General features: G+C 44.8%; 1 protein-coding gene and 1 long non-coding RNA gene across 3 annotated transcripts; both read left to right on the forward strand.

Annotated features, from left to right (window-relative positions):
* Positions 1-14,862: 14,862 nt before the first annotated feature.
* On the forward strand, positions 14,863-19,324 carry LOC111151213. Its single transcript, XR_002640845.1, has 3 exons — positions 14,863-15,129; positions 18,028-18,128; positions 19,150-19,324. It is a non-coding gene; the product is annotated as an uncharacterized LOC111151213 (long non-coding RNA).
* A 3,334-nt stretch (positions 19,325-22,658) lies between these two features.
* LOC111151392 (HEAT repeat containing 6) lies at positions 22,659-55,436 on the forward strand. 2 transcript variants are annotated; one of them, XM_022509380.1, is made up of 20 exons: positions 22,659-22,865; positions 26,375-26,482; positions 28,597-28,737; positions 29,227-29,342; positions 30,134-30,248; positions 32,313-32,414; positions 33,315-33,452; positions 35,370-35,668; positions 36,413-36,590; positions 41,190-41,396; positions 41,823-41,922; positions 43,902-44,257; positions 45,100-45,222; positions 45,595-45,681; positions 48,031-48,165; positions 48,913-49,035; positions 49,735-49,859; positions 50,889-50,985; positions 52,036-52,240; positions 54,477-55,436. In XM_022509380.1, exons 1-20 carry the CDS (start codon positions 22,659-22,661, stop codon positions 55,046-55,048), a joined length of 3,534 nt encoding a protein of 1,177 aa, XP_022365088.1. In that variant the 3' UTR covers positions 55,049-55,436. The 2 variants fall into 2 exon arrangements, with proteins under 2 accessions (XP_022365088.1, XP_022365089.1); XM_022509381.1 differs by lacking the exons at positions 22,659-22,865; positions 26,375-26,482 and adding an exon at positions 27,824-27,896.
* The last annotated feature ends 16,082 nt before the right edge of the window (positions 55,437-71,518 follow it).

The raw sequence follows: 71,518 nt of genomic DNA on the forward strand, positions 1-71,518 counted from the left end.
GCAGGGCTGGAAGACGGTGCATTGGGAAGGGCTGCAGCCAGGTCTGCTCCCCCAGCCCCCAGTGCAGGGAAGACCAGGAGTCCGACTCCATTCCCCAAATCAGGTGTGCCCAAGGTTAGCCCTGCATGGCCCTTCCAACACTGGGCTGCTGCTTAGAAACGGGACAGTCCCCCCTGGGTGTTCCTGGGGCTTCTCCCTCCACTCTTGCTCTCCCAGGAGGAAAATGGACCACAGGGCCTTGTGCCAGAGTCTCATTTTTAAAGACCCCTTTGAAAGACCTTTCCTCATTTCCTCTCCCCCCCCACAAGTAATGCTTCTTATATAAAAATCAGAAACTAACAGGGCGCCTGGGTAACTCAGTCATTAAGCGTCTGCCTTTGGCTCAGGTCACGATCCCAAGGTCCTGGGATCGAGCCCCACATTGGGCTCTCTGTTCGGCAGGAAGCCTGCTTCTCCCTCTCCCACTCCCTCTGCTTGTGTTCCCCCTCTAGCTGTGTCTCCCTCTGTCAAATAAATAAATAAAATCTTTATTAAGAAAAAAAAAATCAGAAACCACGGATGGACACCTCTCTCTACACACACACACACACACACACACACATATTGCCAGCATTTTGGCTACCCAGAAAAAGAACATGTCCACAGCATATATGCATTATACATATTTATATAAGTATTAATAATGCTTGTTATTATATTTAGCCCCAAAGTCATCCAGTAAGTACTTTTTTGTAACTTAAGTTTTGTTGTACCTTCAGCTGTGAATGCTTATTTAATATATTTAATTATATAAATTAATTGAATACATTTCCTTATTTAGTTGACGGACTTTATTATATGCCACCATTTAGAGCCTCCTATATCACCTCAACAGGTCACCTTCTAGGGGACGTTCCATGTGGGGTTTTTTCTGCTTGTCTGGTTTGTTGGTGCTGTTCTAAGCAATGTCTCAGTGATAACTCTTGCTAGAATTCGTGGCCCTCCTTATTTTGATGCCCACATGAAACGGTGGCTCCTCAGTTTTAAGAGACCCATGAATTGCTGGTGACTGGGAAAACAGTGAGCAGCTGGGTCAGGATCTATCCCAGGGCTGCCCTTGACCAAGTGGGAGGCGCGGGGCTCCGGGGCCTTCCCATCCCACCTCCGAGGCTCCCCCACGTGGGGCTCAGGCCAAGTTACTTCACCTCAGGTTCCTCACCTGCAGAATGGGGTGACGCCCACCTCAGAGCGATGTGGTGGGGACTCCAGGAGCTAACGTCTTAATGTATTTGGCCCTGACCCTCACGGATCCTTTGTAAGGAAAAGGAACAATAGGGAAAAGAATGAGGCAACAGAAAACATGGTAACATCACATGAGGTTTCGACTTGATTTCAACACATTGTCCTGACATGGAGGAAGCATATTTAGTTTTTATGATCCTCCATTGCCTGATTCATCAGTGAAACCCAGAAAGTGGTATCTGTGTGACGGCATTTTGGGAGGATTGAATGAAACATCTGAGTCTGGAATAAGTGTCTAGTGAAGCATAAGTGCCCAAGAAACCCGTGACTGCCAAGGCATAGGCCACTCTGTGGTGGGACTCGGGGGGCACTGGGGTGAACGGGAAGAGTCTTAGGGTCCCCTTCTCTTCCCCTTCTTTTTCCCCAAAAGGAGGCAAATTTAATTCACATTGTGCAGAAGAAGGAAATGAAACAAAAACCTGGAAAGGGGCAGATGGGACTCTCAGCTAGGGCTCAATCCCCACTTTCCAGTTACTGGGTTTTCTTTGTGTAAGAACCTCCACATTCCACACAAGGAAACTACCCTGGAGACAAAAGAGACACTTTGGGAGGCCAGTCTGTCCACTGGCTCAGCTGACAGAATCATGGCAGAGATGATTTCTTTCTCTTGGGAGATGGTACAGGAGGAGAGGAGCTCCTTCGCGGAAAGTTCTTGCAGACCAGAGAATATGTCATGCAGGGTTAGACCATCTGCTAGCCATGAACCTGGAGCGGGAAACCTAGAGCCTGACCTCCCCTCCGGTCGGGCCTGACCGCTCCCCGACATTCCTCCCCTCCACCCGCAGGCTTTTACAGCCAGGCTCACCAGGGGCGAGCTTGCACCCACGTTAGCCCGGTTTCCCAAAGCCAAGATGCCGGTGTCACCGCGGGTGGACAGTCACGGGTGTTGGCTCCCCCTGCAGGCGGAAGGTGTTTAACGTAACTTCCCTCTAGAGCTTCACCGCTGGGGTGCAAAGCAGGGTGGCCCCACTCCCAGCCCCGCTAGAAAGGCTTTGATTGCGCATTCTTTTTAGTTTGGCTCGCTCTTTGGGGGGCACCCTACTCCTATTTCCCTAGCCACCTTTCTGCACAATTCTATGCACAGCAGCATCAGAATGTTTTGAGAAGTCCCTGGACAAGCTACACCCTCCCCGTCCCCCCAAATTTGCCATCAATCAGTGCCCCAGACCAAACCTTTGCCCCCTCTGCAGGATTTCCTTTCCTGTTCAATATGGTTTCCTAATCTGTAAGCTGTTAATAAGTAAGGTCTGGATCCTGATATGTGACTAAAAGTACAAACAGCAAAGTCAGCCAAGTCACTTGAACAGGAGACGTTGCTTTGAACCCAAAGGATCCTGGTTTCAATGGTCACTTGAGCCCCGAAGCACATGACTGGCCTCGCTGCCAGGGAAGGGGCTTCAGCTGTGGCTAGGCTGCCAGAGGGATCTCATCCTAGACCTGGTGACTTTAATAGCTTTGTCACAGCGCTTGGTTTTACAGCATGGGTGATACAGGGTGACTTCTGCTCAAATTAGCCTTGTACACTGCCATTCTAAGGATGTGGTACATTTTCCCACTGACCCCGAGGAATGGAAGAGAAAGCAATGGAGTCTGCCATAAATTGGACTTCAGCCCCTGGAAAACACCTTTGTTGCCTGTGGCCAATGCATCTGGGACAGAGTCACAAACCACAAGAGATCTCAGGAGGCACCAGGGCTTGGGAGACTGAGCAGTAGCACCGTTTCCCTGCTGAGAGGAGCCCTATCTGAGAACCACACCACGGAGAATGCCACGCTGCACACCCAGGAGGGAGGACGCCATCTTTGTAGGTGCAGCAGTGGGAATCATGAAGGCAACAGATGCCTGGGAGGTTGGGAATGGCATGATCCCTCAAGTGTTTATGAGTTCCTGTCCTGAAGGCTCACTCTTCCCCCTCCCTGGAAAAAAAGCTCATTGTGCCTCCCAAAAGTCACATTGGGCCCTCAGACATATACAGCCATGGCAGAACCAATCCGAGGGCATACCTGAATCCACATGGACATGTGTGAGCTGGGGAATCACAGAGAAGGTCTCTAGTCAAAATGGACTTGAAGCCCAGGGCCACCTGGGTTCCAACCCCAGCACCACCGCTCATAAGCCCTGACTGTGGGCAAGTCAGTTGTGTTCTCTGAACTCCTATGTCCTTGTGTCTTAAATGGGAATTCTATGCCCCCCAACACCTCTGTTGTTGCACAACTGGCATGCACAGGAAAGGCTTGGTGAGCACGGAATCCATCTTCTCCTGTTCTCCTGCTGATCAACAGCATTGGCCAAAAACCTGAAGCTTATTTCTCTGAATTTTCTCCATTTTTAAATTTTGGGGTTTTTTTCTTTATTAAAGTTACACTTTTCTTGCAAAAGCTAAAATGTCAGAGAACTAAACCGAAAGGGATATATCTGTCTATAGTCGAATGATCTTGAGATAATCACCTTTCATGGTTGGGTAAATATTATTTCAATTTCTTCTAAAAATATGCCAATTTAGACTTATTTTCACATTATGTCCTGTTTCACATCCTATTCCATTATGTACTATGTACCACATAGAAGCAGACCTGCGTCCAGATACCCCCACCTGAGCCTTCTTTGCACTCACTGGGTCTTTTCTAATGTCAGGAGTCTGTGTGGTTCTCTGCCAAGGTGACCAAGACTGTGAGGCCGAGAGGACAATCTGTCAGGAGGGGGTGTCATCAAATCTGCTCCCCAGCCCAGGAACCAGGTAAAAGCCCCCAACACCGCCCAGATCCCCAAATCCCACAGAACCCAGGGAAACTTACTTAGCTCTGTTCACAGATCTCTTCCTTGGGTGGTTAATACCTATGGTCTCTGCTTTCAGGCTTGTCATTCCTGAGGGAAAAGCATGACATGGCCCCCTGTGTCTCTACTTTCTGAGCACAGGAACTTCTTTTCTTACTTTATTATCCAAGTAATGCATGCTCATACAGAAATGCTACTAATAAAAAAGAGAAATTGTCCATCATCCCACCACCTGATAACCACGTTAACATTTAAATAAATGTTTCCATAATTCACATGTGCATGCATACACACACACACACACACACACACACACACACACACACACACACACTTTTGCAGTTTTCACAATGGATAGAGATTTATTTTGTGGTTACAGCATGCCTCTTATTATGATAAGTGCTGGAAGAAAAATTAAGGAGAGGTCTGTGTCCTTAAAGATCTTACAGTAATAGAAATAAACATACAAACCAACAAAAATTTAGAAAATGAGCATGTGTATACGATTTTTACAAATGTGATGTCATATATCAGCCCTAATCAGTAAACACAGTTCTTCCACATGTTTTAATAAGGCTTTATTGTTTTCCAATATATAGATATGCCATATTTTCCACACCTTGTCCTGTTATACTTAGAAGATCTGTCATTTGGGGTTGATGATCAGTAACAAGTACGAGATAAATATCCTTGAGTGAAATCATGTTTCTTTTTTTTAAGATTGCTTATTTGTTTATTTGAGAGAGAGTAAGATAGAGAGCATCAACAGGGGGAAAGGTAGGGAGAGAAGCAGACTCCCCACTGAGCAAGGATCCTGACTCTGGGCTCCATCCCAGGACCCCAGGATCATGACCTGAGCCGAAGACAGACACTTAATGACTGAGCCACCCAGGTGCCCTGAAATCATATTTCTTTAGGATAAATTCTTAAAAGTGACATGCCCAATTGTACATTTGAAAGCTTTTGACGTATATTGTAAATGCCTAAATGAAGACATCCTTCAACACCAAAAAAAAATGTGTATTCTCACTCTACATATTTGTAATTTAGTAAACAAATGTCTACTAACATTTTATGTGTGTGTATATGTGTGTTATTGATGGGCTTGTGTTTATATTTATAAAAACACAGAGAAAATTCTGGAAGGAGCCACAAGCAACAGTAGATACCTCCCAGGAAGTGGGCTTGATGGGTTGGGGGGAAGGGAAACTGACCTTTTCTTTATATAGTTGAGTGGTTTTTGCCTTTTAAAAATGAAAATGTAGGGATGCCTGGGTAGTTTAGTTGGTTAAGCATCTGTGTTCAGCTCAGGTCATTATTTCAGGGTCCGGGATCAAGTCCCACATTGGGCTCCTTTCTCAGTGGGGAACCTGTTTCTCCTTCTGCCTGCTGCTCCCCTTGCTTGTGCGCACGCTCTCTCTCTCTCTCCCCGATAAATAAATAAATGAATAACTAAAATCTTTTTATAAAAAATGAAAATGTATTAGTTTTATAATAGTGCAAACTATGTAGCTATCTGGATATTTTGAACTGAACAAAAATTTAAAACCCATAAGCCCCCTCACAGCCTTCCCCTGCTCTCCTACCAGGCTTCATAGTTATCGTTTTCCAGTGGCAGGTCTCTGTGTGGAACAGTGCTGAGGACCCTGGGGCTGCATGTAGAACAGCCTTGTGTCAGTGGCCAATGCAGCCATGTGCACTCACCAGCTCAAGACCACGGTTAAGAGCAGCAAGTCCTGCTTTCATGTCCTAGAGCAGCTAGAGACTTAGCCCTACCCAGACAATGGGTGTCGGGCCCACCACACCCACAGAGAGAGAGAGAGACAGAGAGAGAGAAGGGGGCTGCAGGTGGGGCCAGTGTTCGCCCCTGTGAAAATTAGAAAAGGTGTCCAGTCTCCCAGGTCTAGAAGACTATGAAGACAGATAAATAAGATCTTGCTTTAGAAGTATTTGCAAACCTTGGGGCACCTGAGTGGCTCAGTGGGTTAGGCCTCTGCCTTCGGCTCAGGTCATGATCTCAGGGTCCTGGGATTGAGCCCCACATGGGGCTCTCTGCTCAGCGGGGAGCCTGCTTCCGCCCCTCCCCCCTCTCTACCTGCCTCTCTGCCTCCTTGTAATCTATCTCTCTCTCTCTGTCAAATAAATAAATAAAATCTTAAAAAAAAAGAGAAGTATTTGCAAACCTTGAACAAGCTGGAAATAGTCTTAAAACGAAAAGGAAATATCATTAAGTTACTACGTCGTTCCTCAGCAAGGGCTGGAAAGAACGTGGGTATGAATGAGTTAGCCTCTGTCTCACACCCAGACATGCATCTGTGCAGGTGTGAAGCACACAGGTCATTCACTCCCAGTCCTTACCCCGCCCTGGCTGGCAGTTGCTGGTCTGCCAGAGAATCTTCAGGCCACGCACGTAGCCTGGAGCCCCTGAGGGCCCCCGAGCAGAGTACCAGGAACAGGAAGCCAGCGCACCCCAAAGTGAATGATCTCGGGAGCTAGTAGAGTGGCTCAGGGACGCGTTAGTAGTCTGGAGGAGCATGCCAAGGTAGCAACAGCTGCACTGCAGTCCTGTTCACCATTCCACTGCCCCACACAGATTGTAAAGATGAACTCTGAGCTTTGGGATTTTGAAACCCAGGTGAGGATAAGGAATGCATTTAGAGGAGAAGGAAAATCTTTTATATACTATGTTATGAGGTGTTAGATATTTTCTCTACATTATTTCTTTATCCTTACAAATAATCCCATGAGGGGCACCTGGGTGGCTCAGTGGGTTAAGCCTCTGCCTTTGGCTCAGGTCATGATCCCAGGGTCCTGGGATCGAGCCCTGCATCAGGTTCTCCGCTCCTCGTCTCTTCCTCCTCTCTCTCTCTGCCTACCTCTCTGACTACTTGTGACCTCTGTCTGTCAAATAAATAGATAAAATCTTTAAAACAAAAGAAAACAAATAGCCCCATGAGTGGAATGATCTGAGCCTCTCATCTGTAAGGAAGAAGCCTCCGAGATTAATTGCCAAGGATGTAGTAGATTATTACTACGATGTGGCAGAGCCCACTTTTAGATCCAGATCTGAGGGGCTCCCAAACCCCTTCTTTTTTCCTATACTACACTACCTCCAAAAAGAAAAATTAGGATGTGCATTGTCTGTCAATTTCTTTGCAGTCAACCAATGTACTCGCTACTCTCCCAACATGGGAAGTGCTGAGAGTATTAGGGCCTTAGGAACAGACACTGGAGGGTTTCTGAACACTTGTTTAGTGACTTGTTACAGGATCTTGATTAAAAGGAGACTAAGAGCTTGAAAGACCTGAATTGATTATGCAGCCTTTCTCTGCCAAGTTAATTAGACAGTCCCTAAAATACTGGCTATGGGTCTTGGATCCCTCTGGAAACTGAGAGATGAAGAGGGACCTGTAAAGTGGGTTGTGACAATAGTCCCCTCTCCCCTGACAGGGGCTTGCAATGTCCTCGAGGTTTAAATGCCACCTGACACTGCCCAGGGAAGCAGCTGCTGGGATCTGTGCTATGGAAAGTCACTGATGATCCGGCAATCTGTGCCTAGTTCAAGCTGATCCCACTCTAAAGTGTGTGTCCCCCTATCTTTTTTTTCTTCTTCATTGAGCTTCACTTTCTCAGTCTCCCGAAATCCCAGGGTTCACAAATATTCCCTCCACTACACCAATACACTGTACAATAGTATCACCCCAAAGTCCTCAAGCACCCCCAGCCTGTAAGAAGAAATGAAATTACATCTGAATGGCAGCCTGGGCTGGTACTCCTTAAAGGCAATAAGAACGTAGTGTTCCATTATAGCCGCACCACCAATACTATTCATGAAATATCAATAGGGACTTCAGAAAATCAGAAATCTCAAAAAGTGGCCAGCCTCTCCATTTAGGAATGCAGTGTGAGTGGGGAGAGAGGAGTTGGGAGCAGGAGAGGCTGGAGAGAAGAAAGATCAAACTCACTTGTCGAAAGGGGTGTGTGTGACTACTTAGAATTCACATTACATTAATTAGCTGCAACAACAGATAAACCCCAAGTCTTACTGGCTTCACTCAGTTGAGGGTCACTCCTTCCTGCTGTGAAATCCAGAATGTGTCATCTTGAACAGCAGACAGCTTTTTTCCAGCTGGTAATTTGAGGACCAGGCGCCTTCCATCTTGATTCACCAATTTCAGTACTTGGCTCCCAGAATTATTTGTCTGTGTGCTTCAGGCTAGCAGGTGGAAGGGAGGAATGCAGGGTTGCATGTGGTGGGGAGGGGGTGATCAGGGGCCTCTCCCCAGAAGTGGTGCTTGTCACTTCTGCTCACATTGGGTTGCCTAGAACTCAGTCACATGGCCATAGCTCACTGCGGGGGAAGCTGGGAACTGTAATGTACATTCTCAAGAAGGAGACATGGGTCCGCCTGCTACCCCTAGGGAGGCTGACCTCGCTGACTGTGGCCAAGGCTGCATAGTACTCAGACCTTCCACAGAGCCCCCCTTGCAAGATGAGTGTTCTTCCAAACAGCTTTGCAAAAGGAAGACTGAAAACTTCTACATAAAAGCCAGGTCAGTGTTTCTGAGAAGATGTAATAAAAAGAAGGCTCAAAAAATTAAAAGAGAAAGAAAGGAAAAAAGAAAAAAGAAAGAAAGAAAGAGAAACCTCGAGGATTCTATATAAGGTGGAAGGAGGGAAAAAGTTGTGATACTCAGGTATGGCGTTTTTTCTTGCGCCTGAATGTGGCTTGAGGCTTATTTACCCAAGGAAATCTCTTACTTGTTAGCATTTTGGGCAGCGTGACCGGATGAGGAATTCTAAATAGTTCTGCAGAGACTGGGGGAGAAGTGAGAGGTTGCCAGTCCCCACTCCTAGACCAGGTTCTAAGCCCTGCAATAGTAATATTTGGATCTAAAATCTAGTGAATGGGAATGTGTAAGGAAAAGGTGTGAACTCTGTGTGTGTGTGGAGAAGAGAGCTTGGGATTTCGATCAGGAGGACCTGAATCATTAGGAAGTGAGTGGGGAGTGACTTCTCTCCATGTGTGTATTGGAGATAAATTCTGAGAGTACTTTTTGCTTTTAAAGGGGATGGAGATAGCATACACATATCTACCAGTTTAAAGATCAATTTATATATACTACTTAAAAATATGTATCTATAAGAGCCAATTTATATATGTGTATGTTTGTAAAATCTGGCACACAGAGGTGCTCATCCCCTTTCTCTCCGCCATTCAAAGTGGCCTCTGTTCTGGGGCACCTGGCTGGCTCAGTCGGAAGAGGATACATGCCACTCATGCTCTTGGGTCATGAGTTCCAGCCTCACGTGGGGTATAGTTTATTTACTTAAGTAAATAAAACTCAGAAGAATAGTGGCCTCTGTTCTTCAGCAGTCTTGATTATTAGGCAGAAGAAACTATTTTACTTGGCCTCAGAGAGCTTATTTGAAGATACGCCATTATTCAATATTAAACACGGATCTGTTTAATCCAGAAAGGTCAGCTGCCCATATCAGGGTTTAAGCTTCCAAATACCCTTGCCTCCACCCAGGTCCCACACCCTGGCCCAGCTCAGTTGCCAGAAGTGCATGAATGTCAGGTCATCTCTGCCCATCTGCACTGTCACCCAAGGAAACTCCACACAGCAACGTGGCATCGGGGTGTCCTCCTCCTTGCAGCCCTCCCCACTCTCCACATAGAGCTGCAGGGGCTGCCCTCCAAACCGGTGAGGGGGTTGGCAGGTCCGTCAGCCACCACTTGCCTGTGTTAGGACGAGGAGCTGGATAGAAGGATGATACAACGATGAGCAGGAGGGAAGAGAGTGGGGAAGGCAGGGGCACAAGACACTGTATCTGAAGAGGAAGCCCAGGGTGGCATCTCAGCACCTGTCCTCTTTTCCAGAGCCCCTTCCCATGGGCCTCTTCTGCTCTGGCATTCTCAAGAGCACCGGTAATACAGAACTCACTTCATTTAAAGGAGAAGCATACGCCACTGTCCGTGTAAAGCAGAAGTGCTCACATCAGTGGGGTTTCAAACTGGGGGGGATGGGGGCGGGGGTACTTGTGAGCTTCCTGCTCTAGCAACAGCTCTTAGCAATGAGGACCCTTGCGTCCCACAACAACAGCATGACTTATCCAAGGTCACACAGTCTGAGGCTTAAATCTGGGTGCACTCAGTTATAAGCAAGAATTCCTTTTTGAATAATACTATCACGGATCCTGGAAACAGCAACCATTATGGGGTGCTTGCCGTCTTCCAGACGTGGTGCTGAATTATGAACATAATTATCTCGTTGCATTCTCACCCCTGACACTGTGGGGCAGGTACTATTCTTATAAACTGAGCCTCCCAGGGGTTGAGTAACTTGTCCACGGTTGGTCGCACAGCTATGGAGTTGGGATCTGACCCAGGTGGCTAGGCTCCTGAGCGCAGACTCCTTCCTGTTACGTGATCAAGATTTGACACAGCACAGAGGTCTAGGCAGGAGGACACATGCTTAATATTCTCCTGGGGACCAGATGTTATCCTCTCCAGATGACCTCACCCTCAGTCTCATGCTCCAATTGAAGAACCCAGGGAGAGGCAGAGCTGGGATTTGGAGCAGGTCAGTGTTCACGAAGCATTGCTGGTAAGTAGTTTTTGTTTGGAGCAGGGACTCTTGAATGAGGACAATCCCTTCTAGACGATTGCTGTGCTCTTTAGCACTTTGAGGAGAAATGGTATTGGATTGTGACTTCATTGACCCTCGTTAGGGAAAACTTGGTTCCATGCTAGGTTTCCTGACCTCCAGATGGGAATCCTGAACCCACATAAAGTTGTTGAGCTGACAACTTCATGGTGTTGATGGTTCAGCTGATAATTCCCAGTAGAATAAAATATGGGTAGGTTCTGATTCCCCTTTCTCTTGTGATATTTCCTTGGGGAACTGATACATTTTTGCACGGGCTGTCTGTACGTGCCCTGCTATCGGGAAGAGAAAGACATACATTCCCTTTCGTAGAAATTAATGATAATAACAGCTGCTTTTTTTGTTGTTTTGAGGACTCTTCCAGGAATAGATATGTGTCCATATGTGTTCATTTAATCTGCCCAACAGGCCGATGCAGTAGGAATTAAAACGCCCACTTTACAGATGAGGAAGTGAGGCTCAGAAAGAGCAATTAATTTTCACAAGGTACACAGCTGCCAAGCAGCAGAGCCAGAGGCAAACTGGATCTGTCACACCCCAGAGTCCTCAGTCTTAAGCGCTGGGCAGTGCTTGCATTGGTCTTAGTGAACAGCCAAAAATAAGGACCCTATTGCTGTACCTCAACTCTCTTAAAATCACAGTGACAGGTTTTTTTCTTTTTTCTTTTTTTTTTTTTTTGATTTTTTTTTTTTTTTTTAATGAAGAAAGAGTGGGGGGGGGGGGGGGGATTAAGGGGGAGAGAGAGAGAGAGAGAGCGAGCAGACTCCCAGCTGAACAAGGAGACTGATGCAGGGCTCCATCCCAGGACCCTGAGAGCAAGACCCGAGCTGAAGGCAGATGCTTAACCCACTGAGCCACCCAGGCGCCCCCACAGTGACGCCTATGTGGGCGAGCCCTACCTTTAACCTGAATGGGCATCAGAATCCGCTGTAGCAAACAGCTTAGCCCAAAGTGGTTGTGTTCTGTGTATGAAATCTTAGCACCAGGCCTGTTGCTGTGTCCTCACAAACCTATTTATCTGTGTCCCAGAGAGAAGTCAAAGTTATCTTCTAGGCAGTTGGACTGAGCCTGACAGTAATGTGTCCCAGTTAAGTACAGTCTTTGGAGTTTGATCTTAGTTCTGCCATATTATTTTGGTATATTACTAAACCTCTCCAAGATTCCATTTCCTCCTCTGTAAAATGGCAGTAATAGTGCCTGTCTGTGTTGGAAACCACGTGCGGGGACTTGCGGCTTACAATGGCTCCCTGAACATTCCCCCCCAAACACACCAGGGCCCTCAGCAACTTTGTTTATATTATCAGCAATCGGATGATCCATTTCTCTCCTGCAGCATTCCAAATTTGCAACTGAGAAAATCTAGCCTTTTGGGATTGATTTTGAACTTAGGGTTCTGGAATGGTCACATTTCCTCCATCCTATAGTTTGAGAAACAGGAAGAACCGTAACTGGGGAACCCTTTGAAGGTTGCTGGTTTTTTTGGGCGGGGGTGTGGCAGAGTGGCAGCACAGTCAAGATTTTTGTTTTTTGTTTTTTTTAAAGATTTTGTTTATTTATTTGACAGACAGAGATCCCAAGTAGGCAGACAGGCAGGCAGAGAGAGAGAGGAGGAAGAAGGCTTCCCGCCGAGCAGAGAGCCCGATGCGGGGCTCGATCCCAGGACCCCGAGATCACGACCCGAGCCGAAGGCAGAGGCCCAACCCACTGAGCCACCCAGGCGCCCCAGCACAGTCAAGTTTAAATGCAAATGGCACTCCCCTTCGTAGGCCTGGGGAAGCCAGATGACCTTGGCTTAAAATTCACTTCTATGAACAGACTATTTTCGTTGTTTCATACCAGCCGGGGTGCTGTAGAATGTTTACCTCCTCCTCTGTAAGAGGAAGTCCACCTTGCTCACACCCCATTTAGTACCCAGCATTTAGTACCCAGAATTTAGTACCCAGCATGGGACACAGTCAGAGATCAGTAAGGCTTTTTCCAAGAACTGAATGCAGTTTTTTCATTCATTAATATTTGCCCACGCACACACCCAGGAGATGGCCACATGGAAGGATTCAAATGGAAGTTTATCCAGCTTCAACACCGTGCCCTTCCTGCTGTTGGTGCCTTTATGGGACTTCCATTCTGGCAACTAAAGGATGCATTACGTGTCCTGTTCAGACCCATTCTCCATCACATGCTCCAAAACCCCTTCTGCTTTCCCGCTCTTCTCTCTCTCCTCATCCTTTAACCAAAACTCCCATTCATTTATCACTGCCTGTATTATGGCTTCATCTAATAATTACTGAACTCAGCAAATGCTTATCACTGGAAGACAAAAGATACATAAGACCACTCCCTCATCCTCACCATCAGGATATTCTCAGGAGAGAAATGTAAAAATAATAATAGATAATTGTAGATATAATGTACAAAGTGCTATGACCAAACAAGTATAAAGTTACCTCTCCTGGGAGTGGAGGTTGAGGAGGGTTTTGGCAGTGAGGTTTGTGCTGAGCCTGGTGAGATGTGGTGGGGAAAGAAAGGGAAAAGGTGTTCCAAGTTCAAGGAACAGCTTGAGCAGGAGTGTGATGTGCCAGGCAAGGGGCAGGAATCAAAGCAGCCCAGAGGGCCAGGGCCAAGAGGAAGGGAGACAATGGGGCTTGGACCCCATTGCCAAGGCTCTGAAGGCCCTGCTTGGCTCTGAGTGACCCCAGGGACAAACAAAGCATGTGTTTAGGACATTGGCAAAACAGGGCCCCCAAAATAAAATCAGGAAAAAAGAACATCTAAAAAGAAACTAGTTTTAATTTCAACACACCTTTGAGTTTTGTTAAAATTTCAAAATTATTTCAAAATAGATTTTTATTTCCAGTTGAAACATTTTTTAAAATTTGGAATTACATGGGGGAGGACATCACTATCATTTTTTCAGTGTTTAGGATCTCTCAAATATCTCTGTCTGGCTCTGACTCTGTTACAGAAATTGGGCACCATCCGACCTCAGCACTGGGATAGGTAGGATCGAGTTGAAGCAGTATGCGAAATTGCTTTATGAATAGCCTCTAACTGGCCCCTTAACCTACCCGGGGGTACTAGCAGTTTATGATGTCAGGTGTTTTTCCAAAGGACCTCTCACTGGTGGCATTTCAGGAACTGTGACAAAGGAAGCATGAGGTTCTCTTTCCATAGCCCTAGAATTAGGAAGCAGGGCCCCTGGTGAAAAGTCAAGGACTCTACTTTCCAAAGAGAAGTCAGCCCTCTCCCCAGAGGTGTAAGAATCTGCAAACTGGTCCTACCATTCCCAAGTAGCCCAGTCATCCTTATCCCATGTTACCAATAAGACATCTTATGGGACAGGATGCTCAAGGCCAGAAGTTACACATGCCTTCCTCTGCCCCCACTGCCTCTGGGGAGGGAGGGAGGGAGGGAGGGTGTATTCTTCCAAAAAACCAATGGGAGTATAGGTTTCAGGAAATCATCCGTCTAGCTCAGGAGTGCTTACGAGAAGGAGGAAATGAAATCTCTCCCCTCCCCCCCAGCTGGCTGGTTACAGCAGCCACCCTGTCCCGGCCCTCCCACCCCTGTGCTGCCTGATGAGAAACATTCTGGAAGAATCTAGCATGTATGTTGAGAGTTAGGGTTCTCAGAAAAGAAGGTGGGCAAGATGCAGTGAAACTCTAGGCCGTAAAAGGATGTACTTCATATAGGCAAAGACCCCCGCAACCGCCTAAATCAGACCAAGACAGGAGACTAAGGGGGCGGGGGGGACTCCTTCCCAGCAGCAGGTGACCTAGGAGCACCCCTGCTGGCTCTCCTGACTCTCCGTGTCCTCAATACCAGAGATCTAGGGCCCAGAGCAGGGCGCAGAGAAGTGAGACAGGGGGCTGCGCCCTGGCTAATGCCCAGTTCCTAGGTTGGAATTTCTGTAAGGCTGTATCTGTGCCTAGCAGGTGCCTGGCCCAGAGGAGACATTTGCTTGTGTTGCAAAAGGAACACGTGGATCAAGTACATAATAAAAGTTAGTGCCCCCCCACACCCCACTCCACCCTTTTCTCTGTCACTCATGGCTTTCCTGCTTTGGGAGAGTCTTACTCATCTGCCAGAGGAGGGCGTTCCTTTGGCTCGGACTGGCTTGGGCAACAAGGCCTTCCTCAGAAGACCTACCAGGTGGGAGTTCTTCAGACGTAGTTTCAGGGCAGGGCTCAGGCTCTTACGTGCCTAGTCCCACCCCTGGGCTTGCATTCTAGCTCAGTGGGCGGGAGAGCATAAATTGCAGCTGTCCTCAGCCTTGCTGCATTTTTACCGAAGACTTCCAACAGCAACATGAAGTTGGGGGGTTTTCTCCTCCTGGTGATGCTCCTCACCCTCAGCTCGGAGGTACAGGAGCTCCAGGCTGCGGTGAGACCACCGCAACTTCTGGGTAAGTCTAGGCAAAAGGCAGCCCTTTCTCTGCATGAGGGAGCTGGAAAGTGGGCCAGCAGGGACTGGTGTGCGCTGGGGGTGGGGGTGGGGGGAAGGAAGGCAAGAAGGACAGATCTTCTAGTCCAGGAGCCACCTTGACTGCAGCACCTCTCTCCTTCTGCCTCCACTCTTCCCTCCTCCTTTCCTTGGGTCTTCCTTCCCACTGGACTCTCCACTCTTCCCTCTTGCTGCCCCATCAGCCCCCCGCCATCTTCCCCAGCATCTCTCTCCCCCATGGGTTTCTTGGTCTCTTGCTACAAATAGATCAGGTCACAAGAGAACATAGTTTCCTGATTATGCTCTATGGGAATCATCTTAATCTCTGCTTTCCCTTTTACCCGCAACATTCTCGAAGGAGCAATCTTAACTCTCTCCCCGAACTTCCCCACAACTCCTTCCTTTGCCTCCTAAAGGCAATCGCCATTCCTGTCCCCGTCAGTCTCCAGAAACTTCGCTCCCAGGATCTGCTGACCATCTCTTGAACCTCCTCAGCAGCAAAAGTCTGTAACCTCTGCAGCACTCGGCGTTGTTTGCCACTCCAACAGTCCTCAGATTTTTCTTCTCTCCTGGATTATTGTCACTGGAGCTCTTACTTCTCCCTAAAGATTCTTGGCTTCAGCTCTTAATCCTCTCTCTGCTATGCTGTCCTCTCCCACATTAAACCAGTTGCCAAATATCGTCCATTCTTTGAAATTGTCTCTTGTGTGTGCTCCTTCCTTTCCACTCCCCATTGCCACATGGCCCATCCGGCTCTGACTACCCCTTGCTTGGGACAGTGCCGTGTGGTTTCCTGACAGCACTTCCTGACCCTGGATTGCTTCTGAGGTTTGCTTACTCACGGAACCCTGGTCAATTCTATACCCTCATGCCACAATAATTTTCTTAAGTGAACTACAATTCTATCCCTCCCTTGGTCTAGCAAGTGAAACCCAAACTCCTCAGGTCCTCAAGATCTGGCCCCATAACTTTACCCCCCACCTACTTTTCCTGCCTGACTTCCAATTGCCCCCTTTTACTTCCCAAGCCTTGCATTTATTTGCCAGTCTTCCCGTATTCCTTGTATTTCAGCCAAGGAGTGAGGAGACGAGGCACCCAGGGTGCCGTATTTAAGGAGATGTTCACTCTCAGGGCTGTGCAAGTGCCCCTTAAACTTTGTGCTCCTGGAGCCTTGCATGCCTCTTCCTATGCCAGGCCCAGTTACATTTCTCCCCTTGTGAACTCTTACCAGTAATTCTCTTCTCTTCCATCAGACTCTACCACCCCCCTCAATTCTGCCTTTAAAAGATTCCTCTACTTCAAGACTCACCTTTTCTAGTCAATCTAACTGGAAGTGATGTCCTCTCTCCTCTGAACCCCTTTTCCTTTGGATATACCTCTTCTCAGGACACTTGTCCACACTGCCTTGTTTCTTGTGCCTTCAACACAAGACTTACTTACCTCCATCGTTAGACTCTATGCTGCTTTAAGGTAATGACTCTATATCTTTATATTTTCTGAATAACTTAGCTCTATGCTTTGCACCTTGTAAGAAATCAACAGATTTACTGAATGACCAAACAGCTATGAGTGGAGACAAAGTCTTGAACCTTCTCACCATAAATCAACAACAGTGGATAGAAGCATGGAGGGATCGCACTGACTTTCTCTGAGGGCTGCAAGTATATGGCAGACACCCCACCGGGCCCGTTCTTACAGTCTTACAGTGCTAAACAGCATTCTCTTCCTTCCGAGCCTCGTGCTTGGTGCCAGCCCCAGCCCTCTCAGCAGGTGGTGCCAGCCCTCTCAACACAGCATCAGAGAGTCATCTTTTTTTTTTTTTATTTGACAGAGCGAAATCACAAGTAGGCAGAGAGGCAGGCAGAGAGAGGGGGGAAGCAGGCTCCCGGCTGAGCAGAGAGCCGGATGTGGGGCTCGATCCCAGGACCCCGAGATCACGACCTGAGCTTAAGGCAGAGGCTTAACCCACTGAGCCACCCAGGCGCCCCCAGAGAGTCACCTTTATGGATCAGGACTGACACTGGAAAATGAACTTCATATTCCCTGCTCAATCCAAGAGCTCCATTTTACCCATGAGGAATCAAAGGCCCAAAGAAGTCTAGACACAGAAACAGGTAGAGAAACTCATGATAATCGCTGAGCAGAAGCAAAACCACAGCACATATTCATCCAGAGCTCTGCATACATTTACCCAGAAGCTTCTGTAGGGTCTTCACCAGCTTCTTGGACCTACTTCACTGGTTCTCAAAGGCTAACTCTGAGGCTCTGGGAACCTGGGGGTGGGGCTCCACTCAGGCCAGGAGTGACTCCTTGAAATTTGGAGATGTGCTCATCTGTCAAGATCTACTTCACCATGTGGGATGGCAGAGGGAGCTTGGCCCAGGGGCCAGGCAGGTGTTGGCTGAATTCCACTTCTGTACCTAGTAGTGGGCAGTTCACCTCTGTGCACCCCAGCTGCCACACCTGTAAGGCGAGAGTAGTCAGACTCACTGCACAGGGTGACTGCAAGGCACCACTGATGGCATTTGGTAGATGTGAGTCTCCTCTTTCCTGCCCATTTCCCTGCAGAGTAGGGAAGTGGGGACATCTGAGGGGACTTCTTTGTACTTCTCTTCTGCAAACACAGTTACGCTCTTCGTTAAAGTGGGTCTTACTTTATTGTGGTCATGTGAATGCATCATTTTAAACTGTAATATATAAGATGTTAATGACTGTTGTTCTGTGAGTAACTATTTACAAATTCCCTTTTTATTCAACTGGAAGACAAAAATGGAACGGATTCTTTCAATCGGTCAAGGGCTGTCCTCTCTCATACTTTGCTTAAAGCAGGGTGGTTTTCAGCTGGTCTGTTCTAATCCAGGCACCTGCATTGAGCTCTGCAGCGGGGACTGGGATTGTGACGTAGGGGAGAGCTGCGTCAGCAATGGGTGTGGCCACGTCTGTGCTGAAGTTTAAGGACAGGTAAAAACGTCAGGCCCTCCCTGCTTCCTCAAACCTTGTCCCAGCTAGGCCAGCTGGCTCTGATGGGACTTTCCAGAAGTGGGTGGGATAGAAACCTGTCTCTCTGTGGCCTTTCCCTCTTCACACCCTTCCCAAGAAGTATCTATGACAGGATGGTGCCTTCCAAAACTTTAAAATAATTTCACTCTCCTAGCTCATCATATATCTAGGAGAGAAATCAGATTATTTATTTGAACAAAAAGAACATAAAAACCAGTCACATTATCTCCCATCCCCAAATGATACCTGCTTAATACTCTGGTGCATATTTTAAACACACACACAGACACATAACATATATATTGAAATGAGATAATCTTATATGTAGTTTGATTTCTTAACTATTTCACTTAGAAATAGCTAGTGAACAACTTTGAACAACATCAGTCTTCTTTAACAGCCTTGTTGAAGTCCACCATATATACTCATATATTTAGTAACCCCCGTTAATACACATTTAATATGTTCATTGTTTATTAATATGGTTATAATGAATATTAAATGTGTGCATATGCCCTTATTAATTTCCTTGGGATAAATTCTAAGAATTATAATTTATGACCAAAGAGTATGTTCATTTTCCGCCTCTGATGCACACTGCCAGATTGATCCATGAGAACCCCTTTCCTGTAGAAATATCTCAGGGTCCTCACATGATCGTTTCTTTATTTTCAATACCCATCAAATGAAAATGCATAATGAGAAGCTACCATGATTCAGCCTTGGTTATAAACTAAGCTGTATTCATTAGTCCATATAATAACTAACACAATAGAATCAACATAAACTTTACAAGTAACCCATTTGTGTTCAGAATATAGTATCTGTCCAATTCACTCACATCCTTGGGATGCTTTTGGCCTTGTTGGTTCTTTCAGGTGCTTATTGATTCCTGAAACTGAGAACTGTCCCCTCTCGATTGCATTCTGTCAATTCCCCAAAACAGCAGGTCTCACGTGTAATTTTTTGGTCCATTTTTCAGATGAAGACTCATCTTGAAGGTCATCCTTCCCCAATAATTTCTCAACACTTCCTGTCTTCGAAGATACAACTGGAACTCCTTCACTAGGAAGACAGATGAAAATGGGGGTCTGTGGGTAGAGATTACAACAGATGTGGTGGGGAAGGGGGAAGAGTCATTTCTTTTAATAAATCATTGTCAACAGTACCCACGCTGTTTGGGTTATTTGGTTAAGGGTGATGATGAGGTGGACAGGGTGGGAGACAGGTGACATTTGCAGAGCACTTGATATGCAACTGTGTTATAGTCTCCATAAGCATCATCTAATTTATCCTTACAACCACCTTGTGACTATGCTTATTATTTATATATAAGGATGCTGAGGTTTGGGGAGATTAAGTAATTTGCTCAAAATCACATGGCAGGTAAGTGACAGGGTCTTACCTCTAATCCCATGTCCAGCTCCAGAGCCTATGCATTATAGTGTGGTAGTTAGGAATTCTGATTCTGAATTTCAAACCCAGGTCTGCCACATAACTGTGTGACCTTCAGCAAGTGTCCTAACCTTTCTGTGCTTCAGTTTCCTGATCTGTATGACAATATACACTTCATAGAGCTCCAAGGACAAAAGAAGTTAGTTCATGTAAAGTACTTGGCACAGAAAACATTCAATTATGTTAACTACAATTGTTATGATTATCAAATAGATGGGATGATGGCATTTAGTACTAATTTTCAAGGAATCTAGAACAGAAGCCTAGGACAATCCTCCTTCCTAGCCTATCCTAGCTCATCTGGATCCTGAAAGCCAGCCCCTCTCTTCCGGTTTTCCCCATTACAAAAGATGGGAGGTAAAAAAAGACTTACAATTTCTTGTCCATGTTCTTCCTTATTGCAACTGGCCTGGTTTGTGGTCTGATTTCAGCCAATTTACTGCCTGTGTGGGCCTTGACAAACCATTTGAACCCTTTAAATTGTCTTTCTCTAAGCCATTTAAACTTTTTTATCTGTAAAAAGGGAAAATAACAGTATCTACCTCACTTGGATGCTAAGATTTATAGAACGTTATAGTTTACAAAGTATCACAAAGATCCCATTTGATTTTCACAACAACCAACCGAGGGAAATAGGAGGCGCTGAATAGTGAATTTATTCATTCCACCAGTAAGTATTGGGAGGTGTCTATCATGACTCAGGTGCCATGCTAGTGTTGGGGATAAAATAGTGAATCAGACAGACAGGATGTATGCCTTAACAAAGCTCACTTCCTAGAGGAAGAAACAGATAATATAACAATAAAGAAGATTGCTACACATTATGGTCAATGTTCTGAAGGAAGTAAACAAGGATGTGAATTAGAAGGGGTAAGGAGTAAAGCCTACTTCAGTTAGAATGATCCAGACTCTAATGAGATGATAAAAATTAAGTCTTGACAGATTTCCAAAATATGAAAGAGGTGATATTCCGGAGTAAGGGTTCCAGATCACCTTATGCAGAATTTATAAAGGGAAATGGCTGTGAACATGCTTAGCATCTTCAAGGCCCCAAGGTTCTGTAAGTTTAAAAAATACTGAGAGTGAGGAGGAGTAAGGATGTGTGAGGAGATTTTCTTGGGAGAACTTTTGCCAAGCTCTAAGTTCCACAGTTTGGGGGTTATCACCTAAACACAAGACAAGGAAGGGGGCCCTCAAGTCCTCCCTGAGAGTTTGATGTATGTTTTCTTCAGTTAGTGATCACTAAAGGGTAGGAATGTTCATTTCCTTGTAGAAACCATACTGCCATCTGCAAGGGCATATTCCATCAGAGCTTAAAAGACCGGTATCGGCGGTATCCGTGCAATTCACAATTTCTGGGTCATTCAGTCCTGAATATTGACATGGATCATCCATGTTACAACCTAAGATGAGCCACATTGAACTCAGATCCTTTCCAGTCTAGGTCACCACTTCCACTGTGGTGATGACCAGGCCTCATGTTCTTCTAGCCCAGTGTTGGGTATCTCTTGTGCACTCCAAATACTCTTGGCCTTACACTCTTATTTTAACCATCGCTATGGCAACCAGTTTCTGTCAGGCATCTACTAGTTTAGTACAAGGTAATCAGAGACTTGCCTTGGACTTGTACCCCAGTACCCCATACCTCTCTCTTTTGCCTCAGGGCTTTTTTGTACAACAAGAAACTCCTGCAGGAACCACTACCCATTGACATGCTCAAATGAGAAGCATTGGAGAATTGATACTTGGTGAGGATAATGCCTGACAACAGAATTCAAAGGCTGACAGTTATATGCTTCCATCTTCCATTCCTTGGTGGGGGGCAGGGGGGTATCTGAGAACATTCCATAAGGCTTCTCAGAAAATCTTGAGGATTGAGCAATCACTCACCCTTTGCAATGGCCAATTCGATAGTACATACGTGTACTGATTCTCCTTTCTTCCCTGTTCATTCCTGAATAAGTCAGTCACATAAACCTCATCTAAGGCTCTGCTTTGGGAGAAATCAGACTAACACTTCCGTGACTAGGTCTCAACTCCTGATCTTCCGTGAGCAAATGCTTGAATATCACAAACACACACAAATACATAACACACACATACACACATCCCAAGAATAAGCAATAATACACGAGCACAATGACATCTAAATTCAAACAAAAAATTAGTATTTCTTCCCAAAACCCAAAGTCTTCAGAAAACAAGCTCTTCTAAAGCATGTCCCCAATTGTTATTGCTAAACACAAATGTTTTAGTCTCAGGATAAAACGTGTACATTCGGGTGACTTTGAGGTTTTCCTAAGAACCACTGATGAGCATCTGCTCTATATTTGCATAATTCAAAAACCCAAGACATGACCAAATGTAAATTTCATGCCTTCACCTCTTGGGTGACTAAAAACTGTTTACAGCATTTAAAATGGCTATTTTCTTTTCCAGCTTCTTGCTTTTAAGGCTACAGGAAATCTTGGGGTGTCCAATCTCAACCAGGTCACCCGTAGGCAGGTTATATTTTACATGGCTCAGTTTGAACTTCCAAATTTCTTTTCTTGTGTAATGGAGCGCGAGTTTCTCAGAAGGATGCACAGCCAAATGCAAGGAATACTGGGACCTATACCCTCTATTTACAGGGTGGTTTTGTGCCTGGGTAAGAATCAAAGGCTCTCACACGATGTAAGAAGAATCCAAGGATGTCGTAGAACCAGCAGTTTCTGCCGTTGCCACCACCAACAGCCCCTCTCCAACTATAGCCCGCCTGAAACGCTAGTACTAAATAGCCACGTCAGCCCTGCCCAAGAACACACTTTCTAGAAGGACAAATAGAGTCCCACTTTTCAGTCAGGAGTCAAAGACAAGTGGGAGGTAAAACTACAACAACAACAGCAAAAACAAAACAAGAAAAACACCAAGTTAATTTCTGACAAATATTCGCAAAACACTCCGAGGATCGACGGGGTCTAAAGAAGTATTTCCGGAACTGGCGCGCGGAGCCGGGAATACCCCGGAAGTGTTTCTCTGTTGTCCTACGTAGGAAAGATGGCGGCGGTACAAGTCGCCGGCTCTCCCCGGCGCGAAGTGCCACGAGAGGCACCGCCAGAGCGCAGCAGTGGATTTCGCTGCTTGTCGGCCAGGCTCTGCGCCTTGCGCCCGGATGACAGCAGCTCCGCCCGGACCGAGATCCACCTGCTCTTCGACCAGCTCATCTCTGAGAACTACAGCGAGGGCGGCGGCGTGGCTCCGGAGGTAGGCGGCGTGCGGGGTGGGGAGGACTCGGGCCGCGCCTATTGGCCCCGGCCCCAGCCTCAGGGACCCAGCTGGTAGCTCCCGCCTGCCGCGCCCGGCTTTTCCCAGCTCCGCTAAGCATTACTTAGCTCTAGGCTCCCAGGCTCCCTCCGACCGCGGCAGTCTCTGCTCTCCTCCAGCTGAAGATCCTGCAGTGCTTGGCAAACTCGCATCTTTAAAACCCCACTTGATGACTTCTGCTCTGATAACACTGCAGCGTCATCTCTGGTCGCACCTTCCCGTCGCCCGGCTCCACTCCCTGCGTACAGAACACTTTGCATATAAAATTCACTTCTTCCATTTATTGAAGACCTGGTACTCAGACCATCATGTACTGTACTTTATGGTGTACGGTCCGAGGAATCTTACAACGTGGGTAGTATTAGATCTACTTTACTGATAAAAATACTGAGGCACGTAAAGATCCAGTGTCATATTGCTGGCAAAAGGCAGAGGTAGAGTTGGAGCAAAGGCTGTCACATGCTCCCTGCCATTTTATGTTGTTTCCTACTAGCTCTTCCCTATCTGCCTGCTGTTTAGAGTAATAATAATATTCACACACATCAGGCCTTGGATACTACTTACTGAACTCCCAGAACTCTTGACCCAGTCATACCACTGCCGCTGGTGCTCACAGGTGCCTCAAACTTGACAGTTCCTAAAAACGAAGTTACATTTTCTCTGGAGACAACTGTATCCACAGCCCATCCCATGCCCCAACTCACGGAAACATGCCCAGTCTGCCGAGTCACACTGGCACAAACACTGGTGCTTTCTCTTTCCTCCCAGATTTTACCCAATGCGGATTCTTCAGATTCCATCTCATAAATATTTCTTATTCCCTTTTCTGTGCTCCCACTGCAGTGCCTTAAGCTCTCAGGCAAGATGACTCCTGAACTCTTCCACTGGTCTTCTCAAACTTCTCTTCAGCCTCCTGTCTAGCTCTTCTCCGAACATTCTTTGTTCTACTACTAGAGTGGTCTTTTCTTTCATGGGAAAAAATCTGATTCGAAAGGCAAAGCTCTGATTTGGGCAGATCTTCAATACATATTGGTAGATGATCAGAGCAGGTTACGGAACAGTTCGTTGCAGTATGACATACAGAGTGAGGAGCGTATCTAAGAGAATACATACATTTATAGATGTAAAGAGTTCACAGCAACGAATGGAAGCGTTTACAACGAAATAATAGTGTATGTCCCCAGGGAGCAGAATGGAATTAAGGAGGTACTTAGGACCTTTTGCTTTATTATTATAATTTGATATTTTTTTCATCAAAAATATGTGCCTTTCCAGTCTCCTGTCACTTCTCCTTTTGTGCCTTGTGTGCAGTCATTTAAAACCTGCTGTTCCTCAGCATCTACTAGTGTTTCACACCTACTGGTATTCTAGGTCTTTGCACACTCCATTCCCGTTGCTTGCTGTGTCTTTCTTTGCTTTGTCTGTCTGGCGGATTTTAGTCATCCTTCAGATCATTCCAGATTATGCTTAATAATCACCTCCGTGAGGGGCACCTGGGTGGCTCAGTTGGTTGCCTTTGGCTCAGGGCATGATCCTGGACTTCCGGGATCGAGTGCCACATTTGGCTCCCTGCTCAGCGGGGAATCTGCTTCTCCCTCTGACCCCCTCCTCTCATTCTCTCTCAAGTAAATAGATAAAATCTAAAACAAAACAAAACAAAAAACCCCACCTCCCTGGGGCTCCTGAGTGGGGCAGTGGGCTAAGTGTCCTACTCTTGGTTTCAGCTTAGGTCATGATCTCAGGGTCCTGGGATCGAGCCCCACATCAGTCTCCACACTCAGCACAGAGTCTTTTTGGGATTCTCAATCCTCCTCTCTCTGCCCCCCCACCCCCACTTGTGCTTTCTCTCTCTCTAAAATAAATAAATCTTTTAAAAAAATCACCTCCATAAGACCTCCCTAATTACCATTTCCCCATGGAGTTTGCAGTTAATTCTTTCAGCATTTAATTCACTTTAATTATTTATGAGTATTTCTGTCTTCCTCACTATGAGCTCTTTTTAAAGTTCAGGAACATGTTCATCTTTGGAGCCCAAAGATCTAGTACACTACCTAGCACATAGTAGGTGCTCCAAACCTTTCAATTCAATAAACATCAGTGGATGAATGAATAGTGTGATTTGCAGATATATTGCCCTCTTTTTTTTTTTTGAAGAATTACCTTATTTTACAATAAATTGATCCAGGTGTCATTTCTGATTTTCCCAGTGGCATTGAAAATATGATTTGTTTACTTTCTTTTCTTTTTTAAGATAGGAATGAATGAGTTCTATTTTTTTTATTTAAAAATATTTTTAATTCCCATATAGTTAACATACAGTGTTATATTAATTTCAGGTGTATAATACAGTGATTCAACAATTCCATACATCACCCAGTGCTCTTCACAAGTGCCTTCCTAAATCCCCATCACCCTATTTCCCCCATCACCCCACCTGCCTCCCCTCTGGTAACCATCAACTTGTTCTTTCTATAGTTAAAGAGTCTGTTTCTTTGGTTGTCTCTCTCTCTGTCTTTTTTGCCCTTTGCTTGTTTGTTTTGTTTCTTCAGTTCCACAGATGAGTGAAATCATATGGTGTTTGCCTTTCTCTGACTGACATTTCACTTAGCATAATATTCTACAGCTCCATCCACGTCATTGCAAATGACAAGATTTCATTCTTCTTTATGACTGAGTAATATTCCACTGTAGATATATAAACCACATGTTTATCCATTTATCCATGGATGGACACTTGGGCTGCTTCCACATCTTGGCTGTTGTAAATAATGGTGCTGTAAACAGCGGTGCATGTATCCTTTTGAATTAGTGTTTTTGTATCCTTTGGGTAAATACCCAGTAGTGCAATTGGGTAGTTCTATTTTTAACTTTTTGAAGAACCTCCATACTGTTTTCCACAGTGTCTGCACCAGTTTGCATTCCCACCAACAGTGCATGAGGGTTCCTTTTTCCATACATCCTTGCCAACACCTTTTGTTTCTTGTGTTTTGTGTTTAGCCATTCTGGCATTCTGGCAGATGTACAGTGATGTCTCATTGTAGTTTTGATTTGCATTTCCCTGATGATGAGTGGTGTTCAGCATCTTTTCATGTGTCTGTTTACTTTTTGGTGTTTTTAACTTCACTGTGTACTTTTACATTCTGGAGGCCTTTCTTTGGTTATTTAATTGCACTGTCTCTACATATGTGGAGACTCTGGAGTCTTCAGCCTGACCAAAACCACATTGAGTCTTATACTTTTTTAGGACATCATATTTCTGTGATGTCATTTATTTTTTTTTTTTTTCTGAGTTTCTACTTCAGATTTCATCTTTCCTCATTTTGAGTGTGAACATGCACTTTCATTTTTCTGTTTGGCTATATTTGGTGGGGGGTGGGGGGTGGTGGGGGGTGGTTCTTCACTTGACTAATAGGCATATTGCCTTTTCATTATCTTTTTTTTTTTGGTAGGATGTCTGTACTCTTCTAGTCCAAGCTTGCCGACTGGTGCCTCTTAATCAGAATCATCTCGTCAGCAAAGTGTCTCAACTTATCCACCATTTACTTAACAGATTACAGGTAATCACGTGTATGACCTTAGAATTCATCATAAACTAAACCTTTGAAATGTTACATTTGTGTTAGGTGTGATAGGCTGATCTTTTGAGGAACTGCAAGGAGCAGTTCCTTACTAAGAATGATATTAAATATAATTCTGACCAAAAAAATTATGCTGCTCAGTTCTAGAAGTTTGTCCATGAGAGGTGTCCCTTTCTGTTTGGTTCAAGAAACCAATAGCACTGAGGCCTCCAGGTCTTAGAATTTTTCATGGAAGATGTATTTGACCAAGATATATCTAAGAAAAAGTTGAACAATCCCCTGATTCTTTCCTACCAATATTTATCCCCCTTTCCCAAAGCTACCATTTTTGCAGTCTACTTTGTTCATCATAAAACATAAGAAGTAGCTTGGGAGCAAGAGGACATTAGATGAAAAGACCCCTGTTATTTATATCAAGGTCTGTACTATGGTTCCCCTCTCTCCAGAACCTTCTTAACTTCCTAAATAAATCTCATATCTTTTTAGAAACAGTTCAGAAGTTGCGGCTGTTACCTACCATAGGATACCACATGAGTACATGAATATAGTTAGCATAAAATTTACAATTAGCATTATGTAATCTAGGATTCTTTTGGCTGCAAGAAAACAGAAAAACCAACCTAGAATAGCTAAAAAAATTTTTTTAATTATCTCAGGTCACAACCCCCAAGGGAGGAACTCTAAGGGGTACTTAATAAGAAGAAACGTATGGCATTTTTTTCATTCACTGTCTGTATGGGTTTTCTGTATCTCTTACAGTCAAGATAGCGGCCTCAGTTCCAGGCCTCCCATGTGAAATAAATAAATAACATCCTGCAGAAGCAAAAGAATGATTTGTTTTGTGTTCCTTTGATTTAAGAACGAGGCTTCTTGTCCCCCACACTCTCCATCAGATCTCCCCTGATATTTGGCTGGAGAGACCTAAGTTATATGAAAACCCCTCTACACCCCTCTGATCAGGGTAATGGTTTACCATGAGTGGCTTAAACCATGGGTCAACCTTGACTGCATATTAGAATCACCTGGAGGGCTTAAGTTCCCTAGATGATTACAATGTGCAGCTCAACTTTTATATCAAAGTTTCTTAATCTTGGCACTATTGATATTTTGGATTGGATGATTCTTAGTTGTGGGCGGCAGTCCTGTGCATTATAGGATTTTAGCAGCATCTCTCTTATCTTCTCCCTTAGAAGCTAGTAGCATCCCCCCAATTGTGAATGTCTATACTCACTGCCATAAAAAAATCTTATTTCCCTGGGAAATAGGATTGCCCCCAGTAGAGGACCACTGTCTTAGCTAATTGGGATTTACCCTCAGGTCTCATGTGCAAGAGATGAGCCACCAAATAAAATCAGTACTCTGCCAGCAGGAGACAGGAGATGAATGCTGATAGGTAAGCAGTGTCTGCTACGTGTGACTTCCTAAATGAAATGAGTCTATTTTCAAGTTTAGAATTTTTCACACTGATATGGTACCTTCTGAATGTTTACTGTGGTCAGATATATTACCTTTGTAACTCAGGCAGTTGGAAAAATTCTGATCACATATGGTACCTACAGCCCTTAACCGACTTCCTAGTTTTTGATGACAGGTTATTTGAGTTATTCATGAATTGATACTTCGATTAACCAGCTTTGTCCCAACAAGATTATAAACTCCTTGAGGACAAAGATATGTCTTCCTGTCCTGTTCCCTACATCAGAGTGAGACATAGTAGCTATTTAGCAGACATACATACTTGCAGTGTATTTGTTGAGCATTTACTATGTAGAAGGCAATTTTAGTGGATTGAGTCTTACACATATAAATGGATTATTAGCTGCCGGTGTCAAGAAAAATTTACAAGGACTTTGCCAGGTTCTCCTTTGTGTGGAGGGAATAAAGGGGGAGGTAATGAGCAAGGCCCTGGGGCAAGGAGAAGGCCTTGTCATGATCAGACTTGCAGGGTCTTCAGAGCTGATCTATTTGACACCAGAAAGATGGGCACATGTGTTCTGTCTTTCACAGCTTGATTCAGGTGAGCATACATGTCTGAAAGGATAAAGATATTTTTTTACCAGTTAAATCATGCATATTTTTTCCTGTCTTGGTAGGTCATTGTGGATGAACAGAACCTGGCTTTCCTGCTGGGGTATGCTATTTCTGCTCTTCAGCAGTGTAGTTCCTGGACACATGTGGAAATCCTTCAAGCCCTGGCAGCTCTGGTTTACTGCAATGGCTCAAAATGTCAAAAGGTAGTTTCAACTGTGTTCTGTCTTTCCTTCAAAAGGTTAGGAACACAGGCTCTGAAGCAACAGGCCCGTTCTGAGGTTTTGGTCCTATCATTCATGGTACGTGTGACCTTGAGCAACTCTCACTCAACCACTCTGAGCCTCGTGTCTTCATGTGTACAGTAGTTCCTCTGAGGATGAAGTGAGACAGTCCTCGTGAAGTGCTTGGCACTCAGTGAATGTCATTACCGTTATTATTAATCTCTGTTACTATTATCATTACCCTTCAGCTATGTACCCATGATGGAAGAGCTTCAGCAACTACCTAGGCTGGGAGTGGTGATCCCCACTGGTGTTTCGGGGCACACCTTTGCATGCCCATCTGGAAGATTTACCTAGCAGCTCGTCTTGTGGGACTTAACTGCCTTTTAGTTTAAAAACTGACATCTGCCTAAAGAGTAATATTTTCCTAGAAGCTTTCTTTGACCAACGTTAGCTGTTATTTTGTTTTAGTACCTCCCAGACTTGCTGGGCAAGAGCGGGATTTTGATGACATTGAGTGACTCGGCTCAGCCCGACCCTGAAGTCAGGAGAGCTGCCGTGCACTGTATGGCAAACTTGTGTCTCAGGTATGTGGATGCTCACGGCTCCCAGCTGCGGTAAGACAGGGCTTCTCATGGGCCCTTTGTGGGTGGTTCAATCAGTCTGAAGCCAGAGCCAACTTAGAAAAATAACCTACTGTGTGATTCTCATGTTCCTTGCTAATAAGATCATCTTTTTTTTTTTTTTTTTTTTAAAGATTTTATTTATTTATTTGACAGACAGAGATCACAAGTAGACAGAGAGGCAGGCAGAGAGAGAGAGAGAGGGAAGCAGGCTCCCCGCTGAGTAGAGAGCCCGATGCGGGACTCGATCCCAGGACCCTGAGATCATGACCTGAGCCGAAGGCAGCGGCTTAACCCACTGAGCCACCCAGGCGCCCCCGCTAATAAGATCATCTTATATTGTTTATTTTTAATTTTAATATTGCTTATAGAAAAGATAAAGGAAAAACTAGACTAGGACCTTATCCCTAAAATAGGGTAAAAGAAGTCCATGTGCAGTATGCCAAGGCTTTGTTTTCCGTTGATATAAATTTTAACCATATTAAATCTTTTAGAATAGAGTCATGAGAATTTAAGCTTTGTTGAGGCCTCTGCCAAAGCCAATTTCTTCTAAGAAATTGGCACCCATCCCGGCCACCCAGTTGTAGATGTCTGCAGTGAAAAATGAGGAGCACAGACTCAGTACCTATGCCCTTCATCCAAGGGCATAGTCTAACTCCGTTGGTCTATATTACTTCTATTTTTAATTCTTACTCTTTGGCGAGTCCCGTTTCAAAGGAGACTGAGTTTGCATTGCTTTTTTATATGTGTTTTAGTGTGCCAGGACAGCCATACTTGGAGGAGCCCTACCCAAATATCTGCTTCCAGGCTTTCTTGACCACTTTACAGTCTCCAAAATCATCTGATATGGATGACATCACGTTTTGCATGGTAGGTGGGGCTACCACTGATCTTGTGGATGTTACAGATGTGTCTAGAAGCAGCAGTAGAACAGAGTTACTAAAGAGTATAATTTGGTTGTCAAATTAGTTTTGTCGAGAGATGATAGGCATGCATGGAATGTTTGTAACTTAAGATGAACATCGTATCTTTCCAGTTTAAATTACAAGACAGTTTCTGTTTATTTTGTTTTGCAATTTTAAAGCTTTTTAAAGAAAAGTATTTTTTTCTCTCCTGACTATAAAAGCAATACAATTTCAGACTAGTAACTGTCATTTTATTTATTTATTTTTAGTGAGAGAAAGAGAGTGAGAGAGTACAAGCAAGGGCAGGAGATACAGGGAGAGAGAATCCAAAACAGGCTTCACATACCCATAATGGAGCATGACTTGGGGCTCTATCTCACGACCCCAAGATCATGACCCGAGTAGAAATCAAGAGTTGGATGCTCAGCCAACTGAGCCACCCAGGCACCCCTCGTAAATATCTTTTGAGATGGAAGAGAGTGGATTTCAACAGTATCTGCAATATTATTTCTTTTTTAAAAAAGCTGATAGAAATATGACAATTTGTTAACATGTTTTAAATTGAGTGACACATATCAGAAATTACAGATCTGTGATGATGAAAGTTCTTCATAGTTCCCTGCTCAGATATAACCACTTGGAACAGTTTGTTTTGTGAGCCCCCAGATATTATTTCTGTGTGTAAATGAGCATAACTTTATCATTTTCAAGGGGGGTCATATTAAATATGCTGTTTTTCAGCTTTATCTCCTTTTTTTTGCTTTTTAGAGTTTTCTTTATCTGACAGACAGAGATCACAAGCAGGCAGAGAGGCAGGCAGAGAGAGAGGAGGAAGCAGGCTCCCCGCTGTGCAGAGAGCCCAATGTGGGACTCGATCCCAGGACCCTGAGATCATGACCTGAGCCAAAGGCAGAGGCTTAACTCACTGAGCCACCCACACGCCCTTTTATCTCCTTTTTATTTTTTTTATTGTTCTATTTTTTTTTTAAGATTTTATTTATTTATCAGAGAGAGAGAGAGAGAGAGAGAGTACAAGCAGGCAGAGGCAGAGAGAGAAGCAGGCTCCCTGCCAAGCAAGGAGCCGGTTGCGGAACTTGATCCCAGGACCCTGGAATCATGACCTGAGCTGAAGGCAGCGGCTTAACCGACTAAGCCACCCAGGCATCCCCCTTTGTCTCCTTTTTAAAGTGAATATTTCTAGGGCAGCTCTTCAGTACCTGTTGATGTACCTCATGCATTCTGACTGCTGTCGCTGGGAGACCTTGGCCCAGTTACTGAACTTCTTGAGCTGCCCTGTTCCTTCCGTCTGAAATGGGACAGATGATGCAGTTACCCTGTAGGGCCCTACGAGCAGTCTACGAAACACAGCACTGACAGTGCTTGGCAGACGCCTGCTTTACTTTGGGTGACTTTCCCATGCCACAGATGTCAGCTTCTGACCTTCTGAGGATGACACAGTCATCCTCAGAACAGGGGGAAATGGAAGCTTCTTGAGTGTTTCCACTGTTTCAGAAAAAGGCTGTTGTCCACATCCTCTCCGTGGGGGTAGTATTTCTTCAGGATGGTATTTCTTAATGAGAATGCTGGTCAGAAGATTAATCTGGATCAGACTTGCTCTCTGGAAACCTGCTCCCCACACATGCCTTTGCTTTTAAGAACTAGTGAGGTTGGTGCATCAGAGAGCTTCCCCGCTTCCCATCTCCGCTGCTACTTTCCATCCCTATCACCTTCTTCCCACTACACACTTCTTCTTCTTTTTCTTTTTCTCTTGCTCACCATTTGTACATGCTAGCTTATAAACATATAGGATAAGACCACTCCTCCGTGAGAGCACTCTGTTCTTCTAGAAAATAATTAGTAGTAGTTCATCAGATCTCTCTCCTCTGGATCTTCATTTTTTTTTCTCCTTTTGAATTTTTTTTTTCATCATCTAGAGACTTTTTCTCCGCCAGCCTCAGTGGTGCTAGAAATTTGATCCCTGGATAACTACATTTCCTTTACCTTTAAACTTGTCCCTTCTTTCCCCTAGTTGTTACAAAATGCATTAAAAGGTATACAGTCTCTTCTAAATGGGGGCAAGATGAAACTGACACAGACTGAGGAACTTGGAGCTCTTCTGGCTGTGCTAAAGGTGAGGTGTTGCCTGTTTAAACCCAAGTCCTCATTATGGTGAGTATCTTTCCTCCTTAAACCCCAGGGATAAGGATCACTTCACATCATCACTCTAAGGCTAGCTTTAGGGTATTATATTTTAGGAAAGATCATTCAAATGTTCATATACAAGCATACTTAAGAACTGAAAACAATAAAACTTGCCTTAAGTAAATATATCAAAATTCTGCAACTTTACTTACGAATCTTAAGTTAGGAAAGGAATAGGTTATGATCTGTAGATAATTGAGTTCTAGATCATCTCAAACCTGTTTATACTTGAAAGAAGAACCAGGGCTTCCCTTTGGCTCTGGGCCCATGCAGTTGGTAGGCCAGTCAGGATCACATTAGGAGGATGCATCCTTTGGCTTCTGAGCCCGCCCGTCAGTGGGAAGTTCAGATCAGCTTCTCTGGGGACCCACCTTTCAGTTCAGCCAGGAAGTGGCCTTGGGTCAAAGCCATGTGTGGTAACTTAGCTTGATAATCATAAAAACGTCAAATCCTTCCCTGTCCCGTCACCCAAATAGACAAACAGCTGGGTGTAGACATGCGTAAGTGAAAAAAGAACAATAGATTGGTTAAAAAATTATGGATCAAAGGATTGGATAAAACATATTGGAAAAATTTTAAAAATTAATAAAAAAACATGATTAAATAAACTAAAATCAAGTCTAACCTAATCTGGCCAGGATAGATCTATCCAGATGAAATTAAATGCTTCTGTAACCCCTAAACCACCAAGGTACCAATTTTCTGTCCATTTTAATTTCCTTAATAAGCTTCTAGACATTAATCTGTTCATTGATGTGATCCAGAACATGGTGAATCATTGTTTTATGATTAGTTTTCTGTGTGTGTGTGTCTCCTTAATCATCATTAGAAATCTATGTTTCATGGACTCCCCGGACTAAACATAGAGCTGCCCACGGTGTTATACCCGACTCTACTTCCTCAGTACGACGGGCGATCACCTGTCAAACCACAGCAACCTGAATCCAGCACTTCACGACCAACTCTGGTATGCCTTTGTCTGCTTCAGCTTAAGTTGTAGATTGCCTTTAATTGTTTGTTATATGTGTTTTCTATGATTTGCATCACTACTTGTGCCAAAGGCTCACCTTGAATTTGATTTCAGTTTAGGGTTTTTAGCATAGTAAATTTAAATTCATCAGACTGCTGAAAACACCAGTTCAAGTCTCTTGTATTTCTAAGAGTTCTAGACAGCGTAATAGATATAACAGTGGACGTTCACTTTATACCTGAAGCCGCACATCCTCATTCCCCAAATGCTCAAGACCACAGGCCAACCAACTTTCTCTATAAAAGGCTGATTGGTAAATATTGTAGGTCTCTCTTGTGACTACCAAGTTTCCCAGCCTGTTCATATAGCTGCCATGTCCCTTAGACTCCCTTATGTTGAAGAACTGAGAACATATAGATACGTGAGCCAGAGTACTACATCTAGAAACGTATCAGGTGTTAATTACCAAATGTTTATAATGAGAAATTCTTTCACTCATTGACTTACACAACATTAACTGAACATCTGCTACATCCCAGACATTATGTTGAGCATTAAGGATATAGACTCTGCTTTTTACAGTTTGGAGGAGAAGGGGAAGGTGGATAAACAAGCAACTACAATGTGGTATTGTGATTTCTTTCATCAGAATATTCACAGGGTACTCTGGGATCGCATCAGAGTACCCAATCCAAATAGAGGGGTAAGAGGGAGCTTTTTATTTATTTATTTTTTTAAGATTTTATTTATTTATTCGACTGAGAGAGACACAGCAAGAGAGGGAACACAAGCAGGGGGAGTGAGAGAGGGAGAGGCAGGCTTTCCGCAGAGTAGGGAGTCCAATGCGGGGCTTGATCCCAGGACCTTGGGATCATGCCCTGAGCCTAAGGTGGTTGCCTAACGACTGACCCACCCAGGTGCCTCTAGAGGGAGCTTTTTAAAAAATGTGTGGCCAAACTGAGACTTAAGTATGAGTAAAGTACAAAAAGGAAGGAAAGGGTTTTACTCAGAGGAAACAGAAGGTGCGTAAGCATAGAGGACGAGCATGTGCGTAGCCCATTTGTTAACCGGTAGGCTAGAATGTCAGGTGCGTGCAGAGGAAGGCTGGGACATGCAGGTAGCAGAGGCCACATCCTAAGGATCTTATACAATACGCTAAGGAGTTAGTTTTATCTTACAGGTGGTAGAGATAAAGACTCATATAGGGGAGTGAGGTGATCAGATGCACGTCTTAGAAAATTCACTACGGTAGCAAGTAAAAGGGTGTGAGTCTGGACCCACATTTATAATCCGAAATAGAAGGGACGAGGACCTTCCTTCCTCAAAGTCAGGGACCTTGAGAATGCAAAGGGTGGCACATATTCCAAAGACATTTTGGAAAAAAAGTAGGAGAAAGGGAGAAAACTGGCTTTTACTTCATACCTACAAAGCCCCAGTGCCCTAAAACATGCATTGTATGTGGTGGGCTAGCATTTCTCTTCTACATCTGGAGTGCTGCTAGCAACGTGTCTTATCTGGGAGAACGGAGAAAATTGTCACCCAGGTCCTTTTCTGTACTCGCATTCCCTTGTGGTTGAATGCGTTCACAATTGTGCAGGGAAGGTGGAGTTACAGATGAGGAAGGTCAAACTAGTGGAAGGCAAAGTGATTTGCTCAGAGTCACGGGGGTAGAATATAAAGCTGGGCTCCAAGCGTGGCTCTGTTGCACACACTTCCTGCCTTGTTTCCCATTCCAGTGGAGTGTGTGTAAGCCCTTAGCATAGCCCCAGACACCCAGAGTAGGAAGTGCCACTTTTTTTCTCTTCTCTTTTCTTCTTTCCTCATACTACATTTTGGGGACATATTTAGTAATTATTAAATGAGAAAGGTACCAGTAGCTATCATATATACGTGTTCATTTGCTCCTACAATCAGAATAAAAAGAAAAAATCAAAAGTCAAATCGAAGAAAATCCAGCAAGAAGAAGAGGAAGAGGAAGAATCCAGTGGTGAAAGAGAGGTAGCCCCCGTCGCTGGCTCAGGCAGAGAGCACCTGCGTGAGGGGAACACTCCCTCTTCCTCGACCCTGGGAGGCCAGAGTTTGCCCGTAGAGGGAGATGGCGCTGCAGGAAAAGACCTGTTCTCCCCGCCCATCCGTTCTGCTAGCTGGAAAAGGGTCAGCAGTAGTGAGTCTGACTATTCCGACGCAGAGGGAGGCATGCAGAGTAAAATGAGGTAGTAGTATTTTGTTATGTTGTTATGCCTTATAATCTCCATTGCTTTAAGTTTATAACTTTGCTTAAAAAGCTGACTGACAGACGGGATTGAACTTGAAGATTCATTTGTGTGGGCCTTTATACATGTGGTTCCTCTGCCTGGAATTTCCTCTCCCTCTGTCTGTCTCCTTGCCGTGTTAACCACTGTTCCTCTTCAGTACGAGCTCAGCAGTCATGTCCTCTGAGAAGCCTTTTCTGATGCCCCCCCCACCCCGAATTCTGGCTTAGGTCCCTACTTTGTGGGCTTATTCCTGCCTTAGGGTTGATCATGCTGTGTTGCAGTTATCTCCTTAACTGTCTGTCTCTGTCCCTGGTGAGCTTGTGGGGGGCACGGACGGGCTTCATGTCTGTCGGCCTCAGCCCAATGCCTGGCGCATACTTATGTACTCTGGGTGAGTTTGCTGGATGAATGGACACTCTGCAGTGTTGCATATCTAACACTAGTTTCCTGATGTCAAATTGTTGCCATTTTATTTTCTGTCTAGTTGTTTTATATTGTCAACTTTTTAACTTGTTATGTAAACAAATTGCTTTAACATGTTTTGATGGAAAAATATTTGTTTTAATATCATGTTGGCATCTTTACCTTAGGGTTTATTCAGAATGTCGAATGTATCATTTGAGTTAGCTAAAATAAACAGACTTTCATGTCTATATTTTTTTAAAAACTACTAAAAGACTTTGTCTTCCTTCTCTTGGATAGGTCTTACCAAGCCAAAGTTCGCCAAGGAGCATTAGCTTGTTTTCTTTCTACTATAAAATCTATAGAAAAAAAAGTTCTTTATGGCTACTGGTCAGCCTTTGTTCCCGATACACCTGAGCTTGGCAGCCCTCAGTCCGTGTCCTTGATGACTCTTACATTAAAAGATCCTTCTCCGAAGGTAAGAGCATTTAAATTCTCACGTGATGCCAGGAAGAAGAACTTTACACATCTTTATTGTTTTCTCTGCCTTACCTGATCTCATCTGAATACAGCTCTCACTAATACCAACCCAAGTTCCGACTTGCAAACCACTGGACAGGCAGGAGGATAGGAAGTGGCTTATGTGACTGACAGGTTGAGAAAGAGCACAGTGAGGTTGCCTGCTGCCCAGGTCTCGCTTCAAGCCTGAGCACAGTGAGGGTTAGAACTTCAGTGTCCCTTCTGAGCCGCACTGAAGCAGCTGTGCTTCCTTCCCTTTGGTGAAAATGTTGATTGCCATGGTATTTGTAATAAGAAAAATAAAAAGTGAGAAAATAAGAAAAATAAAAAGGCTTAAACACTCAGTGGAATATTTTGGTCCATAGTGGGGTTATGAAGGATGTGCAAAGCTTAGAAAAATGTTTATGATGAGAAAACTTCTAGGTGACCCTTCAAAAGCTCTTACAGAGTGAAGAAAAATAAATGGGCCTCAGTTATACACACAAAAAGTTGCAAATACCCGATATCTCGAACAGTTAAAAGCAGCAGTAATTTTTCAGGTTGACTGAATCAGTAGCAAAGGAGAAGCTGGGAGGAAAATGGGAATGAATGGTGGCAAATAAGTGAGTAAGGAAGCCATTCTAGTATTTGAAAGGAAAACTACCATAAAGGATGAAAATACGGATATTGGAGGAGCCTCCAGCTGAGGAGAGCTGCCGGCAGTAGCCGAGGAGGAGATGAGGCTGTGGAGCAAGTAGCCGGCCAGATGTGCTTCAGAAAGCACAGCCCAGGAGCGCCTGGGTGGCTTAGTGGGTTGGGCCACTGCCTTTGGCTTGGTTCATGAGTCCTGGGATCGAGCCCCACATCGGGCTCTGTGCTCTCTCAGCAGGGAGCTTGCTTCCCTTCCACTCTCTCTGCCTGCCTCTCTGCCTACTTGTGATCTCTGTCAAATAAATAAATAAAATCTTAAAAAAAAAAAAAAATTAAAAAAAGAAAGCACAGCCCATGTGTTTCCAGGCAGCACAGAGCAAATCAGCAGTGCAAATACCATGACTGGTTTACAGCTGTCTTCTATATAAATTGCTTGGGTGTTAAAAAGGTAGATTATTATCCAGACTTGATCTAAGGAACAAAATATGGGGTATACTTTCTTCTTGTGGTACATTGAGAATTATTCTGATTTTGAAATTCCATGATGTTTATTTATTTCTCTTTTGGAGAACTGTGAAATGTAGAAACAAATCAAACTCTAAAGTAATAGTTAGCATAACTAGGAAAGAGAATAAAGCCAGTTTTTAACTATTACAGACTGGTAGGTTTTCCTTATAAGGCCAACCAAGATACAGATGACCTTGGCTTGGGTATCTCCAGATCTAGAGACCCTGACACTGTGTTCAAATGCCTCCACCCTAAAGGCAGCCAACTTTGGGAATGCAGTCAAATAAAAGTAACCTTGAACAACTGTGCAGAATAATCAGTCCTGGGACAAAGCCAAAGAAGGGAACAGCCACGTGCATCGAAACCTCCCCGCTACCCACTCCCTGCAGTGACTTCTTTATCACCTTCCCAGAAAGATTTTGACCAAACAAACATAAAAAAAGCATGTGTGGGGTTTAAGAAACAAGGCAGAGGATCATAGGGGAAGAGGGAAAAATGAAACAAGATGAAACCAGAGAAGGAGACAAACCATAAAAGAAACAAACTTAAGAGAACTTTCACTTAAACAAACTTACGAGAACATAAGAGAATCAGGAATCAAACTGACGGTTGCTGGAGGCAAGAGGCCTGGGGGGATGCGGTAACAGGGTAAGACATTGGAGACCGTATGTGTTGTAATGAGCACTGGGTATTATATAAAACTGATGAACCACAGACCTGTACCCCTGAAACAATCTACTATATGTTAATTAATTGAATTTAAATAAATTAATTTTTTTAAAAAAAGAAAACAGAAGGATTGATTGAGCTACCATAGCAAGCATTTCTGCTGCATCTGTAGGTAGCAAGATAGGGAAAGGGCAGTTTCATTACCTTTGAACAAGACTGCGTGTCCAAGGAAGTGAAACTGCCCGCTGGTGAAACGGAGCACACTGATGCTTATCTGGCTGAAAAGTCTTCATCCATCATTGTAAACACTCAGATAATAAAAACTTAACAAAAGGAGTTCTCTGGAGAGCTGCACCTCTTACAGTTTGCTTGCACATCAGTAATTTCTGATGGAAGTGCAGATCAGAACTGGTCAACAGTTTATTAAATATTGATGTAAGAGTCAGTGAAGCAGAACTTGAACAACTCAGTGTCGTAAGTAGAATTTTTTAGCAACAAAGATATGTTAAACGGGGTTTAAAGGAAATTAAATCAGAACTATGAGAAGTATAATTTGATATAGTATCAATTTTTTATACAGAGTTTATATCTCAGTGATATGTTTCAGTGACATTACTTTTGTTTTCATCTGTTGATGGTCATGGATACTTTTTCCCTTATAGGATACCAAAGTTAATTGAGCTAAAATTTTTTAACTTTTGAACATCAGTTCATCGCTCTCCACAACTTGGTTTTTCATTTTAGTTTGTTTGTGAGCTGTTGGAATCGCGGTTTTTAATTACTATCTAAAGGAATGGAGGTTTAGCATAACATCTACATTTTTCAGTTCAGACCAGCCATCTACTCAGAGGTTGGCAAAGTATGTTTTTAGATGATGCATGAACTGAGAATAGTTTTATGCTTTAAAATTTTTTTTATTTTAAATGATATTTCTTGACTGTAAATATTAAATGAAATTCAGATTTCATTGTCTATAAGTAAAACTTTATTGGAACACATTCCTATTTAATCTTTAGTGTCTGTGCTGCTATGGCTGGGTGGTTGCAACAGAGACTCTTGGGCCTACAAAGTCTAAACTGTAAAGTGTGTGCTACTGGTCCTTCACAGAAAAAGTTTTCCAGCGCCTGATCTAATTCTTTCTTGGATGAGCAGACTTGTGACTTGTGCATGAGTTCTTTCTCATGAGCAATCTCTCACACACACAGTTTCCTAATACATTGTCATCTTCCTAAATTCAGTGATTGTGTTTAATTCCAAAGACTCATATTGCTCTACTACACATTTATTTTCAAAGCAATAAATTTTCAGTTTTTTTGTGAGTCCACTCTACAAGAGGCATGCAAAAATGATTTATTCATTGTTACCCAGAGATGATACAGTTGCAGATTTTCTGGAAAACCTTTTCACACCAAACTCAGGTACACTTCATGATGAGTAAATACTTAGATTAGAATTATTTTTTTAAAGATTTTATTTATTTGAGAGGGAGAGAAAGAGTGAGAGAGCAAGCACGAGTGGGTGTGGGGGCAGCAGGAGAAGCAGGCTCCCTGCTGAGCAGGGAGCCCAATGTGGGGTGATCCCAGGACCCTGGGATCATGACCTGAGCCAAAGGCAGACGCTTAACCAGCTGAACCACCCAGGTGCCCCTAGATTCGAATTATAATGTTGAGTCTCCATTTTAAAATTTTCTGACAGTGTTTGGTATTTTGGGGGACTGGCCAAAGAGGATACAGTATTACATTATTAGTCCTACATTTATCACCTATATTCCATTTCGGTTAAATTGGCTTTCTTTTTATTTCTTTTTTTTTTTCCCCTTTCCCTAGTTTCAGTACCAAGTGAAAGTCATATTTAGCATTAGAAACACAAGCTTGCTGCAGTGAATCTTCCGACAAGTGCAGCTTGCTAATGGCAAAAGGGCACATACTTTCATTTCCATCTTTCAGGCTACAGTTAATGGTTTTCCTTTCTTTGATTAACAAAGGCTCACTACAGGCAGTGTTCGTTTCTGTACCTTAAGAGTGTTTCTGAAAAATTGGATCACGAATGATGCCTGCCAAAGTTGAATGTGCAGAGTCTCTAATATCCTGTTTAATTAACTTAGAGCACTCACGGATGCTTCAGGAGAGTATATATAGCAGCATGTTTGATGTAACACGGACTCTAAACTCATGTATTTTATTTCTGCCCCATGAGCTATTTCACTCTCTCTTTTCCCTTGGTCTTGTACTCGAATAAACCAGGCCTCTAATTTTTCTTTAAGTTATTCTCATGTTCATGATTTCAGGTTTTTGTACGGTTGTGTAGCTTAGACTCATTTCTTACTGTAAGAAAATCTAACAGCAGTGTGATGTAAGGCTCTTTTTAAAGTGGAGGTGCAAGGGGCCTAGTTCATGGCTACTTTTAGGACCTGATAGATAATCCCAATGCCTTTGTTTTCCTAATTAAAATGATCCACAATACTTCCAAAATTAAAAACAAAAATAGGAAGAAGGGGATTTTTTTTAAAAGATTTTATTTATTTATTTGACAGACAAAGATCACAAATAGGCAGAGAGGCAGGCGGAGAGAGAGGAGGAAGCTGACTCCCCGCTGAGCAGAGAGCCCGATGTGGGGCTCCATCCCAGGACCCTGGGATCATGACCTGAGCTGAAGGCAGAGGCTTTAACCCACTGAGCCACCCAGGTGCCTCAAGAAGGGGATTTGACTCCTGATTATTAACTAACTGATGGGAATCATCCTGAAATTTCAGACACGTGCCTGTGCTCTGCAAGTTCTATCTGCCATCTTGGAAGGCTCAAAGCAGTTTCTGTCTGTTGCTGAAGATACCAGTGACCACCGAAGGGCTTTCACTCCCTTCTCCGTGATGATTGCATCCAGCATTAGAGAATTGCACCGATGTCTTCTGTTAGCGCTGGTGGCCGAGTCGTCCTCACAGACCCTTACTCAAATAATTAAGGTCAGCGCGCCAAGTTATCCATAGGTTCTGGAGGGGTTTTGTCTTGTTTCAATTCTGTATGTTTTACATTGTCCAAAAGTAATTTGACTTAAGAATATAACTAAGTACTAATTTTATTTAATGATATCCTATTTGGAAGTCTAACTGGTGATTTTATTTAAAGCTATACTGTTGTGCCCACTTATTTGATCTGACCTACAATTTCTGTATGTCCAAGTAAATGATTTACTAAAAATACTCCTATTTTTAGTATTAAGTTGTACCAATGAGAATACAAATGCTATTCCCCTAAAAAAAGAACAAAAAAGAAAAAGACTGATTTTCAAATGACTATGAAGAGTTTTCTTTTTTAATTAAATGCTGTAAAGTTTGTGTCTGTGCTGTGGTTAATCAGACCGATTGATGGGCTATTCTTGTATTTTGCAGTGCCTTGCAAATTTAGTATCAAATTCACCATATAACCGTCTGAAACTCAGCCTGTTGACCAAAGTCTGGAACCAGATAAAGCCTTATATTCGCCACAAAGGTTGGTGGTAGTTTAAAGTCAATTGCTTTTTTATATCAATCAAATCTAAATTATTATTTTTAAAAGTATTTAGAGCAGATTTATAGCTCTAAGATATCTCTACTTATTCTCAAGTTTTCAGGGAAACCAGCCATTGCTAGAATCCACTTTGGACCCTAAAGCCCCAGTAGTAAGGATGGATGGAGAGTCACATAGACGTCATCCTCTTTTTGGAAAGAAAAACTGGAATATAAAACCTAACTTCCTTAACATTATCTCCTCTGAGGTTTGGATAAAATTCCAGAGCCTCAAATCCCCACTGGCTACAGTCCTATTTCTTGCTGTTTCCTGACTTATTCCCACCCATAATACACATGTGCTAGAACACTTGCCTGGAGAACAGTTGTTTTTCTTTTGCTTGCAAGCTTTAGGATCAGACCGCATTCTGGTACGTGAAGTTGTTCAGTGTTGACTTCTAGTACTTGAAGGAGGTGGCAGATGTTTCTGTGACGTCATGGGAGGGCTGGTGGACCTGGAGTCAGGCTGAGGGTCTGCAGCCCCTTCCCACTGCTGCCATCTCAGAATTGCAGCCCTGTCAGAGCCTCATTTCCCCAGAACAGGAAGAAGTAGACTCACCTCATGAGATTTTTATAAGGCTTAAATGAGATCATGATGTGTAAACTAAGTCCAATTCACTTCTTTCGCCAGTGTGTAAAACGGGACCCAGAAAGATAAATCCTGCCTTGGAGTCTCTCATCACATTAGTGGCAGAAGTAAGACTGAAACAACCCGAGTGCTTGGGCTCAGTGCCCTGCCCGTTCCCCTGCTCCAGCTCTTCTTCATCTGAAGACTGAGGGGACAAGCGTCTGGCTTTGTCCTCCAGCATTTTTACTATTAAAATGGTCAAACCCACAGAAATTTGAAAGAATAGTGCAATGGACATCTGCATACCTCTCCCTAGACTTAATCATTGGTAACGTTTGTCATGTTGGCTTTGTTTCCGCACATGTATATCTGTGTATGTGAATATACATGTGTGCGTATAAATATGTATATTTCTGAACCATTTGAAGGTCAGTTACAGGGGTGCCTGGGTGACTCAGTTGGTTAAGTGTCTGCTGGTGGCTCAGGTCATGATCTTAGGGTCCTGGGATCGAACCCCACTTCGGGTTCCCCACTCAGCGGGGATCCTGCTTCTCCCTCTCCCTTTGCCCCTCCTCCTGCACATGTTCTCACTGTCTCAAATAAATAAAAATTTTTTAAAAACTATTTCTAAAAAGTCAATTACAGACATGATATTTCATCCTCAATACCTCAGCACGCATCTGTTAAGAATAAAGACAGTCTCCTAAAAAACACACCACTATTCTCACACCTAAGAAAATTACATTGATTCCATAGTATCGTCTTATATCTACTCCACCTTCAAATTTCCCCATGTCTCAAAGAATCTTTCCTCGTTTTTTGTGAGAACTTGGGTTCATTCTGGGTTCGTGCACTGCATGTTGTTATCCTGTCACTCTAGTGGCTTCTAATCTAGAGCAGACCATCAGCCTTTTCTTTCTTTCACCACGCTGATTTATGGATGAGTCCCAGACAGTTGTCTCCCAGCACGTTTCACATGCTCAGTTTGCCAGATAGTTTCTTTTTTTCTGAATTCTTTACATATATATATATGCATATATATATTTTTTTTTATTAACATATAATGTATTATTTACCCCAGGGGTACAGGTCTGTGAATCATCAGGCTTATACAGTTCACAGCACTCACCATAGCACATACCTTCCCCAATGTCCATCACCCAACCACCCTATTGCCAGATAGTTTCTTTACAGTGTTGTTGAACTACTGGTTCTGTCCCGTGTAGTTCTCTAAACTGGAAGTTAGGGCTAGAGGTTTAATTAGATGCAGATTAACCAAGGATGCCCTAATTCTTCATTGCCTGCGGGGGTAATTGTGATCCCACAGTGATAGTGATTCCCGCTAACTTTGACAGATGTGAATGTTCGAGTGTCAAGCCTCACTCTCTTGGGAGCCATCGTGTCCACTCACGCACCTTTACCTGAAGTCCAGTTGCTCTTACAACAGCCCTGTTCTTCCGGACTCAGCAGTAGCAATTCAGTGACTCCCCACCTCGGCACTCCTGATCGGTGCAAGAAAGCCCCCCCAGGACCCTTTCTGGAGGAAGCATCAGCTAGCTCCCCAAGGGCATCTTCAGAGCCCTGCTGGCTCATCCGACTCTGCATTTCCACTGTTGTGCTGCCCAAGGAGGATTCCTGTTCGGGTAGCGATGCTGGCTCTGCAGGAGGAAGCACTTACGAACCATCCCCCATGCGGCTGGAGGCCTTACAGGTAGGAGGTTCTGGCTCCTTGTTTCTGAAATGGAAGAAATCGTTCTGCCTTCAAAGGGTGATGGGTTGTGGGGAGCAAGTCCATGAAAGTAATGGAAAGCCGAGCCACGGGCCAGTGGTGTTACTGGGAGTTGCATTTTAGGTGTGAGAGCTCTGTCGTTTTGTTTTTGGCCGAGGCTGGGGGAAGACCTGGTTTAAATGTCAGATGCCTGCTTTTTTGTTGCAAGCCATTTTAGTCACCTCCATTATGTGACAGGTGGGAACGCTAGGTTATATAGTAATTCTGAAAGAAACTGTACAGTTCGTCTCTGATTTCTGCAGCTTTAAGTAAATGTGCAGTTCTCCGTAACTTCTCTTTCATCTTCGTCTGCTTAGAGACAACAAAAGAATTGCTCCTTCAAAGGAAGAAAACAAGCCTAGGTTAACATACTTCTTCTTCTGTACTCAGCTGTGATCTTAGACATGGGTTTGGTTCTGCGCTCTGCTGCTAGTTGTCTGGTTTGATATGAAACATGGACGCTTCCAACGTTTTCAGCCTTAGCTTCCTCCTTCAGCTGAAGTGTTCCACGAGTCCCAGCATCAGCAAATTGTTCCCAGGCGTAAATAATATCGCCGATCTTAGTGAAACACATTTCATAAATTATAAAGCACTCTGAAATTATATGATACCGTTAATTGATTTCAGTCATAAAATAAAGATTGCGGTTGTTCATTTCCTTCAGCATTAGAGTCCTGCCCCGTATTAAGTGTGGGCGACTTCTGTAATGTTAGAGCACGCCTCTGGGTATTGCAGCCCCGTGCTGCATTCAGGTCTTGGGGGTTATTCGTCCCTTCTCTTTGCAGGTGTTGGCTCATCTAGCCAGAGGTTACTTTTCAATGGCTCAGGTGTACTTGATGGAGCTTGGAGAGGTGATTTGCAAGTGCATGGGGGAAGCAGACCCGTCCGTTCAGCTTCATGGAGCAAAGGTAACTTTCATGAAAAGCCACCTGCTTTTTCCTTCTCTTCCTTTATGTCCTTTCCTCTGCTGCATGTCTGTCCATTCTGAGGTTTCTTTTGGCGGGAGGTTTCAGGTAGGGAAAATCGTGCATTCTTTTATTTGCAGCTCTCATCTAATGCAGAAACCCAAAGAATTCATTTGGTAATAAATTAACCATATATTTCTGGTGATTCTGTTCCTGAAAGCATGCTTCTCGCATAGCAGTTGCTGAGAAAGGAGAGAAAATTCAGTTGGAAATGATTTTTCCCCTTGATTTGAGGTCATCTCCAAACAAGTGAGGTTTTCTACCTCCGTAATTCTCATACTGGGCTTTGATCATCTGTTTCCTTTACCTTGGCAGCTTTTGGAAGAGCTGGGCACAGGCTTAATTCAACAGTATAAACCAGAGTCTACCGTGCCGTCTGATCAGAGAGCGCCAGTCACCGTGGTGAGTACGTCTCAGTTCACGGCTTTCTCTTTTCTTAGTGCTTCAGTCAGTTTTGAGGCTCAGTAATGAAGTAAAGTAAATGATATGGCTTCTTCCAGTGTCAAAAACTAGTTTATAATCTGTGGTGACATGATACTACCACGAATAGGATTTATTTGCGCTTTGGTTTCTCTGCAGTTCATTGTGTGGTCACATTATGTGTCACATACAGCCAGCAACTGAAGTAGCATTTCTTCCACATAAAACCTAGTTTGGTTATTCATCCTCCCAAGAGGCAGACTGGAATGATGGGAAGAGCCAGGCATTTGGAATCAGAAGACAGGAGGTCAAATCGAGGGAGCACCATTCATGGATGTACAAGCACAGTTTCCTCATAAGGAGGAATAATAATCTTTAACTCCTGGGGCTATTGGAAGATTGAAATGTAAAGGTGCTGGCGCATAGTAGGTGCTCAACAGATGTCCGTTCCCTTAACTCCCTCACCACCGTGCCCCTGTGGTTGCCATTAAAGATCTGAGATCTTAGTTGTTTCTACTGTCCCCACACTGTGCCAGTGAGGAACATATGACCCTACCAAAAGTGATAGGTTTTTCTCCTGTCCTCCTCAACCTGCCTCTTCTTTTCCCTTTGTAATTTCCATCATCCTTGCGAGAAATTAATACCTAGCCCTAGTTCTTTCCCAAGACTTCCACTAAAGCTGAAATGTCACCATTCACGGGGAGATGAGCTGATTTGCTCAGACAGACCTGAGTTTGCACCCAGTCTTCTCCCCCTGCTTGTCAGTGACTTTTAGGCAAGACTCATCTGTTCACACTTGGGTGTTGTTTCATCTGTATGAAAGGGATACACTTGCTATATGACTAGTCAGTTGCTGGTAGTAAATTATCTAAAACACTTAGCAGCTTAAAACAATATACATTCTCTCACATAGTTTCTTTGGCACAAGAATTGGGAGTGGCTTAGCTCAGGTCTCTCTGAGGTTGCAGTCAGGAAGCCAGCAGGGGCTGCCGTTAACTGAACTTGATAGGGGTTTGAGGATCTTCCATCATGGCTCACTCACATACCTAGCAAGTTAGCGCTGGCTTTTGGCAGTGGGCCTCTTCCCTCCCCACGAGGACCTCTCCAGAGGGCTGCATGAGTGTCCTCTAGATGCAGTGGCTGGCTTCCCCCACAGCAAGAGAATCAAGAGAGAACAAGACAGAAGCTGTGGCATTTTTATGACCTCACTTTGGAAATCTCACGCTGTCATTTCCACAGCCCGTTACTGGATACACAGGTCAGCCCCAGCCAGTGTGGGAACGGACGGCCACCTCCTTAATGTAGGAGGCGAGAATCACTGTAGGCCATCTTGGAGGCTGGCAAGCATACCTGTCCGCAGTCTTTCATTTGGGGTGGGAGAGGCCCAGATTGGGTTTCTAGGAGCTGGGATTAAGGGGAGGACAGAACTGGGCTGTGGGATACATGATGGATCTCGGGACTAAATCCATGGGGCAGAAAGAGGTACCAAGCCACAGACAGATTTGCAAATGACATGAACTCCCTGGGATTTCATGAGCAGGGGAAGGAAGCTGTTCAAGGTATTCTGCGGGTGCCTACCTGGAGAGCTTCAAAGTGAGCTCATTCTTCCTTGTGCTCACAGCAGCCCCCTGCTCAGTTTAAGTCTCCGTTACGCACTGGGCATGTGTGAGGGACTTCACACCCAGCATTACGTCTTACTCTTGCCCCGACTCTGCCAAGTAGACAGCTTTGCCCTGTTCTTCTGAAGAGGAGCCGACACTTAGGCGGGTTTGGTGACTTGCCCGAGGTTGCAGAGATGGGAAGCGGCCGCTGAAGGATCCAGGTCTGCCTCTGGATCCCACGCTGTTTGGGCTCCCGCACCGGCCTCTGGGCTCTGGGCTCTGACGCCCACTAGCATGTTACACCATGTCTTCGTGCCTCAGTTTCCTTGTGTGAAAGTGGAGATAATGACACATACTTCGTTTAGTTGTGCTGAGGACTGCAGTGTGTGGGCACTGAGAGCAGCGTCTGGCATGTGAGACGCACTGTGGAAGACTCGAGGTGCGGGCAGCTGCTGCTTTTACCACCATTGTCTTCCCCCTCCTCCTCCCGATTGTCTTCTCCGGTCGCCTTACTGTAGCAGACCGGTCCCTGGTCAGTAAAGTGGAAGGATGCAGTTGTCATTTTCTGAAGCCCCTTCCGTTGCTGTGGAAGGACTAGCGGAAGCCTTAGAGAAAGCCGCTGCTTTATAGAAGGATGTTTCGTTACTGTGGCCCCCTGTGGTAGTGTTCGCGTCGAGCTGGTTCCACTGTTGGCTCTTGGGCCACGGTTTTGACTGTGCCCCTGTTCCAGGTGGTGACGTTCTGGACTATGATGCTGAACGGCCCTCTGCCCAGAGCCCTGCAGAATTCCGAGCACCCAACTCTGCAGGCGAGCGCCTGCGATGCCCTGTCTTCCATCCTGCCTGGAGCCTTCAGCAGCCTGCCGGTAACTGGAGGAGTGTTTCCTCAGCCCCAAGCAGCCCCCTCGAGCATCAGAGCTTTAGTTTGATTCAGATTCTTGTTCATTTTGAGCCAGTATTCATCATGCTCTCGGAGAAAAGGGGGCTCAGTCTTCTTGAGTGTGGAGCGAGGGCGGGGGCAAAATTTAAAATCTTAACGTCTCGGGAGAGCGTTTCCTCCCTGCGCTTTAGAGGGTGGGTGGTGGAAGTCGGGGGAGAGGCTTGGAAGTCAGAGACATTTCAGAAAGCGTTCGAAGCCGGAAGTTAGGAAGACCTGGGTATAAGTCCCAGGATTTCCACTCTCCACCTCTCTGATGATCTTAACTTCTGTAAAACTGAGTTTTATCATCTATAAAATGGGCACTACATGAGGAATGACGTGAAGTATGTGACTGTACTTGGCTGGTGCCCACCACACGGGGTATCTAGAAGGCTCCCCTTCTTTAGTCCCCAGTGACATTTGTGTCTGCTCTTAGCTTTCATGAAGGAGCAGAATACAGTGACCGAGTTCACACAGTGGTAAAGGTTAAAGGTCACAGATGCTCTGTGTGCAGACACTCCCCTGATGGGTCCGAAGTGAACCTCTGCTCTCTGCCAAGGTAGCTTCCAGGTCTCAGTTGTGTTCTGCTCCCACATATGAACTCAGACACAGACGCGTCACAGTCACCTGTTGAGGACAGTGGTTTCTAGTTCTTTCAGGCTCACTTTCCCTTTGCCAACCTTTCTCACTGCAGAGTGACAGGCAGATCCTGTGCCTCACCATGCTGCTCGGGCTGAACGACAGCAAGAACCGATTAGTGAAAGCGGCAACCTCACGGGCCCTTGGAGTCTATGTGCTTTTCCCCTGTCTCAGACAGGTCAGTGTGAGCCCGCACTGCCCCTCAGTGCCTGTGATGGGCCAGCGCGCTCATGGTTTGGGTAGATTGAGAGCTGGACAGTAAGAGACGTAACATTGCTTTAATCTGGTTTCCTTAATTGTTGCTAAAATATAGTAATGCCTGTACTGCCCAGGACCCTCAGTGCCCAGGTAATGTTTACATTAATGAAAAATTGAAAAAAAAGAAAAAAAGAAATGGGACATTACCGTGTGATAGTAATAACTTAGAAAGCTGATAAAATTGTTACTAAGAAGGAAATAAATTTCTCTTTCAGTCTTACCCATGACATTTATCTCCCTGAGAAGTGTGTAATGAATAGGGCGTGTTTCCAGAAATGCATTTCATTGTCAACCTCATTTCCCAAGGTGGAAATCAGTCTGAGCACAGAATTCATTGATAACTGTCATGGACCAGGTTATAAAATGTTCGACAAGGCAAAATCCGCAGGCTCCTTGGGTGTGCATGGCACATACCAAAATCATGGAAGACCCTTCCCTGGGGTTTGAGTGAGGGTCCAAATTGTAATATAGTAGAGCAGCAAATTGAGTAAATACATGTTGATTTTCAAGTGGAAATTTGTGGTAAATAAATAAATCTTTCTCTGAAAATAAATTTCAGAATTGCAAGGCAGCCGTGTGAGCTTGTAAAGTAACTACAGTGTTTCATTTTATCTTCTAGGATGTCATCTTTGTTGCAGACACAGCAAATGCAATATTGATGTCACTTCAAGACAAATCTCTGAATGTCCGGGCCAAAGCAGCCTGGTCCCTGGGCAACCTGACAGACACTCTGATTGTCAACATGTAGGTGACTCAGCTCATTTCCCGTGTGTGACTTCTGAGGCTGAGGACCCAGGAGGATATCTTTGATCACTACTATAAAAGAAAAAAAAAAAAAAAACCTAACAGTAATTCTCCCATATTGTGTAGTCACTCTTCCTGTTTTGTTTTTATATTCCTTCAAGTATTAAGATTAGAAAGTTGTGGAGCAGCTGGGTGGCTCAGTCGGTTAAGCATCTGACTCTTAATTTCAGCTCAGGTCTTGAGCTCAGCATCGTGGGATGGAGCTCCACATCGGACTTCATGTGGGTGTGGAGTCTGCTTAGGATTCTTTCTCTGCTTAGGATTCTCTCTCTCCCTCTCCCTTTCTCCACACCCCAGAAAAGATTAGCAAGTTGTTCTCTGTGTGTGTGTGTGTGTATTTAATACTGTCTCTGATACAAGTTATGTATCCACATTATGGAAAATACAGAAGTAGAAGTAGAGAACCATAGTAGTCACTGCACTACTTTTTAAATATCAAATTTGTAATTTTTTAAAGCAATATATTCACAGGTTAAAAAAAATCCAAATGATGCTAAAGAGGTGTTCAGTATAAAGCCTTGTTCCTACCTTGCTCCCCTCCCTGGAGGCAGCGGTTGCTCCTCATACGCCAGCGTCCTGCTCTTCATTGCTGAGCGCTCTCTCAGAACGTGTGTGAGCATTCTTCCAGCTTTATAAATGTGAATTACTATTACACAGTCATCAGTGGGCAGTGGTTATTTAACCACTCCCCTGCTGCTGAACATCTGCATTATTTTAGGCTTTGATATGCAGTGAACATTTTTGTGCATGAAATCTTTATTCTGATATACACCTTTTGGTCGCATACCTAGATGTAGACCCACTGAGGCAAAGGGTATAAACTCTAAGTTCTTGATATAATCTGAACAGATTTGTTGAGCTGTTTTCCCAAATTTTTTTTATAGTTGTACTAAGTGAGTGTATGTGTATATGTGTATATTCAACTGGGTTTTGCCTTTCAACATGTTTTGCCTGCTTTGGATGGAATAGGGAGACACCAGACCCCAGCTTCCAGGAAGAGTTCTCTGGTCTCCTGCTCCTGAAGATGTTGCGATCAGCGATAGAAGCATCCAGGGATAAAGACAAGGTAGAATCACAGCACTGGTATTTCTCAGGTAGATACTAGTGTATTATGATTTTGTTCCACCAAATCTGTCCCTGTTCAGAGGAGATTGAGAGAGTACTCAGGGTATGATGTGTTTCTCTCCTGTGTTCCTGTGTCCTAAAAAACATCAGTGCTGTTTGTAATACCACTTGTAATCTGTTTTCGTTCGCTTTAATATTAATCTGCCTTTGTTTTGTTTTGTTTTTCCAAAAAAATCTTTTAAGTAGAAGTGGTAAGTCAGAAGGATGAGCAACTCTTGGTTTTGAATAGCTCCTGTTAGACTAGTAAGTTGAAAGCATAGAAATGGGTTTTAGGGTCAGGCAGACATGGTTCAAATCCTGGCTTGCCCTTTGGTACCTGGGTGATGTTTGGTGTATTGCTGAACTTCTCCAAAGGTCAGTTTCCTCATCTTGAACGTGGAAGTCATGACCTCTACCTCAGCGGCCTCGGAGATGCTTGTGTTGAAGCACCTAGCATAGCACCTGACCCATACCAAGTGCTTAATTGAGCATGGTGATTCTGAAAACCTAGGGAGCCCTGCCTTGGACTAATTTGTTCAGAATTTCTGGACTTCGGGCCTGGGAATTGGTTTCTGAAAAAGAAAGCTCCCCAGATGATTCTAGTAGGCTGCAAAGGTTGAGACTCTTAAATACAAAAGTATGGGATTGGAACTCTGAAACCTCGCCTCTTCTCCCCTTGCTCCAAGCCAGCTTCGCCATGTTGCCCCTGGGTCTTCCACTCCATCTCTGCAAAACGAGGAAGACACACCTCTCTGAAGTCTAATCTAAAGATGCCGGTGAGGAGCTGTAGAGGACCTCACCTTTCCGGGGGCACAGGCTGTTCACCTCACTAGGTCTTTACAGCGTTCCAAGAAGCTACACCTTTATGGTCTGCTTGTCTCATTGGCACTAAGACTTCCTGGGTTTTTTAAAGCTGAAAATAAACTTTCTGTAACGTCTCTTTGGCAAAGCAGATTTCTAATGCTTTTTCTTTTTTTCTTTTTTTCTTTTTTTTTTTTTACATTTTTTCTAGGTAAAAAGCAATGCTGTCCGGGCCCTTGGAAATTTGCTTCATTTTTTGCAGCCGTCTCATATAGAAAAGCCCAGGTTTGCTGAAATCATTGAGGAGTCCATCCAGGCCCTAATTTCTACTGTTCTAATTGAGGCTGCCATGAAGGTCCGGTGGAATGCCTGTTATGCAATGGGGAATGTATTTAAAAATCCTGCTCTTCCGTTAGGTAAGAAAGTCTCCCTCTTCTCTCTGGTGGAGGGCCCTAGGACAACACACACCAGCCTATATTGTTATTTATGATGTTCCTTACATTGGTACTTATCACAGTATTAGGAAAAAATGGAAATGTTCTGAACACCCAAGTTTAGGGGAATGGTTGAGATAAATCATAGTATATATATTCAAAGGGTTTTTTTTTAAAGATTTTATTTATTTGAGATAGAGCACAAGCAAAGAGGAAGGGGAGATGGGGAGAGAGATGCAGACTCCCCGCTGACCCACTGAGCAGGGAGTCCAACTCAGGGCTCAATCCCAGGACCCCAAGATCATGACCTGAGCCAAAGGCAGACACTTAACCAACTGAGCCACCCAGGCGCCCCTCAAAGGGATCTTTTAGAATTATGTTTACAAAATGTTCTTGATAATCTGGGAAAGTATGATGTTAAGCAAATTAAAACAGGTTATGAAATTGTTTCAATAGCATGATCTCAATAAATGGGTAGAAAAAGGACTGGGGGGGGGCGCCTGGGTGGCTCAGTGGGTTAAAGCCTCTGCCTTCGGCTCAGGTCATGATCTCAGGGTCCTGGGATCGAGTCCCGCATCAGGCTCTCTGCTCAGAGGGGAGCCTGCTTCCCCCTCTCTCTCTGCCTGCCTCTCTGCCTACTTGTGATCTCTGTCTGTCAAATAAATAAGTAAAATCTTTAAAAGAAAAAAAAAGAAAAAAGAAAAAGGACTGGGTAGAAATTAGTCTGATTAGTGATAGTGGTTGCCTCTGGAGGGGATGATGAGTAGAATTTTTTTTCTGCTTTCACTTTCTAAATTTTTTACAAGAGCATATGTTGTTTTAACAACAGGGGTAAAAAAGAAGGAAAAAAGGTGGCGTGGAAGGAAGGGTAGAAATCAGAAATCCCATGTGAGCCCTTGGCTGCGGCATAGAAGGAGGGCATCTAAGGAGTGACCTGCTATGTACCGAGCTAGAGAATTGGCGGCTAACAACTGCTTAGGCGTATGGGTTGTAGCTTCCACATTCCCATTCACTTTCCTTACCAGCATTTGCCTTATACACTTGTCTTTGTGACGAGGTTTGAAACAAGATGTGTTACTGAGGAGGTCAATCCATTCTGGACCAGCAGAGCATGCATCAGGTTAGGGAAATCTGGCTCTGCTCCCCTTTATTGCCAAGAACTCCCACCCAGAGAGTGCCTAGCTGGCACAGTCAGAAGAACATGTGACTCTGGATTTCAGGATTGTGAGTTCGAGCTCCACGTTGGGTGTAGAGATTACTTAAATAAATAAATAAACTTACTTAAGAAAATAAAAGGGAGCTAATGGAGAAGTAGCTTCTCGGCTTTTCCATGGAGGAAATAGGCTCAAGTGACCTGTGGAGCTAGAGCTCATTAAGGTAGATGTCTGCTTGCTTCTTCAAAGGCAATGAAGAAGTTGGGAGGAGCTAGGAGAGTTAGGGAAGATGAAATCTATTCTGCTGCCCATCTCGAGGAAAAAGAACACCCTCACAGTGGAGTGGGGGAGTGGAGAGTGGTAGCTCTGAGGAGGAAGAAAGCAGGCTAACTTCCTGAGACCATCAGGAAGGGAGAGAAGACAGAAATCGGGGCAATATCTTCTCAAAATTAAGACAGTTGTACCTTTGGTTAATCTGAGTATTCTGTTCCCCAGTCACTGCCTAGATAGTATTTTCTTTCTCTATGTAATAAAATGCATGACTCGGCTATGTCCAGAGCCGTGCCTGGATGCTAATCTGGGTGATAAAATACTCTTTTGTCAGCATGAACAAGGATGTGCATACAGTTGTGCAGTGTGTGCACTGCTCAGAAGCACCTGACTGAGAGAACAAATGGGGCTATAATTCAGTCTGTACTCCACCCACCAAGCCCTCAGGACAGTCTCTTCCCAGAGAAGAAACCTCTGTTGTGGTTGCCAGAGTCCCCATTTGAAGTAGCAAGTAGCAGAGGCCCTGAGCATGCAGCAGGTTGTTTAGGGAAATGGGAAGTTTGGGAGTCAGTACTCAGCACCTTCCCCAGAATCCCACAGTTATCCCATTGGTTACCCTGTGGTTATCCCAGTAATGCCACTGGTTACCCTAATCCTCTAGGGTTAGTGTGAGAATTAAGTGAAAACATAGTGATTAGCTTGAGCACTAGTGTGTGTGCTTCCTCTGCCCCTCTCCCTCTCCCCCGTTTATGTCTAAGCCTTCGTTGGTTTCAGTGCCAGTGGGCTCTTTCTAGGAACAGCCCCATGGACCTCCCAGGCCTACAACGCCCTGACGTCGGTTGTAACATCATGCAAGAATTTCAAAGTGCGCATCAGATCCGCCACTGCCCTTTCCATCCCGAGCAAGAGAGAGCACTATGGCTCTGTTGACCAGTATGCTCAGATCTGGAACGCATTGGTCACTGCCTTACAGAAGAGTGAAGACACCACAGACTTTCTGGAATTCAAGTACTGTGCCAGCCTACGGACCCAGATCTGCCAGGCACTGATTCACCTCCTGAGCTTGGCCAGTGCCTCCGACCTGCCCTGCATCCGAGAAACTCTTGAATTGAATGGGGACATGGTGCAGTCATTTATCCTACAGTTTCTAAAATCAGGAGCAGAGGGAGAGGATCCCGGAGCGCCCCACAGCTCGCATGAAAGAGGCCAGCTGGTCAGAAGGGCCCTGGAGCACGTAAGCAGTATCCAGGCACTGACCGGCGACACAGCCAAGAGGGCCATCATGGGCTTTTTAGAAGATATCCTCACCATTTATTTTGACTCGTCTGGATCCCAAGAAGCGATCCCAGAATTAACAAGTCGGTGAATAGTCTGCCACACTTCTAAGTGTTAGGTGGTAATAGAAAGACATAAGCTTGACTACTAGATATGCAGGATTTAATTTTAGGGGCAGAAACAACCTGTTCACCTTTATTTAGAATAGGTTAGCATCTATTGAAATTTTTCCTTGAAGGGCTCAGCCACCTCAGGGAGTGGTTCCATGGCATTGGCCACGGTACAGGCTGCTGGAGCCTCTGACCTGTGCGGCGGGAGCCCGGAGACAGGGTTGAGTGCAGATGGAGCAGATCGGGTGGTCATGAAGGGCGTTTAGCCTCACAAGGTAGAAACAAAAAACAAAGGAATTTAGAGATTAGGATGTTGTATCTTGTGTCTCCGGGAATTGTTTTGCTTTTATAATAAACTAATGAAAAATAGCGTGCCCACAGTCTCCTCTGTTTTCAGATCAAGTTGCACTTCTAGAAAGCATCCCACAGAGCTTGCGTTCAGCCAGTTTGCACTGGTGGAGCTGCTTCAGTTGCGAAAATACTGGGAAGTTCCTTCCAGGTTGGTAAATAGCTACTGCACTGAGCTCCCCAGTACCAAGCCTGGAAGCCTCTCCACATCTCCCCATAACCCACTCACGGACATGTTGACCCCCAGCACGCAGAGGCTGCCAGCTAGGCCCGTGTCTGTCTCACCCTGGCCGTAACACCTACTTCTGTCTCCATTCCCTGGAGTCCTTGCGGGGGCGGGGGGGGTCCCCCATCCTCACCTGACGGTGCTTTTGCCACCTTTGAATTTGTGCCTTAAAAAAAAACTATTTAATTTAATTTAGGTGGTTAGAAAGAAAGGTTTTTAAATAATATTTTGATCACGTCTAAGCAGTTACAAAAGTCACTTCTCACCGAAGAATTATTTACATTTAAATTTTGCATTCATCTCTTTGCCTCCAACAGTTTGTAAGAATTGATTTCAGGTAGGAATTTAGATACATAAAAGAACCAATTAAAATGTCTCCATACTTACATTTGATCTGGGATAAATAAGAATCAAGATACATAGAATGGGGTTTGGCAATACCTTATTTAACTATTGTTACTTAACACATGGCATGCATGTGTCCTCCGTGTTTCTCTCCTTTGCCCCTAAGTTGCTCTTTTCCCTCTACTGTGTTGCTGGTTGCTCAGGAAGTACTACCCAAGCAGTGTGGGGAACAGAGGAATCCAGTACCTAAAGGCCTGCTTTTCCTTTGGTAGAATACCAATTGATTTCCAAAGAAATAGACCACAGGTACAGTAAAAACATCCCATAGAATGTTCTTTAAGTTAGCTTTTCTTTGGGGATGATTCTGGACACGAATTGTTCCGGAGGCATGGGGCCCAAGTTGAACCTCTGCTGCTCTGGTGCTGATCTGATGATGAGTGGTGATTTTCTTGATAAAATATCTGTAAAAAGACTTTGAATGGTTTGATTTGATGATATGTTCTTTGTTTATCTTGAATAAAATCTCATTTAAAAAAAAACAAAAAACTTTCACTTCCATAAAGGTTTCCCAGTCTCCAGATGTTAGTGTGTCCATAGGCAGGGAAAGACCAGGGGTCCGCTGCTAGAAGCTCAGGACATCCAGGGTACAGATCCTGGTCTGGATGGGCTGCTGACTTTTCCTTCTCACTGTGGCACTGCAGAGGCACCCCAGGCGCCAGAAGGCCCTCAGATGCTCAGGGCCCCAGGAAAGCTGCCGTCCGGAAGGGAAGCCACGCAGAAGATGCAGAGTTAGAACTGAGTGTGATGCGGAAATAATAGAAAGTCCAGCTCCAATTCCAAATTTTCATTCAGACTGCCAAGTTCTGAACTGTCTTTTGATATTTAAAGAAAATTGGAGAAAGGTTCATCCATGTACAGATGGCTAGAGTCTTTTTATAACAAACTGACCGCATTAGGACACCTCACTTAACTTTTGAACATTTTCTGTGACCACTAAAAGAAACTCATGAGTTTCTACCCACTTTTAGAACTTGAGGAAGGCACACATTGTAACCTCTTCTGTGGTACTTGTTAACGGGAAAGCAGGTGTCCTATGGTGATTACAGGGCGGCAGAAACCTTCCATGGAATACCTGGGCAAGGGGTTCCTTGATTTTGACATTTGTGCATGAATGCAGACCTTGAGCAGAACCTCACTGTCTTTCCAACGTAAGAGTGCGGAGTTCTAGCTCCTCTGGTTCATTTGGCCTTCACTTCGTTGATACAGTGCAGTGGTCAAGAGCCTAGGCTTAGATCCTGGCTTGCTTTCTATGGACCTCTTGTGCCTTAGTTTTCTAAGGGGACTAAATGTAAAATGGGGATAATAGTACCTGCCTCATAAGGATGTTCTAATGATTAAATAAGTTAATGCATAGAAAATTTTTAGAATAGCTTCTGGTACTCAGTAAATGTCAAATATGTATTTTCCTTGAATTTTCAGAGCACTAGGCAGAAATACTGTCAACACACCATGAATTTTCGTGATGACAAATAGCTGGGTTCTCCCGACTGCTCCTTCAGGTGAGGTTTTACCTGGGCTGCTTCGGGAAGCGGAATCCAGCCCTGCGGGAGAGGCGCTGCCCCGGGACCTTGGTAGCTGGCCACATGCAGCCCTGCATCCTGCCCTGAGGTCCCCACAGGCCAGGGAAGGGACCAGACCTGTGGCAGGCCAGAGACTCAACAGGACAGCAGTAACCCCTTCCCTAGTTCTGCCTCATGACCCATCCCTGAGGGCCAGTGAGAAATTACAGATCAGTTTCCACAAGCTTTGGAACTACACCTGAGCTTTAAAGGACAACACTGAAACTTAATAACCACATCCAGGGGCAAGTTACTTGACCTCTCCTCTGTAAACTGGGGATAAGGGTACCTCAGAGTGTCAGGGGTAAGTCACGTAAAGTAACTGGCTTACTTCACGTGAAGTAAAGTAAAGCCTCTGGCTTGGAGCTGGCCCAGAGCAGGTGCTCAGTAAGAAATGGTGTCCGGTTACACTTTTCTTTGATGTCTTTCCTGGGCTTGAATGTCTGTCTCATTAGAGAGAGATCACTGGAGTGGGATCTTGGGGAAGAAGCGTCTGTCTGCTTTTAGTACAAAGCTTGAGTCTTAGGTTGAGACAAAAGGCATCCTCAGCTCCAGTGGACAAGGACATGATATTAGAGTTGGGGCCAAAGTCTCAGACACTGAGCACTCACTTGCCTTTCCTGTCCAGCACACGCAAGGACACAGCCACCAGCAACAGCAGCTCATGGCACAGATGTGGCCTGTGGGTGCGGGGAGGAGGGGACTGGTACAACCCCCCTGCAGGCAGGATTCAAAGCAGCAGCAGCTTGGATCATTTGCAGAAGCCTTTCCTTGTGAATCACTGCTCCGCAGTTGGTTCTGTGACAAACTAGGATTTACTGTGGAAATGCAGGCGTTCTGGGGATGAGCTCTATTAACAAAATGTTATCACGGTAACATGTCAAATAGGAAAACCCAATAGTCATTTTTATGGAGGCTGAAAGAGCATTTGATAAAGTTCAGTGTTTTTTGTGATCAGGGTTCTTTTTATTTATTTATTTTTTTAAAGATTTTATTTATTTGACAGAGATCACAAGTAGGCAGAGAGGCAGGCAGAGAGAGAGAGGAGGAAGCAGGCTCCCCACGGAGCAGGGAGCCCAATGCGGGGCTCCATCCCAGGACCCTGGGACCATGACCCAAGCGGAAGGCAGAGGCTTTAACCCACTGAGCCACCCAGGCGCCCCCAAAGTTCTTTATAAAAAATAAAAAAGATACTTCCGTTAACATCATAAAATATACCTATCTTATCAGTGGCTTTCCTTAAAAAGTCAGAATCAAGACGAGTAAGTTGGTCATTACGAATTGTGACCTAAAGCTATACAAGATTTAATGGCCAAGGAGGTGGTTAAACCAGCAATAGAAATTTCCAATAAATTTTTTCAAAGAGAGTTTCTGAATTATTATTTGTAGAAACCAGTCTGAGAGACTGAATTCACAAATCACTATTTGCCAAAAGTCAAGAAAATGAACTCAGAAAATAATAGAACTAATAAAAGTTCTTAAATTCTTAAGGTAGCTGTTTACAAATATGCCCAACTCAACAGCTCTTGTGTATGTCAGCAATAACAGATGCAATTTTTTTATGTCAAAAAGATTCCATTCACAATAGTAACAAAATAAAATACTTAGGGATAAATTTAAACAAAGCCAATTAAGAAATAAATTTAATTTATTAATAAGTTTAAACAAAGCGAATATTTTGTAAAAAAAATTAAAAATCTTCGATGGTCACAAAACAAGAAATTAGGAAGAGAAGGTGTACCATGTTCTAGATGGAAGGACTCGATATTATAAAAAGATCACCTCTCTTCAGATCTACAAATTTAAATTTCCATCAAAATAAGATTTCTTTAAACGACAAAATGATTCTAAATTTCATCTAGAAAAGTGAACGCAAAAATTCAAACCAAGGAAACAGGCTTTTAGCCACCACACTGTGGGAGAAAAGAGAATTTCTCTCTAAATTAGTGTGCCCCAGGGAAGCACTTTTCCAACCTTTGTAAATCCACACCCCTGTCTGTTAAAGGCAAATCTATCTCTCCTTCTGGTCCTACCCATCCTGGTTCTGTCTCCTCCCCCACATGCAGTTGTCATGAAGGGAAGGAGTAAACAGGAGCATGAGGGAGGGACAGGAGAACTCAGAGCACCACCAAACTGGCCCTAAGTTTGCCATTTCCCCCCTCTGGTCTCTCCTGGCCTGGACTCCGAGCAGACAGAGTCCTGGACCTGCAGAGCAGATGCAGACGGAAAGACAGAAGCTCTCTATCTCCTGCTTTAGGAAAGGTGAAGAGGGCCACGTAGGTTAGAGAGTAGGGAAATCCTGTTTGTAGCTTCTCTCCTCCCTCACACCAGCCCTTTGGCAAGCCCACTGGGGCAGGGGCTCTGGCAGCTAGGCAGGCGCCCAAAACTACAGGGAGGGAGCTCTTCTCTTGGTCCAGAGGAAGTATCGTCCCACAGCAAGTGATGACCATGGCTTTCTTTCTCTGTCTGGGTTTTCTTATTTGACCTCTTAATATGATAATATTTAAATATTTTTAATATGATAATTTCTCTCTATTATTATTAATAGAAAACTGACACCAAAGGGAAATTTGAAACTTGGAATGAAAGAGCAACAGAAATGGGAACTATTTGGATAAATATAATTGATTATTTTCCCCATCTTGAGTCCATTATAACATGTATAATGTAAGTTTCACTTCCATAACATTGATTGGGTTTTAGCAAATATAGATGTAGTACATATGAAAATTACAAAAGGTAGGGTATAGGGATCTGTATGGTAGTAAGATTTCTTTTTTTTTTTATTTAAAGATTTTTATTTATTTGATAGAGAGAGATCACAAGTAGGCAGAGAGAGAGAGGAGGAAGCAGGCTCCCCGCTGAGCAGAGAGCCCGATGCGGGGCTCGATCCCAGGACCCCGAGATCATGACCTGAGCCGAAGGCAGAGGCTTAACCCACTGAGCCACCCAGGCGCCCCGGTAGTAAGATTTTTATACTTCACTGGAAGCAATAAAATGTTAATCCTAAACAGACTATGAAAAGTGAAGTATTTTGTAATGCCTAAAGAATCCACATTTAAAAATCACACAAAGATATAGTTAAAAAAAAAACTCACTAAGTAATCAGTTACTTAAAGTGGAATACAAAGAAATATTCGGCTAATTCAGAAGTCAAAGAAAAACAGGAATAAAAAACATAGGGAACAAATAGAAAACAAATAATAAAACAGTAGCCCTATATCTAAACATGTCAATAATTAAATTCATAAGACCTAAATTATGCTAGTTAAAAGAGATTGTCAGGATGTTAAAAAAAAAAAAAAGAAAGAAAAAAGAAAGAAACACGAAGAAAAGCCCCTTAACACCTAACTATTCGCTATGTATAAAAAAACCATTTTAAATAAATAGTGTAGTTTAAAAATAAAAGGACAAAAAGAAAAATATACCATGCAGATATTAATCAAAGGAAAGCTGGAGTAGCTATATTAATCAGATAAAATGGACCTCAGAGCAAGGATATTTACCAGCAATAAAGAAGGACACTAGAGGGGCACCTGGGTGGCTCAGTGAGCTAAGCCTCTGCCTTCAGCTCAGGTCATAATCTCAGGGCCCTGGGATGGAGCCCCACATCCAGCTCTCTGCTTGGCAGGGAGCCTGCTTCCCCCTTTCTCTCTGCCTGCCTCTCTGCCTGCTTGTGATCTCTCTCTCTGTCAAATAAATAAATAAAACCTTAAAAAAAAAAAGGACACTAGAATGATAGGGTCAACACAAAAAGAAGACATAGGAATCCTAAATGGCATATACCTAACAACAAATACTCAAACTATGGGAAGCCAAAACTGATAGAATTGCAAAGAGAGATGGCGAATCAGCATACAATTACAGTTGGAAACTTCAACACTTACTCCTTCCTCAATAACCAATAATAGAATAAATAGAACATATTCTGGACCATAAATTGAATCTCAACAAATTTCAAGAAATTGAAATCATCCACAGTATGATCTCTGACCACAAAGGAATTAAGCCAGAAATTGATAACTGGGGAAAAAAATCTCTAAATACTTGGACATGAATATATTTCTAAGTAAACCCTGGGTCGAAGGGGAAGTCCCAGACAATATTAGAAAATTAGGAAATAGCCTAAACTGAACAAAAATAAAAATACAACACGTCAAAATGCATAAAATGCAGCTAGGGCTTTGATGGAAATTTATAGCATGAGAAATTGGAAAGAAAGTTCTCAAATCAATAATCTCAATTTCAAATTTAAGCTCTAGAAAAACAAGAGAAACGTAAAGCAAGCAGAAGAAAGAAAATTATGCTGAGCGAAGGGAGCCTCTCTCAAGAAGTTACAAACTGCATGATGCCATTTACATGGAATTAGGGAAAAGGCAAAACCCTAGTTAGGAAAAGTAAATCAGTGTTTGCTAAAGATTGGGATGAAGGAAGCATTGAACTGCAGGGAAGCATGAAGGAGTGTTTGGGGGTTGATGGAACCGTTTGGAATCCTTATTGTGGTGGTTACATAAATCTTTATGGAACTCACAGAACATGCACTCCCTCAAAAGTCTATAATAATAATTTTTAAAGACTTCTGTCTCTCTCTCAATGTCTCAGTGTACAGACTGTGTCCGTTTACTATTAGGTACCCATAGCCGACAGGGTGCCAGGTATAGTAGCACTAAATATATCTTTTAAACGGATAAAAACCATTCATTCAGAGATGCCCGGGTGGCTCAGTTGGTTAAGCGTCTGCCTTCAGCTCGGGTCATGATCCCAGGGTCCTGGAATCGAGCCCCATATCGGGCTCCCTGCTCAGCCGGGAGCCTGCTTCTCCTTCCCTCTCTGTATGCTGCTCTCCCTGCTTGTGCTCACTCGTTCTTTCTCTCTCTCTGACAAATAAATAAATAAATAATCTTTTTTTAAAAAGCCATTCATTCAGAAATGACTCATCGTGCTCAAAAGATGGGGTCCAACATGCCTAATTGTAATGGTAATTGTTAACAATTTTTGGCTGCTTTTAATTTGAAACAGCAGAAAATATTCTAGACGGGTTATCCTACTGCATTTATAACTTAGACCATCTTAGACCATCTTAGACCTCTTATATACAAGAATACATTCTGTAGCTATTTTTTTTTAAAGATTTTATTTATTTATTTGACAGAGAGAGATCACAAGTAGACAGGCAGGCAGAGAGAGGGAGGGAAGCAGGCTCCCCGCCAAGCAGAGAGCCCGACGCGGGACTCGATCCCAGGACCCCGAGATCATGACCTGAGCCGAAGGCAGCGGCCTAACCCACTGAGCCACCCAGGCGCCCCATGTAGCTATTTTTATTACTTAAACATTTCCATTCTTTTTGGTTCTTTAATTCACGTGGCCAACGTTCTTAAAAGTACAAGCAGCCTCGCCCTTTTACAGGTAAGTTATGGCAATGCAGCAGAACGGCCAGCAGATGGAGACAGAGAACACACAAAGTCTTTCACACTCTGCCCTAGCTCCTGGATTTCAGAGAGCTCTAAGCGCAAACCTGGCTGAATTGAAATCACCTGCGGAACTTTAAAAACAACAGAATCCGAGTTATTGGTCTGAGGTGCCGTCGTGCCCTGAGCAGGTTTAAAATCTGCATGTGTGATTATAATTACAGCGAAATTCGAGACCGACTACGTTAAGCACGTAAGCACGCGCAACACCAGCGGGCGAGTTTCAGTCACCTGGAGAACAGGTGAAAACCAGAGACTCGGGCTGTTGTAGCCTTCACTCCTTTGAGAACCAGTGCATACGGAAATGGTGACGTGGGAAACTTAGTAGAGTGAAGTACAGAATCAGGACCGGCTCTGATAATCGTCTCATACTAGCTTCCAATATGTCAGTAACTTCAAGGCATCAAATGTTTTAAGAAAATCGTATAGGAGATAAATCTAAATTGAAAAAAAACACTGTGGACTTCATTTTCGCGCCCTCGTCAGCTGGGACCGTCTTGTGGGACACGGGAAGAGGTCTCTTCTGTCCAGAGAAGCTCAAGTTTCGGTCAGGTTCCAGCTGCATTAATAGTCCTATCTGGTCATTTCGTGGCGGGGCCTTAGGAAAACGCTGAGCTCCTTGGGCAACTGGATTTCCAGCCTTCCTGAGGTACGCTCCCCAGATTTGCTTCCACTTTCTCTCACCCAAGTGTTTACACTATTTTAATATTAAAGCCAGCATAGATTAACTTTCTATGTAATGTTTATCTCTTTTCCATGTTATAAAAGCAATGAGTCTTCACAGCAGAATTTTCACGAAAATCCCCAGTAGGTATGTGTAAGTAAAAATGACTTGCGGTGGACGGCTATTATCATTTTGGCATGTTTCCAGTCCCACTGCTGGCGATCCGCGCAGGCGTGTGAATGCATGCCATCCACGTGGACTCACGTGACACTCCTCCATGTATGTTGTGGGAAATCAGTCTCCAAAACTGGGCTCATAACCTATGTCCTTTTTGGTAGTCTGCTGTTTTACTTAATAACCTCTCGTAAGCATTAAATGTGCTCCTAAAACATGATTTTATTTTTTTTAAGATTTCATTTATTTATTTGACACAGAGAGAGAGATCACAAGTAGGCAGAGAGGCAGGCGGGGGGCGGGGGGGGAGCAGGCTCCCCACTGAGCAGAGAGCCCGATGTGGGGCTCGATCCCAGGACCCGGAGATCATGACCTGAGCCGAAGGCAGAGGCTTAACCCACTGAGCCACCCAGGCGCCCCTAAAACATGATTTTAATGACTCGAAAGCTGGCCATAGGATAGCAATATGTCGCATTTTAACCAGTTCTCTCTTTCTGGACATGGTTTTCCAATTGTTTGTTGTTTTACATGCAACTCTTGAATGGAGGTTAAATCTTACGTGGATGTGTGATGTGAGGCAGAGATGTACCTTGATGTTTCCCCGATCGCCTCTGCAGGACTGCTTTCATAATCAAACCATCCTTCCCCTGGGTTTGACGTGCCTCCTTGCTCAGATCCTCCCTGCTTCTATTCCTTCAGGGCTGTGGTAGGCTTCCCAGGCTCCTCCCCGCTCTGCCCCTCTCTCCTGGTGCCAGTCAGTGTATCGACAGCCAAGATGGCGAGTGGCGTGGGGGTCACTTTGGGAATGAGACTGAGGCTAGAACAGGGACAAGCTTCAGGGCTCCGCCTTTCCAGGAGGATCTCATTAGCTTCATCACTTGTTAGCCCCATCACTCTACCCACACGGCCGCCAGTCCCCTCTGACCATGGGTCCCTAAGCTCAGGCCCTTAGGGACTATGACAATAGCCTCCAAAGAGGGCACTCCCACCACTAGCAGGTCTGGAGGGCTTCTCACTTTCTCACTGGCTGCTCGGCTCATCCTCGACACAGCTGCTCACGAAGCTCTTCCCATGGCTTGCCCGCCCCCTCCCCAGCCCAACCCCTGAGTGGGCTCTAGCCATGCGGGCTTAGGCAAGTGCAGGCCTTTGGTCAGTCCCCATGCTCCCTCCCAGCCCTTCAGGGTCTGCCCAGGAAGCTCCCATACCCGCTTCGGGTACCAGCAGACACACCATTTCCTCCGGTCCGCCTTCCCTGAGCACCGGTGACATGGGACGCTTGCCGTGCTCAGCTCACAGGGTTGTTACAGGAGGGAATGAAATGATCACGCCCCTAGCAGAGCACCGAGCACTAACTGGATGTAAATGAACGCTAGCTGTGGTTACAGTGTTTATTATGATCTTATCCTATCGCCACAATTGCCCTTCTGCTTGGCCGTCTTCCTACTAGACTGTGAGCAACCCGAGGGTTAGCATCGTGTCTTATCCACCTTTCTATCTCCCCCACCAAGCCCTGGGCCAGGCACAAGAGCAGGCACTAAGCAAGTGCCTGTGTGAATGAAGTGTGAAATAACCCTATTTCACAGATGAGCAAACTGAGTACCACAGAGGGAAAAATGACTTACCCCAAATGACACTGCCCGTAAGGGGCAGAATGGGAATTCAATTCAGGTCTTGCAGACGCCTTGGTCCAGTGCTGTGTCCCTCTCCACTGCTGTTCCCTTGAGGCCAGATAAGGAAAATACAGAGAGGAGTGATACAGAGAGGAGTGATTTCCAGCTTGTTATTTTTTTGCTGTGTTTGAGTCTGGTCTTCCCAACCATGGTTTTCCTGATAATTCAGGCCCTTATGGAAAGACGTTCATACAGCCTTGCTGTCGGGAGGGCAGGATGGGATGTTAGAGCTGACAGCAGCCCTTTGGGATCAGCCAGCCCACCCTCCTCACCTCCTCACCTCAAGGCAAACCAAGACCCTGAGAGGGAAGTCAGTCACCCACAGTCACACAGCAGAGCTGGACTCCCTCTACAGTGCTCCTCATCTGCCAGAAGTGAAGTGGCGTCCACACGGCTGAGCAGCAGAAAGGAGCTGGGTTATTTACAGGGCAGGGGAGGGCTTCCATGGAAGCCTCCAGCATAAGAAGTGGAGCCCTCCAACAGGCCCTCCCAAGATGCACAGCCATGCCAGGCGGAAGGAGAGGAGAGCTCAGCAGGAAAGAGGGCACACGGCCAGGGCCCCACCCAGAGGGCCACTTATAGTCTCTGCCCTGCCAACTGCTAATGGGCCCCCCCTTTTTATAGCTTCTTCAAGAGCAGGACAATTACCTCCCCCAGCGGGAAGATTTATGGCTAACGGAGGGATGAGGGACATTCCACTCCACTCCAGCCCTTTGAAAGTGGATTTACATGATTTATGTCTAGGTTGGGCCCTTTGCCTTTAGCTGCAGAAGGACGTTCACTCCCAGTTCCCCCTTTGCTGCCAACACCTGCTGGCACTGGGCCCACAGCGAGGGAATGAAGCTAGGTAGGTCCAGGAGGGGAAAGGCAGTGGGCGTGGCCACAGCGGGGACGCACGCGGTGACCCTCACTGGTCGGGGAGGCGCGGTGGGCACAGCCAACTGGCTGCCCCAGGATTTGTGCTGGGATTCGGAAGAGAATGGTCAGGCAATGGAGAGGGTAGCTCACATTCTCCCGGAGGCCAGTAGGCCTTCTCTCTCTCATTCATCACCCTTCCCCACCCACCCGACAAACCCACCTACTGTGTGGCAGGCACCTGCAGCTGGAGGATACAGACATGGATCACATACTCGCCCTCGGCAGGAGAGGCTCCCGGACAGGCCCATACATACAGTAGTACAGTCCGTGTGGAGGAGGGGGCCCAGCCACCCCCCAGGGAGAGCAGAGAGCAGCCAGTGGAGAGGGACTGGTGTGTCCAAAAGCATGGAGTTGTGGGGCCACATGAGTCAGGGAGGGTAGGAGGCAGGACTGGGTGGCAGTCGGATGGAGGTCCCAGAAACCTGTGTGTCTCCCAGGGACTTGGGATTTTGTTGGGGGCCACAGGGAGCTATAAGGGGCTTTCAGGAAGAGTGTGGTGACACCACCAGATTTGCACTAAGGTGGCAGCTCGAAGCAGGGCTTAGACAGAGACGCTGTGGCTCTCACAGTTGGCTGTGCTTGTGACCACCTGGGAGCTGTAGAGAGGCTGATGCCTGGGTCCACCACCCAGAGAGGCTGCTGTAATGGGTCTGAGGTGTAGTCTGGGCATTGGGACGTTGAACTTCCTTCTCCCTGTGAGTCTGGTGTACAGCGAGGGTGACCCACTGGAGAGAGATCCCAGGTAGCAGGTACTGTGGTTCTCCGGGCACGAAGTGGCCAGGCAGTTTCTGGAGATGCAGGAGGGAGAACCACAGCCCATGGCTCACAAAAACTTGATCCGAATGTCCGACTGATGAATGGATAAATAAGATGAAATTCATGCAATGGAGCATTATTCAGTAAAAAGAGGAACGAAATACTAATACATACTACAACATGAAGGAACCTCGAAAATATTACGCTAACTGAGAAGATCACGAAAGACCACATATTGTCTGATTTCATTCGTACGACACGTCCAGAATAGGCACACATATCGGACAGAAAGTAGATTATTGGCTGCCTAGGGCTGGCGTGCAGGGGAGACTAGGAGCTGATGGCTAAGCGCTACAGGGTTTTGTGGGGGGAGAGGTAAGGAAAATGTTCTAAAATTGATGGTGTCCCATGGTAGATACCCACCTGATTAGGAAAAGCTACTGAAAAAGCTACCAAAAAGTGGATGAATTGTATAGTATGCGGGTTATACCTCAGTAAAGCTGTCAGAGGGAGAAAGGGAAGGCCCAAGCATGATCCTCAGTTTCCCGATGAGATTGTGCCCTCATGACTCAGGTCACAGGCACGGGGAGAGGAGCAAGTCGGGGCCAGTATGATGTGGATATATTCACTCATTCAGCAAATGTGTTTTGAGCACCAGGCAGTGGGGTACAACAGTGAACAAAACCAATATGCCTTCGCTGTGGATCTTCCCCAGGGGAAGTGGAAGTAATACAGTAACTGACTTCATGCTGGGCCGTCGGTGGGGTGGGGACGCCTCTAACACGGGAGGAGCACGGAGAGCCCCGGGCCGGGCTGCAGCTTCAGATGAGACTCTGCGAAGGTGACATTCGATGGAAAGTAGGGGCAAGGCTCCAAGGACCAGGAGGTGAAACAGGGAGCAGGGGCAGAACCGGGAGGGCCTTGTCCTTCCGCACCCACTCGAGGAAGACGGGCAGCCTTGGGAGGGTCGTGAGCGGAGGGTGGCCATGAGCCTACCTCCCTTGTATAAGACTCCCTCTGCTTCTGGTTTCTCTGCCTCCACCCTTCTGACCAACGGCTGCGGCAGGGTAATTCCTCGTTACGGAGACTATTCTCTGCCTGTGGGACATTTAGCAGCATCCCTGATCTCTACCTAGGACTCTCTGGGCATCTGTTTCCTTCCCTCTAAAGTGAGTCATTGGGGCCTGGCCTGGTTAGCTCTTTCAGGAAGAAAGTGTGGGTTTGCAGAGGAAGCATGGGCTTTCCAGTGTATTGGGGGCTCTTCCATTCCTAGGCTGTGTGACTTAGGAAAAATTACCTGGCTTCTCTGAGTTTTACTTTACTCACCTGTACATTGAAAAGGAAAAAATACATATGGCATATATAAACGTGCGATGTCTGGCATCTACTAGAGGTACAGCACACTTGGGGTCCCTTCCCTGCTCGAAGGGTGGTGCAGGGATTAGAAAGCCCCTTCTTGGTAAGGCCCCCCTGGCCGTACGGATCCAAAATGTGAGCCCCTACTGTTCCATCCCCTACCTTGCTCATGTCCCCTTTTCTTCCTTATTGCTGATCACTATCTAACATTTTTCTTATCTGGTTTCTCGTCTCCCTCCCGCACTAGCATGACTATGCCTCCAAGTAGGGGGTTTCTGTCTGGACGGTTTCCTAATATACACCGAAAGCCTAGAACAATGCCGGCGTGTGAATTTTTGTTGAATGCGTGGAATGGAAGAGCTCTGGCTATGACGCTGTTGCGTTACCAGGTTTCATCTCTTCCACACCTCTGAGGCCAGTGAAGTGCACACACTGTAGGCCTGCAGCTGCTCGAGAGCAGAGCCCCAGCAGGAAACGGTTCGAGCCAAGGCCACGGAGGAGACAGGAATCAAGGGAAGAGCCTATCATGGGAGGCAGGGAGCAGTTAACACAATCAAGAGGTGCTGGTAATAAGGCAGGAGTCTTCTGGGCTCTTCCACACCACAGCACAACAGAGTAATGCTCCTTTCTTGCTCTCCACCTTACACTGGCACAAGAGATGAATCTGCCACCCTCGTAAACCAGCTGAGTCCGTAAGAAAGCGATCCATGAAGTGTTAATAGCAGGGTCCCTGGAATTCATCCCATCTGTGTTCCACTGATCTCAGCTTTCTGGATTCCCCACTTCCTTGGTTTCTTAAGACTGTATCAGTTTCCATCAACTTGGGCTCCAGGACCAATGCACGCAGCATGGGATCCTCTTCCCAAGCTCTGAGCTTGGTTTCGCGTTCACCCTCTAGTTTCATGCACCCAGCACTTAGCTTAAAGGCACCCTGATTCCTACCCTCTGCGCCCCAGGGGACAGTGGAACCAAACCCAGGCTTAAGGTCAGTTGGCCTTGGGTTCAAATCCCAAGGCCAGGAATCACCAGCTGGGCCACCCTGATCAACTTATCTGAGCCTCAATTTCCTCATTTGTACATTACAAGGACAAACATTATCTTGCACAGTCGTTGTCAGCAGTGATTCTTGAAGTGTGTTCTTCAGAACATCCGTCTGATGAGATGTGTGAGAAAGGGTTTTGCCGTCAGGTGAGCCTGGCAAACACTGACTATCCCGTCCGCATCTGGGGGATTAGTGAGTAACGTTAGATCAACCAAGCTCTGAAAGAATCTGTTTAACTTTGAACCACACAGGCTTTTCTAAGCAACAGAATCCTTTTTTGCAAGGCACACATACTAGCCTCCTGTAGAGCCAGCAATCTATGTAATGCACTTTGGGGAGAGCTGTTTTGGAAGCTTCCATGAGATGCTAAGCACATGGCCCCCAGCACAGCTGGGGCACACACACAGGGGACACCAAGAAAGTATGAGCCCCGCCATCTACTCTCTTCCCCCGAAAGTCAGCAATGTTTTTTCAAACCTTGCCAAGCTCAGCTACAAAAGAGCATTTTAGGCTGTTGCGACAAGTCATTTTCCAGAAAACCGCTGTTAATTCTTTTACACAAAGGGAGAAACACATAAGTTAATGATGTGTGTACTTTTGAAGCTGAAATACGAGCACTCAGAAGCCTAGACATGAAGAACACTCGCTCCTGGATTCCTGGGGAGTGACTGGTCATACCTGTACCAGCAGGAGGTGGCGAAGTTGGGTAACTTGCCCAAAGAGGCAGAGGCTGAGCTCTTCCCAGGAACAGCCCCACCTTGCACACGCAAACCAGAGTGCGTCCCACTGAACATGGGTTCAGATCTAAGTACTTCCTACTAAAAAGTCTGGCTTTATCCCAAAAGCCTTCAAAATCTTCCCACCTAGGAATGCCATTTCTGGGGTTATTCTAAGGAAACCATCCAAAATGCAGACACACTGATATTCATAAAGACACTCCTTGTAACACTTTCATGCCCAAAACTGGAAACAACCCAGCTATCCAATAGTTGAGGAATGGTTAAATCCAGTGTGGGGCTTTTCCATGTTAAATACCTAACAGCCATTTAAAACAATGTGTATAAGGAGTTTTGAGTGATGTTGAGATATGCTTATACTATAATACTAGGGAAATAAAATTGGCTACAGAAATAAAATACACACATGATAATAATAACTGAGAAAGAAAAATGAGTGCACTGAGAAAGAAAAATTTACCAGTGTGTTAGGCATGGTTATTTCTGAGCAGATAATGAATGAATGAATGAATGAATGAATGAATTCTCATTCTAGTCTACAGGTTTTTCTATATTTTCTCCTTTTGTTCTACATGTTTTCCTATATTTCCAAGTTTTATACAGTAGTGATCAGGAAAAGGCAAAAATTTATTTAAAAAGAAAAAAATTGGGGTGGCTGGGTGGCCCAGTAAGTTAAGTCTCTGCCTTTTGGCTCAGGTCATGATCTCAGGGTCCTGGGATCAAGCCCCACATTGGGCTCTCTGCTCGGCAGGGAGCCTGCTTCCCCCTTTCTCTCTGCCTGCTTGTGATCTCTCGCTTTGTCAAATAAATAAATAAAATCTTTAAAAAAAATTTTTTTTAAAGAAAAGAAAAAGAAAAAAAGAGGGACGCCTGGGTGGCTCAGTTGGTTAAACATCTGACTCTTGATCTCAGGTTGGGTCTTGATCTCAGGGTCTTGAGTTCGGGCCCCAACTCGGCTCCATGCTGGGCATGGAGCGTACTTAGAAAGAGAGAGAGAGAGAGACCTGAAGCTGAGTTACTTACTAGATCTAAATGAAGCACTATTATAATGTCCAGAGAACCAACCCCCAATCTTATGTTGGGGCATGCCATCCACCAGTGTTTCTCAAATCCTAGGAAGCGTCTGCT

Source organism: Enhydra lutris, unplaced genomic scaffold (assembly GCF_002288905.1).
Source record: "Enhydra lutris kenyoni isolate GAN:26980312 unplaced genomic scaffold, ASM228890v2 scaffoldscaffold26, whole genome shotgun sequence".
Lineage (NCBI taxonomy): Eukaryota > Metazoa > Chordata > Mammalia > Carnivora > Mustelidae > Enhydra > Enhydra lutris.

Excerpts from the sequence above, each read along its gene's own strand:
- LOC111151392 (XM_022509380.1), top strand. The coding sequence starts at position 22,659 with ATGGCGGCGGTACAAGTCGCCGGCTCTCCCCGGCGCGAAGTGCCACGA. Across the intron at positions 45,682-48,030 it reads AGAGAGCGCCAGTCACCGTG|GTGGTGACGTTCTGGACTAT; the intron begins GTGAGTACGTCT and ends CCCCTGTTCCAG. Across the intron at positions 49,036-49,734 it reads TTTTCCCCTGTCTCAGACAG|GATGTCATCTTTGTTGCAGA; the intron begins GTCAGTGTGAGC and ends TTTATCTTCTAG.